Source organism: Hypanus sabinus, chromosome 9 (genome assembly GCF_030144855.1).
Source record: "Hypanus sabinus isolate sHypSab1 chromosome 9, sHypSab1.hap1, whole genome shotgun sequence".
In the NCBI taxonomy this organism is placed as follows: domain Eukaryota; kingdom Metazoa; phylum Chordata; class Chondrichthyes; order Myliobatiformes; family Dasyatidae; genus Hypanus; species Hypanus sabinus.
In genome coordinates this window covers 88,716,839-88,788,477 of record NC_082714.1, presented here as the reverse complement: position 1 = coordinate 88,788,477, position 71,639 = coordinate 88,716,839, and the positions used below count along the sequence as shown (strand labels likewise).

The following is a 71,639-nucleotide window of genomic DNA, read 5'->3' as shown; positions in this document are numbered from 1 at the left end:
GCTCACACACCCCCACCGTCCACCACTCACACACCCCCACCGTCCAACCCTCACACACCCCCACCGTCCACCACTCACACACCCCCACCGTCCACCACTCACACACCCCCACCGTCCAACCCTCACACACCCCCACCGTCCACATCACCCCACTGACCCCACCGTCCAACCCTCACACACCCACACACCCCCACCATCCACACCACCCCTCTGACCCCACCGTCCACACCACCCCACTGACCACACCGTCCACACCACCCCACCGACCACACCGTCCACATCACCCCACCGTCCACATCACCCCACTGACCCCACCATCCACATCACCCCACTGACCCCACTGTCCACATCACCCCACTGACCCCACCGTCCACACCACCCCACTGTTCACACCACCCCACTGACCCCACCGTCCACATCACCCCACTGACCCCCACCGTCCACATCACCCCACTGACCCCACCGTCCACATCACCCCACTGACCCCCACCGTCCACACCACCCCACTGACCCCACCGTCCACATCACCCCACTGACCCCACCATCCACACCACCCCACTGACCCCACCGTCCACACCACCCCATGACCCCACCGTCCACACCACCCCACTGACCCCACCGTCCTCATCTCCCCACTGACCCCACCGTCCACACCACCCCACTGACCCCACCGTCCACATCACCCCACTGACCCCACCGTCCACACCACCCCACGGTCCACACCACCCCACTAACCCCACCGTCCACACCACCCCACTGACCCCCACCGTCCACACCACCCCACTGACCCCACCATCCACATCACCCCACTGACCCCCACCGTCCACATCACCTCACTGACCCCACCGTCCACACCACCCCACCGTCCACACCACCCCACTGACCGCACCGTCCACACCACCCCACTGACCCCACCATCCACACCACCCCACTGACCCCACCGTCCTCATCACCCCACTGACCCCACCGTCCACACCACCCCACTGACCCCACCGTCCACCCCACCCCACTGACCCCACCGTCCACACCACCCCACCGACCCCACCGTCCACATCACCCCACCGTCCACACCACCCCACTGACCCCACAGTCCACATCACCCCACTGACCCCACGGTCCACACCACCCCACTAACCCCACCGTCCACACCACCCCACTGACCCCCACCGTCCACACCACCCCACTGACCCCACCATCCACACCACCCCACTGACCCCACCGTCCTCATCACCCCACTGACCCCACCGTCCACACCACCCCACTGACCCCACCGTCCACACCACCCCACTGACCCCACCGTCCACATCACCCCACTGACCCCACCGTCCACACCACCCCACTGACCCCACCGTCCACATCACCCCACTGACCCCACGGTCCACACCACCCCACTAACCCCACCGTCCACACCACCCCACTGACCCCCACCGTCCACACCACCCCACTGACCCCACCATCCACATCACCCCACTGACCCCCACCGTCCACATCACCCCACTGACCCCACCGTCCACATCACCCCACTGACCCCACCGTCCACATCACCCCACTGACCCCACCGTCCACACCACCCCACTGACCCCACCATCCACATCACCCCACTGACCCCACCATCCACATCACCCCACTGACCCCACCGTCCACACCACCCCACTGACCCCACCATCCACACCACCCCACTGACCCCACCGTCCACACCACCCCACTGACCCCACCGTCCACATCACCCCACTGACCCCACCGTCCACATCACCCCACTGACCCCACCGTCCACACCACCCCACTGACCCCACCGTCCACACCACCCCACTGACCCCACCGTCCACATCACCCCACTGACCCCACCGTCCACACCACCCCACGGTCCACACCACCCCACTAACCCCACCGTCCACACCACCCCACTGACCCCCACCGTCCACACCACCCCACTGACCCCACCATCCACATCACCCCACTGACCCCCACCGTCCACATCACCTCACTGACCCCACCGTCCACACCACCCCACCGTCCACACCACCCCACTGACCGCACCGTCCACACCACCCCACTGACCCCACCATCCACACCACCCCACTGACCCCACCGTCCTCATCACCCCTCTGACCCCACCGTCCACACCACCCCACTGACCCCACCGTCCACCCCACCCCACTGACCCCACCGTCCACACCACCCCACCGACCCCACCGTCCACATCACCCCACCGACCACACCGTCCACATCACCCCACCGTCCACACCACCCCACTGACCCCACCGTCCACATCACCCCACTGACCCCACGGTCCACACCACCCCACTAACCCCACCGTCCACACCACCCCACTGACCCCCACCGTCCACACCACCCCACTGACCCCACCATCCACACCACCCCACTGACCCCACCGTCCTCATCACCCCACTGACCCCACCGTCCACACCACCCCACTGACCCCACCGTCCACACCACCCCACTGACCCCACCGTCCACATCACCCCACTGACCCCACGGTCCACACCACCCCACTAACCCCACCGTCCACACCACCCCACTGACCCCCACCGTCCACACCACCCCACTGACCCCACCATCCACATCACCCCACTGACCCCCACCGTCCACATCACCCCACTGACCCCACCGTCCACATCACCCCACTGACCCCACCGTCCACATCACCCCACTGACCCCACCATCCACACCACCCCACTGACCCCACCATCCACATCACCCTACTGACCCCACCATCCACATCACCCCACTGACCCCACCGTCCACACCACCCCACTGACCCCACCATCCACACCACCCCACTGACCCCACCGTCCACACCACCCCACTGACCCCACCGTCCACATCACCCCACTGACCCCACCGTCCACATCACCCCACTGACCCCACCGTCCACATCACCCCACTGACCCCCACCGTCCACACCACCCCACTGACCCCACCATCCACATCACCCCACTGACCCCCACCGTCCACACCACCATCCCCAACACTGTCCCCCACCTTCTCAGTCTCTCCCACTGTCTACATTTCCTATTCCCACAGTCCCCCAGCACCCCATTGTCCACCACACCCACATGGTCCATCATTTGTTCCACCCAACATCATCTCGCCCGTTGTTCCTCTAACTCTACTTCCACCCCAATGTCCCTCACCCCCACCGTCTCTCTCACTGTCTACAGCAATCCTCACGTCCTCCCTCCATACTGACCCACAATCCCTCTATCCACCACATTCCATTCTTCACCCAACGTCAAACACCCCACCCATCTTGCAACCCCACCTCTCCACCCACCATCATTCCTTTCATTGCCCCTCACTGCCACTGTCTCCAATGATCTGCATCTCCTACCCACAAGCCCAGTGTCCACCACACCCCCACCAAACATCATTTACTCCCACCATTCCCAATGATCTTCACCATCCCCCAACTCATCCCCACCCCCCTCCATCCTACACCATTCCCAATGATTTTCACCATCCCCCAACTCATCCCCACCCCCCTCCATCCTACACCATTCCCAATGATCTTCACCATCCCCCAACTCACCCCACCCCCTCCATCCTACACCATTCCCAATGATTTTCACCATCCCCCAACTCATCCCACCCCCCTCCATCCTACACCATTCCCAATGATCTTCACCATCCCCCAACTCACCCCACCCCCCTCCATCCTACACCATTCCCACCCTCCCACCTTCTCTTACCACCCATCCACTACAGTCACATTCAGTAGCACCACTCTGCCCCAGCAATACAACCATTCCCAAAATCCCTCTCCCATTGTACACAGTCCCAGCTGAGGGACAGATAAGCGAGCATTCAGGCAGCTTCTGGGGAGGGGGAGAGACAGAGGAATAGAAGGAGGGGGGGAGGGGGAGGAGGGGGAGCAGAGAGAGGGAGAGGGAGATATGATAAGACTGATAGATAGTGGGAGGGGAGGGGGAAAGGGGTGGGGAGAGGAGAGCCCATTAACAATTTAGGTCTGGGGCCCTCCCTCAGAACAAGAAAAGAGATAAAATCCCATTAATTATAAGGTGCAGAGGGGTAGGTGAAGAACATTAATCCCCCATCCTGCTGCCACTCTGACCCACTGGCAGCCTCCCACACTGCTGCAGTGAGGCAGCCTGAGAAACAGCAGCCTACATTCTACCTGGTCACCTGGCAGCCTTCCTGACTCAGTGCCTATCGGAGATATTCCCTTTGCCCTACCCATCCTTCCCCCAATTTCTTGGCAACTTAAAGCTGGCTTGTTCCCTCTCTTGCTGAGCTGAGAGGAAAGTTCCCAGATCACAGGCTGCTTCTCCCTCCACAGATGCAGCCTGACCCACTGAGCCTTTCCAGTCTTTTCCACTTTAGTGAGCATCTCAACAATATACAGTGTACAGTCATAATAGAGTAATACAGCCAGCAAACAGGCCATTCGGCCCAATGAATCCTTACCGGGACTAGCCCCATTTGCCTGCACTTGGTCCACATCCTTCTAAAGCTTTCTAATTGACGTAACTATCCAATATCTTTTAAACATTACAACTGTACCCACCTCTACCACTCAGCCCTCCCCCCACTGCCATCAAAAGGCGATGCCTCAAAAAGATGGTGTCCATCATTAAGGCCTCTCACCACCCAGGCCATGCCCTCCTCCCATGGCTGCCAGCAAGGAGGAGGTACAGAAGGCACACATTCAGCGATTCAGGATCAGCTCCTTCCCCTCTGCCATCAGATTTCTGGAGACAATGAACCCATGGACACCAGCTCAGTATTTTCTGGAAAGAGTGAGCAGTTTCAAGTTCCTGGGTGCCAACATCTATTTCAGGCACCACAAGCTAAAGGAATTCGACGTGTTTTCTGAAGAGAGCGAGTGTGTGATATCAGTAAGACATCTCTGATGGAGGGTAGATGTGGAGGGATCGTGTGGCTTCCAGGCAAACAGCGGCGGACCGAGCACGCACGGACTGACCTGATTCTGTGCATCGGAGCAGATCGCCGGCATCAGGTAGGGCAGCAGCTCCGCATGGCCTCGTCTCGCCGCCAGGTGCAGTGCGCTGTTGGACTCCTGGGGACAGCACGAACCGGAGGCGTGAACGGCCATTCCCGCGCTGCGGCTGCGCAGACACGCCGGTCTACCCCCAGTGCGGCTGCGCAGACCCGCCAGTTCCCCCCCTCCCCACCCAGTGCGGCTGCGCAGACCCGCCAGTTCCCCCCTCCCCACCCAGTGCGGCTGCGCAGGCAACTCCAGCCGGCCCGGTGCGCGTTGCCGGCCCGACTGCGGCTGCGCGGACAGCGACGCCCCGCCCCGCCCCTCACGTTCCTCCTACCTTGTCGACGGCGCGGAGATCGCAGCCCAGGTCGCGGAGGAGCCTCAGCACGTCCGAGTGGCCGCTCTCGGCTGCCAGCAGCAGGGGCGTCTTCCCATTCTGCAAAGCAACATCCCGTGAGGAGGCGTGGGGCGCCGGCCACGGGAGGGGTTTGAGAGAGAGGGAGCTGCCCGGGTCCGGGTGGGAGGGACGAGGGAGCTGCCCGGGTTCGGGTGGGAGGTGGGAGGGACGAGGGAGCTGCCCGGGTTCGGGTGGGAGGTGGGAGGGACGAGGGAGCTGCCCGGGTTCGGGTGGGAGGGACGAGGGAGCTGCCCGGGTCCGGGTGGGAGAGACGAGGGAGCTGCCCGGGTCCGGGTGGGAGGGACGAGGGAGCTGCCCGGGTCCGGGTGGGAGGGACGAGGGAGCTGCCCGGGTTCGGGTGGGAGGTGGGAGGGACGAGGGAGCTGCCCGGGTTCGGGTGGGAGGTGGGAGGGACGAGGGAGCTGCCCGGGTTCGGGTGGGAGGTGGGAGGGACGAGGGAGCTGCCCGGGTCCGGGTGGGAGGGACGAGGGAGCTGCCCGGGTCCGGGTGGGAGGGACGAGGGAGCTGCCCGGGTCCGGGTGGGAGGGACGAGGGAGCTGCCCGGGTCCGGGTGGGAGGGACGAGGGAGCTGCCCGGGTCCGGGTGGGAGGGACGAGGGAGCTGCCCGGGTCCGGGTGGGAGGGACGAGGGAGCTGCCCGGGTTCGGGTGGGAGGGACGAGGGAGCTGCCCGGGTCCGGGTGGGAGGGACGAGGGAGCTGCCCGGGTCCGGGTGGGAGGGACGAGGGAGCTGCCCGGGTTCGGGTGGGAGGGACGAGGGAGCTGCCCGGGTTCGGGTGGGAGGGACGAGGGAGCTGCCCGGGTTCGGGTGGGAGGGACGAGGGAGCTGCCCGGGTTCGGGTGGGAGGGACGAGGGAGCTGCCCGGGTTCGGGTGGGAGGGACGAGGGAGCTGCCCGGGTTCGGGTGGGAGGGACGAGGGAGCTGCCCGGGTCCGGGTGGGAGGGACGAGGGAGCTGCCCGGGTCCGGGTGGGAGGGACGAGGGAGCTGCCCGGGTCCGGGTGGGAGGGACGAGGGAGCTGCCCGGGTCCGGGTGGGAGGGACGAGGGAGCTGCCCGGGTCCGGGTGGGAGGGACGAGGGAGCTGCCCGGGTCCGGGTGGGAGGGACGAGGGAGCTGCCCGGGTCCGGGTGGGAGGGACGAGGGAGCTGCCCGGGTCCGGGTGGGAGGGACGAGGGAGCTGCCCGGGTCCGGGTGGGAGGGACGAGGGAGCTGCCCGGGTCCGGGTGGGAGGGACGAGGGAGCTGCCCGGGTCCGGGTGGGAGGGACGAGGGAGCTGCCCGGGTCCGGGTGGGAGGGACGAGGGAGCTGCCCGGGTCCGGGTGGGAGGGACGAGGGAGCTGCCCGGGTCCGGGTGGGAGGGACGAGGGAGCTGCCCGGGTCCGGGTGGGAGGGACGAGGGAGCTGCCCGGGTCCGGGTGGGAGGGACGAGGGAGCTGCCCGGGTCCGGGTGGGAGGGACGAGGGAGCTGCCCGGGTCCGGGTGGGAGGGACGAGGGAGCTGCCCGGGTCCGGGTGGGAGGGACGAGGGAGCTGCCCGGGTCCGGGTGGGAGGGACGAGGGAGCTGCCCGGGTCCGGGTGGGAGGGACGAGGGAGCTGCCCGGGTCCGGGTGGGAGGGACGAGGGAGCTGCCCGGGTCCGGGTGGGAGGGACGAGGGAGCTGCCCGGGTCCGGGTGGGAGGGACGAGGGAGCTGCCCGGGTCCGGGTGGGAGGGACGAGGGAGCTGCCCGGGTCCGGGTGGGAGGGACGAGGGAGCTGCCCGGGTCCGGGTGGGAGGGACGAGGGAGCTGCCCGGGTGCGGGTGGGAGGGACGAGGGAGCTGCCCGGGTTCGGGTGGGGGGACGAGGGAGCTGCCCGGGTTCGGGTGGGGGGGACGAGGGAGCTGCCCGGGTTCGGGTGGGGGGGACGAGGGAGCTGCCCGGGTTCGGGTGGGGGGACGAGGGAGCTGCCCGGGTTCGGGTGGGGGGGACGAGGGAACGCCCGGGTTCGGGTGGGAGGGACGAGGGAACGCCCGGGTTCGGGTAGGAGGGACGAGGGAACGCCCGGGTTCGGGTGGGAGGGACGAGGGAACGCCCGGGTTCGGGTGGGAGGGACGAGGGAGCTGCCCGGGTTCGGGTGGGAGGGACGAGGGAGCTGCCCGGGTTCGGGTGGTAGGGGTGAGGGAGCTGCCCGGGTTCGGGTGGGAGGGACGAGGGAGCTTCCCGTGCTCGGGTGGGAGGGATGAGGGAGCTGCCCATGTCCGGGTGGGAGGGATGAGGGAGCTCCCCGTGTTTGGGTGGGAGGGACGAGGGAGCTGCCCGGGTTCGGGTGGTAGGGGTGAGGGAGCTGCCCGGGCTCGGGTGGGAGGGACGAGGGAGCTTCCTGTGCTTGGGTGGGAGGGATGAGGGAGCTGCCCATGTTCATGTGGGAGGGATGAGGGAGCTCCCCAGGTTTGGGTGGGAGGGATGAGGGAGCTCTTCAGCTGGGGAACGAGAGGGTTAGACTGAGGATCTCATTCGGTACAGGATGGGTTAGAGAGAGCTCCCCAGCTCCGTGAGGGAGGGGAGAGTGTGGTTATAGGGAGCTCCCCTGGAAGGATGGGGTGGGGAGGGATTAGGGGGAGCTACGGCAGAGGAAAGAGGTATGGGGGAAGGTCCCAAATACATGAGTGAGGGATGAGGGAGCTCCCTTGTTTGGGGAATGAGAGGATAGAGGGCTCCTGCTGGGTACAAGAGGGAGCTGCCCAGAAACTACAGAGAGGGGTTAGTGGGAGGTTGAAGTGGAGGGACAGCTCGAGGGGTTAAAGGGAGCACTTTGACTACGGGATGGAGAGAAAGAGGGAGCTCCCTAATACAGAGGAGGGATGGAGGTCTGAATATGTTACAGATGAGGGCCAAGGGGTTGGGGGGGGGGTGAGAGACTGACCTGGTCCGGATCATCTACAGGGATCCCCTCGAGGTCCTCAGCAACATACCGGATGACGCTGGGGTGTCCCTGCAGGGCAGCGCAGTGGAGCAAAGTCTGTCCCAGCTGCAGTGTTACAGAACAAGACTCCATCAAACCAACACTCCCCTGCTCTGGAGCACAGCACTGACGTTACCCCAGTTCCCTCTTACCATCCCTCGCTGAGCTCTCTCCCCTAGTGTCATGACCAAGAGACTGAGGGGCAGAATTAGGCCACTCAGCCCATTGAGTCTGCCCTGTAATTCCAACATGGCTGATTTATTTCCCCTCTCAATCTCACTTTCCTGTCTGGATACAGTATACAGTAACTTGGCCTCCACAGCTACCCATGGCAATGAATTCCACAAATTCACTGCCCTCTAGTTAAGGTAATTCCTCCCCATCTCCATTCGAAAGGGATGTCCTTCCATTCTGAGGCTGTGCCCTCTGGTCCAAGACTCCCCCCATTATAGGAAACATTGTCTTAAATGTCCCACTATATCTCGATCTATCAATATTCAATAGGTTTAACTGAAACGTTAATTCAGTCCCTTCGCTAACCCCCCCCCCTCCCCCAGCGGCCTCTGTTACTGACTATATTTGCACTGGCATTAATCCAGCTCCCTCGCACTGTCCCTCAGAGACCCCTCTCCCCCAGGATCCTGTCACTGCCTGTAACCCCACACCGTCCCTAGTGATTCCTCGCCCCCAACTCTCTCTCACTGACGTTAATCCAGCTCCCTCACACCGTCCCTCAGTGACCCTCTCCCCCAGCGCCGTGTCACTGAGCATTGAGCTCTCCTGGGAGACACTGACCCTGTTCCTGGCTGTCACCGTTGCTCCAGCTTTCACCAGTGTCTGCAGGATGGTCAGGTTGCCATGGCTGGCAGCTAGAAGCACCGGCGTCATCCCGAACTGCAGGAGGAAGCGGAGATCTGTGTGAGGAGAGTACGTGGGACGCTCCACGCTCTGGGACCCTTCCTCAAGCCAGGCTGGGGTCTCTGCTTACCTTGTCTTCGGCATCTACCAACGCGTTGTAGTCTAGGAGCAGGCTGGCTGCCTCCTCGTGTCCGGCCAGAGCCGCCCAGTGCAAGGCCGTCCGATTCATCTGTGGGGGGGTGAAAGGGGCAGGAACAGAAAGCTCACTACGATCGATTGGGCCAACCATCCCACAATATCCAAACACAATGCCTCAGCATCTCCCCCCCCCCCCAACCCACCTTCTTACCCCTACCTACATTCCCCACCAAGCTACTCCCTTCACACACCCTGTATCAGAGGGCAGCCCTTCTCACTGGAGCACAGAAAAAAGGCCATTCAGCCCATCTGGAGTGGGGGGGGCTGCAGTGGACAGCAAGGAATTGTATCAAAGCTTGCAAAGACACCTGGACCAGCTGGAAAAGTGGCTGCAAAATGGTGGATGGGATTTACTGCTGACAAATGCACTTTGGGAGGACCAGGTCTTACACAGTGAACGGTGGGGCACTAAGGAGTGTGGTGGAACAGAGGAATCTGGGAATACCGGTCCATAATTCCTTGAAAGCGGCGTCACAGGTGGATAGGGTCATAAAGAAAGCTTCTTAAATCGAATTATTGAGTACAGGAGTTGGGGTGCTGTGTTGAATTTGTACAAGACGTTGGTGAGGCCTAATTTGGAGTATTGTGTGCAGTTTTGGTCACCTACCTACAGGAGAGATGTAAATAAGATTGAAAGAGCGGAGAGAAAATTTACAAGGACATTGCTGGGACTTGAGGATCTGTATAATAGGTAAGGGCTTATTCCCTGGAGCACAGGGGAATGAGAGGAAATCTTACAGAGGTATACAGAATTATGAGGGGTTTAGTTACGGTGAAGGTCTGCAGGTTTACCTCCTTAGCTTGGGTAAGACTAGAACTAGGGGTCATAGGTTAAGGATGAAAGGTGAAATATTTAAGGGGGATCATCTTCACTCAGAGGGTGGTGAGAGTGAACGGAGAGGGTGGTTGGAACATTTAAGAGATGTTTGGAGGGCTATGGTCTGGGTGTAGGGAGACGGGAACAGACCAGCATGGACTAGACGAGCCGATGGGGCTGCTTCTGTCGTTAGTGGTGTGACTCTATGACTCCTATCTGTGTTGGTCCCATTTGCCTTTATTTGATCTATCATTTCTAAGCTTTTCCAATCATGAGCCTATCCAAGTGTCGCTGTTGAAGCTGCCTCGGTTGCTTCCTCTGCCATGCACGAGTCACTCTTCGAACAGATTTGCCACTCAGGTCACTGTTAAATCTCTCCTCTTTCACAGCCTCTAATTCTTGATCCCCCAACCCTGGGATAAAGCCTGTGTGCATTCACCCTGTCTTATGCCCCTCATAAGACATTGGAGTAGAATTAGGCCATTTGGCCTATTGAACCTGCTCCACTACAGCTGGTTTATTACCCCTCTCAACTCCTGTCTTCATCCCATAACCTTTATCACCCTGACTAATCGAGAACGTATCGGCCTCTGCTTTAGATATACCCAGTGACTCGGCCTCCACAGCCGTCTGTGGCAATGAATTCCACAGATTCACCACCCTCTGGCTAAAGAAATTCCTCCTCACCTCTGCTCTAAGGAAATGTCCCTCCACATCAACACATACAGAGAAATATTTGTGTTCACAACCAATGCAACCCAAGGGCGCGTGGGGGCAGCCCGCAAAGGTTGCCACACATTCCGGTGCCAACATGTTGTAGTGTGCCCACCATCGTCCATAGAACACAACAATAAAACCCTTACGCAAGCAGTGAAGGTGCTCCGTTCTGCCTGTCCTTGGCCATCTTCTCTATTGTACCCCAGGTGTGGCGTGCAAGCTCAGCAACAGGATTCTTCATTGCTGGCTCCATAACAGTTTTATTTGACCAGCCAGAGCCGTTAGCCCAAAGCTGGAGGACCAGTGGATCACTGTTGGTCTGGCCTCTACCCTTTGACCTGTTTGGAATGAGTGGCCCTACCAAGAGCCAAAGCACAAAGCCCTGACTCCAGCCAACATAGCTCTCCAGGTCATTGAGGCACGCAAGCCTCCAGATCCTATGACAAGCTCCTGGTCCTTTTGGAGGAGACTGGTCAATGACGAGACCTCAAACTCTCGGTTTGCAAAACTGACTAGCCCTTGCGCCTCCTACTCACAGTCTCCTTGTAATACACCTCGTTGTATCCTCTCTCCCCTCATCTCCCTCCTCAAAGCCACCACCATTCCATGAAGGAATGCTGCTTTGTGGCTCCGGAAACAAAGTCTAACCCTGGCGTGTGCAACAGTGACCACTCACTCACCGAGTTCCTGGCATTGAGGTTCACCTTGCCCAGAATCAGCTCCCTGATCGTCGCTGTGTCATTGACCTTGGCAGCCTGCTGTAGCCTCTGCTCTGAGTGGAACACTGCAATCGGAGAGAGATTGCCCTATCACTACAGCAGAGAAATTCCTCCCACAGTCAGACACAGTGAAACCCCTCCACACCGTCCCAGGGTCAGACTCAGTGAAACCCCTCCACACCGTCCCAGAGTCAGACACAGTGAAACTCCCTCCACACCGTCCCAGAGTCAGACACAGTGAAACTCCCTCCACACCGTCCCAGGTCAGACTCAGTGAAACCCCTCCACACCGTCCCAGGGTCAGACTCAGTGAAACCCCTCCACACCGTCCCAGAGTCTGACACAGTGAAACCCCCTCCACATCGTCCCAGAATCAGACACAGTGAAACCCCCTCCACACCGTCCCAGGGTCAGACACAGTGAAACCCCCTCCACACCGTCCAAGGGTCAGACACAGTGAAACCCCCTCCACACCGTCCCAGAGTCAGACACAGTGAAACCCCCTCCACACCGTCCCAGGGTCAGACTCAGTGAAACCCCTCCACACCATCCCAGAGTCAGACACAGTGAAACCCTCTCCACATCGTCCCAGAATCAGACACAGTGAAACCCCCTCCACACCGTCCCAGGGTCAGTCACAGTGAAACCCCTCCACACCGTCCCAGAGTCAGACACAGTGAAACCCCTCCACACCGTCCCAGAGTCAGACACAGTGAAACCCCCTCCACACAGTCCCAGGGTCAGTCACAGTGAAACCCCTCCACACCGTCCCAGGGTCAGTCACAGTGAAACCCCTCCACACCGTCCCAGAGTCAGACACAGTGAAACCCCTCCACACCGTCCCAGAGTCAGACACAGTGAAACCCCCTCCACACCGTCCCAGGGTCAGTCACAGTGAAACCCCTCCACACCGTCCCAGGGTCAGACTCAGTGAAACCCCTCCACACCGTCCCAGAGTCAGACACAGTGAAACTCCCTCCACACCGTCCCAGGTCAGACTCAGTGAAACCCCCTCCACACCGTCCCAGAGTCAGACACAGTGAAACCCCCTCCACACCGTCCCAGGGTCAGTCACAGTGAAACCCCTCCACACCGTCCCAGGGTCAGTCACAGTGAAACCCCTCCACACCGTCCCAGAGTCAGACACAGTGAAACCCCTCCACACCGTCCCAGAGTCAGACACAGTGAAACCCCCTCCACACCGTCCCAGGGTCAGTCACAGTGAAACCCCTCCACACCGTCCCAGGGTCAGACTCAGTGAAACCCCTCCACACCGTCCCAGAGTCAGACTCAGTGAAACTCCCTCCACACCGTCCCAGGTCAGACTCAGTGAAACCCCCTCCACACCGTCCCAGGGTCAGACTCAGTGAAACCCCTCCACACCGTCCCAGAGTCAGACACAGTGAAACTCCCTCCACACCGTCCCAGGGTCAGACTCAGTGAAACCCCTCCACACCGTCCCAGAGTCTGACACAGTGAAACCCCCTCCACACCGTCCCAGAATCAGACACAGTGAAACCCCCTCCACACCGTCCAAGGGTCAGACACAGTGAAACCCCCTCCACACCGTCCCAGAGTCAGACACAGTGAAACCCCCTCCACACCGTCCCAGGGTCAGACTCAGTGAAACACCCTCCACACCGTCCCAGAGTCTGACACAGTGAAACCCTCTCCACATCGTCCCAGAATCAGACACAGTGAAACCCCCTCCACACCGTCCCAGGGTCAGTCACAGTGAAACCCCCTCCACACCGTCCCAGAGTCAGACACAGTGAAACCCCTCCACACCATCCCAGAGTCAGACACAGTGAAACCCCTCCACACCATCCCAGAGTAACAGTGAAAACTCCTCCACACCGTCCCAGGGTCAGACACAGTGAAACCCCTCCACACCGTCCCAGAGTAACAGTGAAACCCCCTCCACACCGTCCCAGGGTCAGACACAGTGAAACCCCCTCCACATCGTCCCAGAATCAGACACAGTGAAACCCCCTCCACACCGTCCCAGGGTCAGACACAGTGAAACCCCTCCACACCGTCCCAGGGTCAGACACAGTGAAACCCCCTCCACCCCGTCCCAGAGTCAGACACAGTGAAAACCCTCCACTCTGTCCCAGGGTCAGACACAGTGAAACCCCCTCCACACCGTCCCAGAGTCAGACACAGTGAAACCCCTCCACACCATCCCATGGTCAGACACAGTGAAACCCCCTCCACATCGTCCCATGGTCAGACACAGTGAAACCCCTCCACACCGTCCCAGGGTCAGACACAGTGAAACCCCTCCACACCGTCCCAGGGTCAGACACAGTGAAACCCCTCCACACCGTCCCATGGTCAGACACAGTGAAACCCCTCCACACCGTCCCAGGGACAGACACAGTGAAACCCCTCCACACCATTCTAGGGTCAGACACAGTGAAACCCCCTCCACACCGTCCCATGGTCAGACACAGTGAAACCCCTCCACACCATTCTAGGGTCAGACACAGTGAAACCCCTCCACACCGTCCCAGAGTCTGACACAGTGAAACCCCCTCCACACCGTCCCAGGGTCAGACACAGTGAAACCCCTCCACACCGTCCCAGGGACAGACACAGTGAAACCCCTCCACACCGTCCCATGGTCAGACACAGTGAAACCCCTCCACACCGTCCCAGGGTCAGACACAGTGAAACCCCTCCACACCGTCCCATGGTCAGACACAGTGAAACCCCTCCACACCGTCCCAGAGTCAGACACAGTGAAACCCCTCCACACCATCCCAAGGTCAGACACAGTGAAACCCCTCCACACCGTCCCAGGGACAGACAGTGAAACCCCTCCACACCGTCCCATGGTCAGACACAGTGAAACCCCTCCACACCGTCCCAGGGTCAGACACAGTGAAACCCCTCCACACCGTCCCAGAGTCTGACACAGTGAAACCCCTCCACACCGTCCCATGGTCAGACACAGTGAAACCTCTCCACACCGTCCCAGGGTCAGACACAGTGAAACCCCTCCACACCATCCCATGGTCAGACACAGTGAAACCCTCTTTACACCGTCCCAGAGTCACAGTGAAACACCCTCCACACCGTCCCAGAGTCAGACCCAGTGAAACCCCCTCCACACCGTCCTAGGGTCAGACACAGTGAAACCCCCAGCACACGCTCCCAGGGTCAGACACAGACAGACACTCCCTCCTCACCGTCCCATCACACACTCCCGGGGTCAGACACAGAGTGAAACTCCCTCCTCACCGTCCCATCACACGCTCCCAGGGTCAGACACAGAGTGAAACTCCCTCTACACCATCCCATCACACACTCCCGGGGTCAGACACAGAGTGAAACTCCCTCCACACCGTCCCATCACACACTCCCGGGGTCAGACACAGTGAAACCCCCATCACGCACTCCGGGTTCAGACACAGTGAAACCCCCATCACACACTCCCGGGGTCAGACACAGACTGACACTCCCTCCTCACTGTCCCATCACACACTCCCGGGGTCAGACACAGACTGACGCTCCCTGTACAAATATTTATCCTTTGCCCAATTGAAGTCAGGTTGAGACAGTAATTTCCTCTCGCAGATTCAGGCCAGACAAGCACCGCCGCGTTGAGTAAAATAGGATTAACCTTCGGTTCCTCTCGCGCCTGCCAATACCCTCTCCCCGCTCTCCCACCCCAGTGATGAAGGGGAAAACACTGAGACCCACAAGCCGCATCCCCGATCACCGCCGCCTCCATGATCCGCCTGCCACTCGTCTCCCGTCTCCGTCGGCTCGTACCGGGAGCCGGACGGACGGGGCGAGGCCGCTGAGAGCCTGGTGTCTGCCTCCGACTCTGTCATTGGGAGGGAGGGAGGAGTAGACAGAGAGAGGGTGTGAGAAGATAGGAAGGAGGAGGAGTGAGTGAGGTAGAGAGGGGGAGGAAAGCGAGCAGGTGAAGTGAGGAAGAGGAGGGGGAGAGGGAATGAGTAGTGGAATAAGGAGGGATGGAAAGAGCAAGAGGGAGGGCAGGAATGGAGCTGGGGAGGGGAAGGAAAGGATGGGGAGGAAAAAGAGGAGTGAGATAAGGAGGGTTGGAGGAATGCAGGAGGAGGGGAGGGGAAGGAAAGGATGGGGAGGAGAAAGGAGTGAGATAAGGTTGGAGGAATGGGAGGGGAAGGGAGGAGGAATGGTGTGAGGTAGAGGGTAGAAGAGATGAGTCAGGGTAGAGATGGGAGAGAATAGGGGTTGGAGGACCTAGGGATATGAGGGAAGATAGCTTGGTAGGAGGAGGAGAGGTGGCGGAGGCAGGGATGGAGATCTACCCATTCCTGCCACCGTCCTCCAGCTCCTCATTTCACGGTGTGACCCCTCCCCTCTCCTGGATCCCGCAGTCCTGAGGAAGGGTCACTGTACCCAACTGTGAACCTGCTTCCCTCTCATGTTTATGTTTTTATCACGTTAATGGTTAAGGAGTGAACTTTCTGTACTCACCATCACTAATCAATAACTACTGTCTGGAAATTGACTGGAATTACATTTCACGGTGGAGTTGAAACTCTGGTCTGGGGATTACCGGTCACCAATCTGACCAAAGTGCCCCGCTCAGGATGAATGAAATGTTGGTGAAGTGAGGCGACACTTCACCTGCAATCTGTCAAGTCCTCAGCTCCACCGTTACAGCCTTCTCTACATCAGCAAGACCTGACAGAGCATGGGGGTGGGGGGGGGGGGGCACTTCGTCAAGCACCCTCACTCTGTCTACCGCAAAATGCAAGACCTACTTCAGTTTGACTTCCCATTCCTGCACATCTGTCCATGTCTCCTCTACTGAGGCCACAGTCAGGCTGGAGGGGCAACACCTCATATTCCGTCACAGTAGCCTCCAACCTGATGGCATGAACATCGATTTCTCCAGTTTCCTGGACCCTCTCACCCTCCCTCTTCTCTTTTTTCCCATTCCCCCTTCTCGTCTCCCCACCACCTTCCTCTAGTTCCCCTCTCCTATCAGATACCTTCTTCTTCTTCTTCTCCCAGGGTATCCAAGACATCTTCAAGGAGCAGAGCCTTAGCGAGGCGACATCAGTCATTCAGGTTCCCCACCACCCGGGACATGCCCTCTTCATTTTGTTACCATCAGGTAGGAGGTACAGGAGCCTGAAGGCACAACGATTCAGGAACAGCTTCTTCCCCTCTGCCATCTGATTCCTAAATGGACAATGAACCCATAAACACCATCTCACTACTTTTTAATTTCTGTTTTTTTCCCACTTATTTATATACATTTAATGTAACTCTGTTTTTTTCTTATATTTATTTATCGTGTATCACATTGAACTGCTGCCACAAAGTTAACAAATTTCATGACGTATGCCGGTGACATTAAACCCGATTCTGACTGTCCATTTTACCTCTTCCATCAATCACCTCCCAGTTTCTTCTTTCATCCTCCGTGCCTCACCCTCCCACCTTCCCTCTCACCTTCCAGCTGATATTTCTCCCCTTCCCCCACCTTCATATTCTGGTCACCCCCCCCCACCTTCTCTCCAGCCCTGATGAAGGGTCTCTGCCCAAAATGTTAACTGTTTATTCATTTCCATCGATGCTGAGTTCCTCCAGCATTGTTAGTTGGAAACCTGGGCAGGTGGAGTTTGATCCAGACAAGTGTGAGCTGTTGCACTTTGGGAGGTCAAACATGAGGGGAGAGTGCACAGGTGAAAGGTAAAAATTGATGTATAAAAGGGTCTTCAGGGTACAAGTCCACAGCATCCCGAAAGGGGGGAATCCAGTGGGCAGGAGGGTAAAGGAGGCTGAGGCATGTATGTTGAGTGTAAAGGACAGAAAGCAAGGTTGCTGTTGTATAAAACTTCCATAGAGCACCGAGTGCCCCATTATAGGGTGTGGAGGCTTTGGAAAGGCTGCAGAAGAGTTTCACCAGGATGCTGCCTGGGTCAGAGAACTACACATACGAATAAAATTCCAAAGGTGAGGAGGAATTTCTTTAGCCAGAGGGTGGCGAATGTGTGGAATTCATTGCCACAGACAGGCCATTTGGTTGATAGGTTCTTGATTAATCGAGGCATCAAAGGCTACTGGGAGAAGGCAGGAGAATGGGGTTGAGAGGGAAAATAAATGCTCAATGGGCCAAATGGCTCGATTCTTCTCCTATGGGTGCCATGGTAACGCAGTGGTTAGTACAACACTATTTCAGCTTGGAGTGTTCCAGGGTTCAGACGCTGCACCTCTGTCCAGGTTAACTAGTGTCCACAGCTCCAGGAAAACTATTGTCCAGCGCTGCATTTTAAATTTCATCTACAATCCATGTCTGAAGAATGGCCGCTATTGAATTTAATATTTGTTATATACCCTAACTCCAGAATATGCCCTAACAATATGTACAATTATAATAGAAACATTGAAAACCTACAGCACTATACAGGCCCTTCGGCCCACAAAGCTGTGCCGGACATGTCCTTACCTGAGAACTACCTAGGCTTACCTACAGCCCTCTATTTTTCTAAGCTCCATGAATCCATCCAGGAGTCTCTTAAAAGACCCCATCGTTTCCGCCTTCACCACCACCGCTGGCAGCCCATTCCACGCACTCACCACTCTCTGCGTAAAAAACTTACCCCTGACATCTCCTCTGTACCTACTTCCAAGCACCTTAAAACTATGCCCTCTCATGCTAGCCATTTCAGCCCTGGGAAAAAGCCTCTGACTATCCACACGATCAATGCCCCTCATTATCTTGTACACCTATGTAATGTTAGGTGTTCAGTATTGTGTATCACTTTGTACTGCTGTCACAAAACAAATCTCACGACACGTGATTCTGACTTTGATCCTGTATGGAGATAGAGTGGAGGGTCGGAGTGTTTTTTCTGGGGTAGAAATGTTACATACTAGAGGGCTCAGCTTTCCAGTGAGAAGGGGGAAGCTTAAATAATGTGTATAAGGCAAGTTGTTTATCGGAGAGTGGTGGCTGCCTAGAAAGGTGGTGGAGGCAGATCCAATGTCAATATTTAAGAAGGATTTACAAAGACACACAAGCATACAGGAAACGGAGGGATAGAGAATATGTGCAGGATGATAGGATTAGTCTGGATTGACTTTGGGATCAGGACAGACATAGTGGGCCAAAGGGCCTGTACAATTCCTTGCACTATTTTTCCTATGTAAACCATCACACCCAGTTGTACTATCTGGCCAATGGGCATCTCCCTGGAGTGTGTCTACCTCAATTCTCCAACGTAAACAGTCACAAACATTTCAGAGTCCAAAGTAAATTTATTATCAAAATATGTGTATGTCATTATTTACAACCCTGAGATTAATTTTCAAAATACGTGTGTGTCGCCATAGACAACTGTGAGATTCATTTTCTTGCAGGCATTCACAGGGAACAGAGAGTTACAACAGAGTTCATGAGAAACTCTTCACAAAGACTGACAAATAGCCAAGGTGCAAGAGAGGACAAACTGTGCAAATATAAAAAAAAGAACAAACTTTATTTATCTATTGAGACACAGGGCGACCCCCGTTGTAACCTTGGCCTAATCACAGGACAATTTACAATGACCAACTGGTGTGTCTTTAGACTGTGGGAGGAAACTGAAACACTCGGAGGAAACCCACCTGGTCACGGTTTTCCCCCTTATTTCAAGAGCCCAATGGTTGAGGGGTAATAACAGTTCCTGGACCTGGTGGTGTGGGTCCTGAGGCCCCTGTACCCCCTTCCCGATGGCAGCAGCGAGAAGAGAGCTCGGTCACGGTTGGCAGGACTGGATGATACAGTACTTTCTTGTGGCCGTGACTCTTGTAGGTGCTTATTATCACTGACAACTGTCGTGAAGTGTATTGTTTTGCGGCAGCAGTACAGTGCAAAACATATAAAAACTGCCATAATCTAGAAAAATAAACCGCCGCAGAGGAATAGCGAGGCAGTGTTCGTGAGCGGGAAGGACAAGGGGGAAAGGGACATTACTCCCCCGCCCCCAGCTGCCCACATTGCCAAGCTGCGAACTATTATCGCAGACTGGGTGCAATTCCCGCTGCCCCCTCTCCTGCACGGCGGCTGCTCCAAGAGGAAGACAATGGTGAACGGGAACACAATGCTGGTGACGCCCGCATCCTGGAATGAGTTATGAGAAAGGCTGCTGGGGTGGGGGTGGCTCATCCTGAGCTTGCACTCTGTTCGAGGGAGCGGCACTTGGTCAGCAACAGGGCGAGAGTGAAAGGCGATGACTTCGCTGTTCGGCCCCTTTGGTTTGTGGTGTCCGCCGCCGCCTGGCGGTCACTGGCTGCACTGCAGCCCTCGGCCGGCGTTTAAAGTTCAAAGTTCAAAATAAATTTACCGTCAAAGTACACATATGCCACCATGTACTACCCTGAGATTCATTTTCTTACGGGAGCCTACAGTAAATACAAAGGAATACAGCACAGACTAAACTTGAATCACTGAAGGATGCTCAACAATGCTGGCAGGGAAGGGTTAGATTGATCTGCGAGTAGGTTAGAAGGTGGGCACAGTAAAGTATTCTGTATTGGCAGGAGTCAGAGAGGGGATAGGATAGATGTGTTTCTCAAGCTGGAGGCCTGTGACCAGTGATATCCAGCAGGGATCCACTAATGCCATCTTCATTAGAAATCAGAATCAGGTTTATTATCACTGGAATATGTTGTAGTGTTTGTTGTTTTGCAGCAGCGGTACATTGGGGTGTATGAGGTGTCCAGAAAGGGGTAGCACCTCTGGTGAAAGGGTTCGCCGTGTCCCCCTCGGGTCAGCTTATCGACCTCTGGTCCTCACCGGACTCTCAGCCCTGCGTGAGACAACAGCCACACTGCTTCGACAGGCGGGTTAGAGCGGGTGAGGGTATCTGGGCTGGCTTGGTGCCCCGGTGAGATAGGGACGTGCCTTTCCTGGTGTGCGAAGTCGGCTCCGGTTCTCTGGGCGGGTGAGACCGAGAGTGAGAAGGCGGTTCTTCAATGCTTCGGGGAGAGCGAAGAGCGTGGCGAGGCACTGAAGACGCCACAGTAATCCAGTGTAAACAAGGTGATGATCATTCGTATCACGGGAACAGGGCTTCTGAGGTCGAGAGAGCGGAACTGCCCCAGGGCCGCGGCTTTTCCACTTCAAATGTTTCGCCACGCGGGTTCTGTAGCGCAGTCATTCTTACTCGAAACACATTGTAATGCATGATAACTTTAAAAACTGTACAATACAATAAGAAATATATGTAATTTTTTTGTGTGCCATACTCTGCCAGAGCCTCAGCTTTTCAAGTGGGTGTCTTGGAGGAGAGATTCTGTGAGTGGTCCCCCACATCCTTTTTCACAGTTTTTTCTTACGAGACCGAGCTGCAAGCTCAACACTCGACTGGCACGGATGGAAAACCGGGAGCGGCCCGATTGGATTCGAACTCGGGAACCTTCGCTCCGGAGTTAAATAAGTATAAAAACAGTGAGGTAGTGTACATGGGTTCATTGTCCATTCAGAAATCTGATGATGCAGGGGAAGAAGGTGTTCTTATTCGTTGAGCGTTTGTCTTCAGGCTCCTGTGCCACCTCCTTGAAGGTAGCAATGAGAAGAGGGCTCGTCCTGGGCGCTGGGAGTCTTAATGATGGAGGCTGCCTTTTTGAGGCATCACCTTTTGAAGATGACCTTGATGCTGAGTTGGCAAATTCCTGCAGCTTTTTAACATCCTGTGATTCCGATGCGGACGAGAGCATACAAGGTCTGGCTGATAAGTTTGTGAGAGACTCCACAATTGGTGGCGTGGTGCACAGTGCTGAGGTCTGACCAAGATTACAAGTGGGTCTCTTGATTGGCTGGCAGGTGCTGCAGAACAGAGAGACGAAAGTTTACAAGTAAATTGTAAATCAGAGTATTGAGTACAGGCCTTAGGATGTTATGTTGACATTATATAAGATTTAGTGAGGCCTAGTTTGGAGTATCGAGTAGTTCTACCCATGGGAAAGATGTCAATAAAATTGAAAGTGTTCGGAGAAAATTTACAAGGATGTTGCCAGGACTTGAGGCTCTGAGTTACAGGGAAGGCTGAACAGGGCAAGGGCTTCGGGGTAACACCAGTGAACAATGAGACCAGTGGTGATGTCCTCCAGGCAGTTCACAGAACCACCTCTTTTACTTCTGACTTACTTACATCACTGAGCTAATTCCACAACCTACAGACTCACTCTCAAAGAACCTTCAACTCATCTTCTCCGTATTTACTGCTGGTTTATTTATTTATTGTTTGTGTATTTTTTCCTTTGTATTTGCATAGTCTGTTGACTTTTGCACACTGGTTGTTAGGTCCCGTTGGGTGTGGTCTTTCATTTTATTACGGTCCTTAGCTCGCACACCACCACGTTCAGGAGCAGTTATTGCCCTGCAACCATCAGGCTTCTGAACCAGCGAGGATAACTTCACTCACCTCAACTCTGAACCGATTCCATAAACCAAGTACTCACTTCCCAGGACTGTTCAATTCACGTTCTCAATATTTATTGCTTGTTTATTGTTGTTATTTTGTCTTTTTCTCTTTCTGTATTTGCACAGTTTATTGTCTTTTACACTTTGGTTGTTTGTCCGTCTTTGACGTCTGGTTTTACATTGATTCCATTGTGTTCCTTTTTACTTTCCGTGAGCCAATCTCGGGGTGTATATGGTGACCTACAGTTTATGTGCTTGGATAATTAATTTACTTTGAACTTTGAACACAACCCAAGGGGGCAGCTTACAAGAGTTGCCTGCCACACATTCTGGTGCCAATATTAACAGGCCAACGGTATTCAGCAGAACGATAGAAGCCACAACAACAAAATAACTTTGAAACAACCACCTTTTCCCTCGCTGTCCCTCCCTCTCACCCACACCCAGACAGACAGACCTCCTGTGGGCCTCCACCCTCCAGTGAATTGGCAGGCCCACAACCTAGGCCATCAGCCCCTGACTTCCAACTGAGCTTCAGGCTCTGACCTTTGACATTGACTCCAGACTCAACGAAATGGAAGGCCTGGAACTCCAGACTCACTGGGGGAGTCGCCGGCCCACATCCACATGGACCTTCGCTCCTGAGGAGTCAAAGGCAGAGTGGTAGAGAAGGTCATGAGGGCTGTGCGTAAGTTAGATGGTGGGTGTTGGAACAGGTCCTGCGGCCCACTGACCGCAACGCCATTCCACTCTGCTCAGCTGCGTGTACACACTCCCAGTCTCAGGGGAATCTCGGACGAGAGGGTCCAGGAGCAGGCCCTCCAGCTCACAGTGAAGGTGCCAACCACAATGGCATTGGAATCAGAATTAGGTTTAATATCACTGGCATTTCAAAGGTACATTTAATGTCAGAGAAATGTATGCAATATACATTCTGAAATTCTTTTTCTTCACAAACATCCATGAAAACAGTAGTTCCCCCCCCAAAGAATGAACGACACCTGAATGTTAGAACCCCAGCTCCCCTCCCTCCCACACATAAGCAGCAGCAAGAAACAATACCCCTTCCCCTCACCAGCAAAAGAAAGCATCGGCGTCCGTCACCGAGCTCTCAGCGTGAGCAACAGCAAAGACACAGACTTGCAGCTACCCCAGAGACTTCACATTTCACCCGGCATTCGACATACCACAGATCCTCTCTCTCCCTAGTAAGCGAGAAAGGGGAGTCTCCATTCTCCCAGCGAGCAGGGAGACATAACAAACAGCTCCCTGGTTTACGATGTTAAAAGTCAGTTACGTCGCTTTTTTTGAGCTCTGTGCCTGAAGATCACAAAGATCCTGGGTCTTCAGGCCCACAGCAGATACCCCGACTCCCCTGATGACACACGGGCCTCTTGACGTGACACCATCCCTCGAACCACCTGGCTCCAGAGCCCCGAGATCCTAGGCTTCCAAATCCGAGCCGAAATCTCAGGCCGAACCCTTGGCGTGCCAAACAGTGGCCAGTCCTGAAACCCAGAGAATGGGTCCCATTCCCGCAAAGAACCAAATTCAGCGTGTAACTCCAGGTCAGGGTCGTTAAAAGAACTCCGAAAGGGAAAAACAGAGATATTAAAGATGAAAATAGAGCTGTTTCCAAAGATGCAAGCAAACTGTTAATGTTTGTAATGAAACTTGTTGTTTTGTGGCAGCAGTACATTGCAGTAAGAACTTTAAATTACAATAAGTATATATAAAAAAGAAAATTAAATAAAATGAGAGCAGAAAGAGAGTGAATAATATTGAGGTGGTGTTCACTACTTACAGATTTACTTACTGCCTGTTACACTGCTGGTGTTTCGGGCAGCAAAGCTCCTCCATCTCTGGTGTCTTCATCGTGTCAGGAGCTTCCTCTCGGTTTTCACTGCTGTCAGTCATGCAAGTCCCGGGTGGAGACTCGAATACCTTCACACTCAGATGTAGAATTCTCCATTGCTGTTTCCACAACAATTTTGTTTTGCCAGTCAGGGTTGTTAGCCCTCAGCTGACCCCCAAAAAAAGTGGGCCACTCTAAGTCTGGCCTCTACCCTTCGACCTCTTTGGCATGGGTGACCCTCCCAAGAGCCAAAGCACAAGGCCCTGACTCCATCCAACACAGCTCTCTGGATCATTGAGGCACGCAAGCGTCCAAACCCTACGGCAAGGGTGTGGTCCTCTTGGAGGACATGGGTTCAATGTTCTTTCAGAGATCTGATGGTGGAGGGGAAGAAACTGTTCCTGAATCATTGTGTTGTGTCTTCAGGCTCCTGTCCCTCCGCCATGATGGTAGCAAAGAGAAGAAGGTACATTCTGGAAGCTGGGCAGAATCCATTTCATGCACTTGTCCAAAGGGCTCTTTGCATCAGTATGGTGTCCAGCCCCAGTACCAGCCTGTCCCAGGCACCCACTACTCGACCTTTCACCCTCTCACCTTCAGTGCTTGACATTTCTACCTGGAAAACAGACTCTGAACAGATACTTCATCAATTTCTCTCACAAGACTAATACTTTATTTAGAGATACAGTGCAGAGTAGGCCCTTCCAGCCCTTTGAGCTATCCCACCCCAGCAACCCCCCAAAACCCCGATTTAACCCCAACCTAATCACAGGACAACTTACAATGGCCAATCCACCTGCCCAGTAGGCCCTTGGACTGTGGGAGGGAAGTAGATCACCCGGGAGAAGGCCCACGCATTCCATGTGGAGAACGTACAGAGGACGCCGGGACTGAACTATGAACTCTTACGATGGAGCTGGAATAGTGTCACATGGCCACCGTAGTGCCCAGATCTATAACCTGTGAAAGGTGCCCTTGGGTATGCCTAATACCTGTTGGTCTGCAACACAGCGAGATGTCAATAGAAAGCTGCTGACCGGTGCGCTCCAGGCTGCGTGACTACACTCCAAGTTCAAAGTAAATTATCATGTCCTCGTACACAACCCTGAGATTCATTGTCTTGTGGGCGTACTCAGTAATAACAGGACCACACCAACTTGGGCATTCAACAAACCTGCGAAAGACAACAAACAAAAAAGGAAATAAATAATAATTAAATAAATAAGCAATAAATCGAGAACGTGGCATGAAGACTCCTTGAAAATGAGTCAATGGGTTGTGGGAACATTTCAATGATGGGGTAAGTGAAGATGAGTGAAGTTATCCCCTCTGGTTCAAGGGCCTGATGGTTGAGGGGTAATAACGGTTCCTGAACCTGGTGATGTGAGTCCCGAGGCTCCAGTACCTTCTTCCTGATGGCAGCGGTGAGAAGAGAGCACGTCCTGGGTGGTGGAGGTACCTGATGATCAATGTTACTTTCCTGCGACAGCATTTCACATAGATGTGCTCAGTGCTGAGGGATATCCTGAAGCTTGATTCAGCCACCTCAAGGGCTCAGAGGGGCAGGACCACAACTGAGGGGAAGGGATCACATTGGGTGAGGAAGCCCCCAAATCATTGTTGTGGTGTACCACCCCCAGGGGGCACCTGAGTGCCAACACTCCTATTGGTTTTAAGGAAAGTAATACTGCACTAAACACATTGTAAAAACAAGAGATTCTGCGGATGCTGGTAATCTAGAATAACACACACAAACTGCTGGAGGAACTCAGCAGGTCAGGCAGCGTCTAGGGGAGTAGATAGGCAGGTAAGGCAAGAGGGAAGAGGCCAGAGGGGAGGGAGAGGCACACCTTCAGGGTCCTGCCACTTTCCTCCATTTGACCTCCCAAAGTACAACGCCTCATATTAACCTCCTGCTGCCAATTCTCTATCCATATTTGCAACTGATGTACAGTATATCCCGGGACTGTCCGTCTCCGCCAATTTTGGTGTCACTGACCCGCCCGCCTACATCCTGCGGATGCTGGATATCCAGAGCAACACACACAGAATGCTGGACGAACTCAGCAGGTCAGGCAGCATCTACAGAGGGGAAAAGAGTGACTTTCAGTCCAAGATGAAGGGTCTCGGGCAGAAACATTAACTGTTTACAGGTGTTCCCCCCCCCCCTTTACAAAGGTGGAGCATTCCCATGAAACGTTTCTTAATCCGAAATGGCGTAAGGTGAATAACCATTAATTAATATGGGAAAAATTTTCGTAAAAGTGAAAATCCTCTTTGTAATGCGAAAACTGGTTACTAATGTAGGTCTTTTGTAAAAGCGAAGTGGTGTAAAGCGGGGACACGTGTTTAACTCCCTCCATAGGTGCTGCCTGACCTGCTGAGTTTCTTCAGCATTTTGTGTGTAACCACCTCCCTTTTCTATCAATTTATTTGTCCAAATTTACGTAGAGAAACAGCAGGGTAACAGGCCCAATTACACCCACGTGACCAATTAACCCGGAACTCATACGTCTTTGGACCGTGAGAGGAAACCGGGGCTCCCGGCGGAAACCTACACGGTCACAGGGCGAACGTTCCAGCAGCGGGAATCGAACCGGCTACCGTGCGGTAGACACGTCTCAAATAACAGGGATCTCAGCGCGGATCCCTGCAGAACTGACCACGGACTTCACTTCAGAATAACACCACTACCCAGAGCTGAATCCGGAAGACCAAGCGTCTTGGGGCGCTACGGTAGCGGAACAGTTAATACCGCTCGGAGATCGATTCTGGCGCCCCCTGTAAGAGAGTTCCCTCCATATGTGGGGGTTGCCTCCCGTAGTCCTTTTAGGCTAGGGGTAACCCGTGGGTGACCGGGCGGTGTGGCTCAGGGGGCCGGGGAAGCCTGGTTCGCGCTCTCAATAAACTGAATCGGCCTTTCTTGAAGATACCAGTCAAATGCTTTATTGGAGTCCATGGAGTCAATATCCACTGCCCTAACTCCAGTCAAAACCCTTGGGAGGAGCGGCGGGAGGGGGCGATGAGAGAGCGCCACACAGTGGGAGGGGTGGTAAAGAGGGAGCGGAACACAATGGGAGGGGTGGTGAAGAGGGAACGGAACACAATGGGAGGGGTGGTAAAGAGGGAGCGGAACACAATGGGAGGGGTGGTGAAGAGGGAACGGAACACAATGGGAGGGGTGGTAAAGAGGGAGCGGAACACAATGGGAGGGGTGGTGAAGAGGGAACGGAACACAATGGGAGGGGTGGTAAAGAGGGAGCGGAACACAATGGGAGGGGTGGTGAAGAGGGAACGGAACACAATGGGAGGGGTGGTAAAGAGGGAGCGGAACACAATGGGAGGGGTGGTGAAGAGGGAACGGAACACAGTGGGTGGTAAATACCGAGGGAGAGCTGTACTGTGGGAGCGCTGCAGTGTGAGTGGGACTGATGAGGGAGCGATACAGTATGAGGGAGTGAGGCAACAGTAGGGGTGTTCGGAGGGCGTTACGGTAGGGAAGGGACGGTGCGGAAGGGGCCGTACAGAGGGAACGCCGCACGCTGGGCTATCTGGGGGCATTTTTCGTGAATTCCCCCCCCCCCATGCTCGCCACCAGACATGGTCCAGAGGCGGATGACGTTTCATTTACTCCGCCATTCACCCATTCTGCTCCAATCACATGCGCCGGGGAGCTTCACGCCATATAAGGAGAGGAGAGTACAACCGGCTCCGCCCCACTGGTTAGGGGTTAACCCCTTCCTCGGCGGGCTGCTCTTCAGACCCCCGGCAAGGAGACCGAAATCTTCCTCTGTACTGTGCGGGGTCTTCTCGAGTGAGGAATCCCTGAGGGGGCACCGCTCTGTTGCAGGGTCAGAAATAGAGGGATAGTCGTACAAGAGATTCTGTAGGTGCTGGAAAGCATGGACACACAAGGTCAGGCAGCACCTATGGAAAGGAATAAAAAAGTCGACGTTTCTGGCCGAGGCCCTTCATCAGGACTGGAAAGGAAGGGGGAAGAAGCCAGAATAAGATGGTGGGGGAGAAAGGGGGGTTAAGACAAGCTGGCAGGTGCGGAAGGGTATGAAGTTGGGTGACAGTTGGAAGAGCTAAGGGCTGAAGAACGAATTTGATAGGACAGGGGAATGGATTGTGGAAGAAACAGAAGGAGGAAAAGGGAAAGGAATAAGGGGGCAGAGAGGGGAATGGAAAATAAGAATGGGGGGGTAAATCTGTGTTCATGCGGGTTGGATGCTACCCAGGCAGAATATGAAGTGTTGCTTCCATCCTCAGAGTGCCTCATCCTGGCCGTCATGTCGGAACAGGAATTAAAGTGGAAGGCCCCCGGGAAATGCTTCTTGTGGATGGAGTGTAGGTGCTTGAAGGAGTTTGTTGAGTGAGCCCCACATTGCGGGAGGGGCAGTGAGGCGCGAGCAGGAAGCGCCACTCCGTGGAGGGACAAGGAGGAGGAGCGCTCCGCTGCCGGTGGGGCAGTTTGCCTGGGACGCATCTGTGGAGAGCTTCCCTCGCTCCATAACCTATCAGCTGATAAACTTGTTTGTATTACCCTCCAGGGATACTCCCTTCGTCACAGAGTAATACAGCACGGAAACAGGCCTTTCGGCCCAAATAGTCGATGCTATCCAAGATATCTACCTGAGCTAATGCCTTTGTCGCCCTCTAAACCTTACACACTCACACACACACACACACACTCTCACACACACACACACACACTCTCACACACACACACACTCACACACACACACACTCAAACAAACACACACACACACTCAAACAAACACACACACTCACACACACACACACACACTCAAACACACACACACTCAAACACACACACACACTCAAACAAACACACACACACACACACACACACACACTCAAACACACACTCACACACACACACACTCAAACAAACACACACACACACACACACTCAAACAAACACACACACACACTCACACACACACACTCAAACAAACACACACGCACACACACTCACACACACACAAACACACACACACACACTAACTCACACACACACTCACACACACTCATACACACACACACACTCTCTCTCTCACACACACACACACACTCACACACACACTCACACACACACACACACTCATACACTCACACACACACGCACACACACACTCTATCTCTCACACACACACACACCACTCCACTCTCTTTGCAATTTTTGCTCATTTCTTTCTCAATTCCTGCTAAAACATTGTTTATATTGTGTTTACATTGACATCATTTATTATTATATTGTAATTTACCCTTTACTGTGCCTATAGTCTTGTTTATTAATTATTGTATGGTCTTTCACTGTTTTGTGCACTTTATGTAGTCCCGTGTAGGTCTGAAGTCTAATGTAGTTCTGTGCTGTCTCACATAGTCTAGTGTAATGTTCCCGTAGCACCAGGGTCCTGGAGGAACATTGTCTTGTTTTTATTGTGTACTGTACCTGCAGTTATGGTTAAAATGACAATAAAAGTGACTTAAAAACCTTAACATTTTAAATCTTAAACTTTGCCCTTTGATTTCATCTCTCCCACCCTGGGGGGGAGGGGGGGTTAGAACTGACCATTCACCTTATCTACAGCCCTCCCCATTTCTACAAGATCAGCCCTCAGCCTCCTTCACTCCAGGAGAAACGATTCTAGATTATCTAGGCTTTCCTTATAGTCAAAGAATGCTACAGCACAGAAACAGGCACTTTGGCCCATCTAGTCTATTCTGCCTAGTCCTTTTGACCTGCACTGAGAGCATAAGATCATACTGTCAGGAGCAGAATTAGGCCATTGGGCTCATTGAGTCTTAGAAATGTAAAAAACACATTACAGGCCCTTTGGCCCACAAAGCTGTGCCGAACATGTCCTAACCTTAATAATTACCCATAGCCCTCTATTTTTCTAAGCTCTAAGTTCCTACCCAGGAGTCTCTTAAAAGACTCTATCCGCCTCCACCAGCAGCCCATTCCACACACTCACCACTCTCTGCATAAAAAAATTTACCCTGACATCTCCTCAGTACCTACTTCCAAGCACCTTAAAACTGTGTCCTCTTGTGGCAACCATTTCCACCCTGGGAAAAAGCCTCTGACTATCCACACGATCAATGCCTCTCATTATCCTGTATGCCTCTATCAGGTCACCTCTCATCCTCCGTCGCTCCAAGGAGAAAAGGCCGAGTTCACTCAACCTATTCTCATAAGGCATGCTCCCCAATCCAGGCAGCATCCTTGTAAATCTCCTCTGCACCCTTTCTATGGTTTCCACATCCTTCCTGTAGTGAAGCGACCAGAACTGAGCACAGTACTCCAAGCAGGGTCTGACCAGGGTCGTATATAGCTGCAACATTACCTCTCGGCTCCTAAACTCAATCCCATGATTGATGAAGGCCAATGCACTGTCTGCCTTCTTAACCACAGAGTCAACCTGTGCAGCAGCTTTGAATGTCCTATGGACTCAGGCCTCAAGATCCCTCTGATCCTCCACACTGCCAAGAGTCTTGACATTAATGCTATATTCTGCCACCATATTTGACCTATCAAAATGAACCACCTCACACTTATCTGGGTTGAACTTCATCTGCCACTTCTCAGCCCAGTTTTGCATCTTATCAATGTCCCACTGTAACCTCTGACAGCCCTTCACACTATCTACAACACCTCCAACCTTTGTGTCATCAGCAAATTTACTAACCCATCCCTCCACTTCCTCATCCAGGTCATTTATAAAAATTTCAAAGAGTAAAGGTCACAGAACCCTGAGGTACTCCATTGGTCACCAACTTCCATGCAGAATATGACCCATCTACAACTACTCTTTGCCTTCTGTGGGCAAGCCAGTTCTGGATCCACAAAGCAATGTCCCCTTGGATCCCATGCCTCCTTACTTTCTCAATAAGCCTTGCATGGAGTACCTTATCAAATGCCTTGCTGAAATCCATATACACTGCATCTACTGCTCTTCCTTCATCAATGTGTTTAGTCACATCCTCAAAAAATTCAATCAGGCTCGTAAAGCACGACCTGCCTTTGACAAAGCCATGCTGACTATTCCTAATCATATTACTCCTCTCCAAATGTTCATAAATCCTGCCTGTCAGGATCTTCTCCATCAACTTACCAACCACTGAAGTAAGATTCACTGGTCTATAATTTCCTGGGCTATCCCTTCTCCCTTTCTTGAATAAAGGAACAACATCCACAACCCTCCAATCCTCCGGAACTTCTCCCGTCCCCATTGATCATCGCCAGAGGCTCAGCAATCTCCTCCCTCACCTCCCACAGTAGCCTGGGGTACATCTCGTCTGGTCCCAGTGTCTTATCCAACTTGATGCTTTCCAAAAGCTCCAGCACATCCTCTTTCTTAATATCTACATGCTCAAGCTTTTCAATCTGTTGTAAGTCATCCCTATGATTGCCAAGATCCTTTTCCGTAATGAATACTGAAGCAAAGTGCTCATTAAGTACCTCTGCTATCTCCTCCGGTTCCATACACACTTTTCCACTGTCACACTTGATTGGTCCTATTCTCTCATGTCTTATCCTCTTTCTCTTCACATACTTGTAGAATGCCTTGGGGTTTTCCTTAATCCTGTCCGCCAAGGCGTTCTCATGGCCCCTTCTGGTTCTCCTATCATTACCTAGTTTTTTGAACCTTTCATAAGCTCTTCTTTTCTTCTTGACTAGATTTACGACAGCCTTTGCACTCCACGGTTCCTGTACCCTACCATCCTGTCTCAGTCTCAGAGCCCCATGCAAATATCCCCTGAACATTTATTTTTTTATTAAGGGGAATCGTGAACAATAGCCAGATCAGAAATGCTGATCAAGTCAACTAGTTCCCATAGAGTTCTCCTATAGGCCAATCAGACAATTCGCTGCTGCACAGCGACAGAACACCAAAAAAAAAACACATTTGCCACATTTCTGCCGTACATTTCCCTGAGAACATCTGTTCCCAATTTAAGCCTCCAAGTTCCTGCCTGATAGCCTCATAATTCCCCTTACTCCAATTAAACGCTTTTCTAACTTGTCTGTTCCTATCTCTCTCCAATGCTATGGTAAAGGAGATAGAATTGTGATCATTATCTCCAAAATGCTCTCCCACTGAGAGATCTGACACCTGACCAGGTTCATTTCCCAATTCCAGTTCAAGTATAGCCTCTCCTCTTGTAAGCTTATCTACATATTGTGTCAAGAAACCTTCTTGAACACATCTAACAAACTCAACCCCATCTAAACCCCTCACTCTAGGGAGATACCAATCGATATTTGGGAAATTAAAATCTCCCACCACAACAACCCTGTTATCATTGCACCTTTTCAGAATCTGTCTCCGTGTCTGCTCCTTGATGTCCCTGTTATTATTGGGTGGCCAATAAAAACACCCAGTAGAGATATTGACCCCTTCTTGTCCTAACTTCCACCCACAGAGACTCAGTAGACAATCTCTCCATGATTTCCTCCTTTTCTGCAGCCGTGACACTATCTCTGATCAACAGTGCCATGCCCCCACCTCTTTTGCCTCCCTCCCTGTCCTTTCTGAAACATCTAAAACCTGGCACTCAAAGTAACCATTCCTGCCCCTTAGCCGTCCAAGTTTCTGTAATGGCCACAACATCATAGCTCCAAGTACTGATCCACGCTTTAAGCTCATCCACTTTGTTCATAATACTCCTCGCATTAAAATAGACACATCTCAAACCATCGGTCTGAGTGCGTCCCTTCTCTATCACCTGCCTATCCTCCCTCTCGCACTGTCTCCAAGCTTTCTCTACTTGTGTCTTCTCTGCCAGTTCATCATGGCTGATCCACTTCCCTTTCAACCGCATTCTGCTGCCCTCTCCCCGTAACCTTTCATGGCCTGACTAATCAGGAACCTATCAGCTACCACCTTGAACAAATACACTCAACGTCCTGGCCTCCACAGCCGTCCTTGACAACACACTCACCACCCTCCGGATAAAGAAATCCCTCTTCATCTCCGTTCTACATGGATCCCTCTGTTCTGAGGCTGTGCCCTCTGCTGTCGGGCTCACCCACTGAAGGAAATAGACTTTCTACATCCACTCTTTCAATGAGGTCCCTCCAATTCTTCTAAATTCCAGCAAGTACAGGCCCAAAGGATAACCCTCTCATTCTCGTGAACCTCCTCTGAACCCTCTCCAGTGTCAGCACATCCTTTAGCAGATAAGGTCACCCAAACTGCTCACAATACCCCCAAGTGAGGCCTCACCAGTCTGTTTTAAAATCTCAGCATTACATCCCTGCTTTTAAATTCCGGCCCTCCTGAAATGACATTGCATTTGCCTTCCTCACCACCTGCAAGGTGACCTTTAGGGAATCCTGCACGAGGACTTCCGGGTCCCTTTGCACCTCAGATTTTTGAATTCTCTGCACATTTAGAAAATAGTTTATGTTTTTTTTTCCTTCTGGCTGTAATCCATCTGCCACTTCTTTGCCCACTTCTCTATCTAAGTCCTTCTGTAGCCTCCTACTTCCTCAAAACTACCTGCCCCTCCACCGATCTTCTTATCGTCCATGAACTTGGCCACAAAGTCATCAATTCAGTCATCTGTATCATTGACATACAGCATAAAAAGAATCGGTCCCAACACAGACCCCTGTGGAACACCAACAGCCCACCAGAGAAAGTCCCCTTTGTCCCCACTGGCTGCCTCCTGCCTGTCAGCCATCACTGCCAGTGACTTTCCCGTAATGCCACAGGATTTTATCTTGTTAGGCAGCCTCATGTGTGGCACCTTATCAAACGCCTTCTGAAAATCCATGTTAAGTGACATCCACTGCCTCTCCTTTGTCCACCCTGCTTGTTACTTCCTCAAAGAGCAGATTCGTCAGGCAGGATTTCCTTTTACACAAACCAGGCTGATTTTGACTTATTTTATAATTGGTCTCCAAGTACCCCGAAACCTCATTCTGGATAATAGACTCCAACGCTTTCCCAACCACTGAGGTTAGGCTAATGGCCTATAATTTCCTTTCTTTTGCCTTCCTCGCTTCTTAAAGAGTGGAGTGACATTTGCAGTTTTCTAGTCTTCTGGGACCATGCCAGAATCAAGTGATTCTTGAAAGATCATGACCAATGCATCGGTTATCTCTTCAGCAACCTCTCTCAGGACTCTGGGATGTAGTCCATCTGGTCCGGGTGACTTGTCCATCTTAAGACCTTTCAGCTTGCCTAGCACTTTTTCCTTTGTAATAGCAATGACACTCACTCCTGCTCCCTGACACTCACAGACCTCTGGCACACTGCTAGTGTCTTCCACAGTGAAGACTGATCCAAAGTACCCTGCTTTCTATTATTGGCTAGTCTGCCCTCATATTTCATCTTTTGCCTTCTTATAGCTTTTTTTTAGTTGTCTTTTTTTTAGTTGGATTTTAAAACTTTCCCAATCATCCCAATTCCCACTCATTTTTGCTACCTTATATGCCCTTTCCTTGGCCTTTATGCAGTCCTCAACTTCCCTTTAGGCCACGGTTGCCTGGCCCTGCCGTTTGGGGACAACTTCTGCGGGACATACCTATCCTGCACCTTGTGAACTATTCCCAGAAACTTCAGCCATCTCTGCTCCGCTGTCATCCCCCTCCAATCCACCTGGGCAAGCCTCTCTCTCATGCCTCTGTGATTCCCTTTATTCCATTGCAATACTGATACATGCTTCTCCCTCTCAAATTGCAGCATGATTTAAATCATATTATGATCACTGTCTGCTAAGGGATCCTTTACAAAAAGCTCCCTAATAAGATCTGGGTATTACACAACACCCAATTTAAGATAACCTTCCCGGGGTAGGCTCAAGCACAAGCTGCTTTAAAAAGCCATCTCATAGGCATTCAACAAATTCCCTCTCTTAAAATCCAACGCTAACCTGATTTTCCCAATCCCCTTAAATATTGAAGTCTCCTATTACAAATGTATCATTACTCTTATTACACGCTTTTTCTAGCTCCCTTTGCAATCGCAACCTCACATCTTAACTACTATGTGGAAGCCTATAAATGATTATTCCCATAATGGTTTTTTTCACCTTGCAGTTTCTTAACTCCACCCACAAAGATTAAACATTCTCTGACACAACATCACTTCTTTCTGAAGATGTAATTCCATCTTTTACCAACAGAGCCTCAACACCACCGGCGATGCCTTCCTGCCGGTCCTTCTGATATAAAGTATATCCTTTGATGCTAAGCACCTAGCTACGGCTCAGTCATACCGACCGATCTCTCGTCACGCCATGAGTTTGTCCACCGTATTTCCAACGCTACGCGCATTTAAACACCACTCCTTCAGTCCTGCATTCTTCGCCCTTTTGAATTTTGCTTCTGTGGTACAATTTAACTCTTTGCTCTGTCTGCCGTTGTACCCAGTCATTGGCTTGTCCTTCCTTACATTTATATCACATCATTTCCTTGTAAACCTGTTGGCTCATCCTCAGCTCTATCATACTGGTTCCCATCCAGGTGCCATATTATAAGGAAGTATAAGGAATAAAGTAGATGAGCTTGAGGCTCGGTTGGAAATTGGCACGTACGATGTTGTGGGAATAACAGAGACATGGCTTCAAGCGGACAGGGCCTGGGAAATGAATATTCAAGGATATACATCTTATCGAAAGGACAGACTGACTGGCAGAGGGGGTGGGGTGGCTCTGTTGGTGAGGAATGATATTCAGTCCCTTGCGAGGGGGGACATAGAAACAGGGGACGTAGAGTCAGTAAGGATAGAACTGAGAAATTCTAAGGGTAGAAAGACCCTTAACTACAGGCCCCCAAACAGCAGTCTGGATGTAGGGTGTAAGTTGAATGAAGAGTTAAAATTGGCATGTCACAAAGGTAATGATACAGATGTCACGGGGGATTTCAACATGCAGGTAGACTGGGAGAATCAGAATGGTGCTGGACCCCAAGAAAGGGAGTTTGTGGAGTGCCTCTGAGATGGATTCTTAGAACAGTTTGTACTGGAGCCTACCAGGGAAAAGGCAATTCTAGATTTAGTGTTGTGCAATGAACCAAATTTGATCAGGGACCTCGAGGTAAAGGAACCATTAGGAGGTAGTGACCATAATAATATATGTTTTAACCTACAATTTGAGAAGGAGAAGGGAAAATCAGATGTGTCAGTATTACAGTTGAACAAAGAGAACTATGGAGCTATGAGGGAGGTGCTGGCCAAAGTTCAATGGAACAATACCCTAGCAGGGAAGACAGTGGAACAACAATGGCAGGTATTTCTGGGAATAATGCAGAAGGTGCAGGATTGGTTCAATTCAAAGAGGAAGAAAGATCCTAAGGGGAGTAAGGGGCAGCCGTGGCTGACCAGGGAAGTAAAGGGCAGTATAAAAATAAAAGAGAAGAAGTATAACATAGCAAAGATGAGCAGGAAACCGGAGGACTGGGAAGCTTTTAAAGACCAACAGAAGATAACAAAAAAGGCAATACGCCAAGAAAAAATGAGGTACGAAGGTAAACTAGCCAAGAATATAAAGGAGGATAGTAAAAGCTTCTTTAGATATGTGAATAGCAAAAAAATAGTTAAGACCAAAATTGGGCCATTGAAGTCAGAAATGGGTGAATTTATTATGGGGAACAAGGAAATGGCAGATGAGTTGAACAGGTACTTTGGATCTGTCTTCACTAGGGAAAACACAAACAATCTCCCAGAAGTAATAGTGGCCAAAGGAACTAGGGTAAAGGATGAACAGAAGGAAATTTATATTAGGCAAGAAACAGTGTTGGATAGACTGTTGAGTCTGAAGGCTGATAAATCCCCGGGACCTGATGGTCTGCATCCCAGGGTACTTAAAGAGATGGCTTTAGAAATTGTGGATGCATTGGTAATCATTTTCCAATGTTCTATAGATTCAGGAACAATTCCTGCTGATTGGAGGGTGGCTAATGTTGTCCCACTTTTCAAGAAAGGAGGGAGAGAGAAAACGGAATTATAGACCAGTTAGCCTGACGTCAGTGGTGGGAAAGATGCTGGAATCAATTATAAAAGAGGAAATTATGACACATTTGGATAGCAGTAGAAGGATCAGTCCAAGTCAGCATGGATTTATGGAGGAAAAATCATGCTTGACTAATCTTCTGGAGTTTTTTGAGGATGTAACTATGAAAATGGACAAGGGAGAGCCAGTGGATGTTGTGTACCTGGGGCAAAATTAGGGCACATGGTATTGGGGGCGGAGTACTGACATAGATTGAAAATTGGCTGGCTGACAGGAAACAAAGAGTAGCGATTAACGGGTCCCTTTCGGAATGGCAGGCTGTGACCAGTGGGGTACCTCAAGGTTTGGTGCTGGGACCGCAGCTGTTTACAATATACATTAATGATTTAGGTGAAGGGATTAAAAGTAACATTAGCAAATTTGCTGATGACACAAAGCTGGGTGGCAGTGTGAAATGTCAGGAAGATGTTATGAGAATGCAGGGTGACTTGGACAGGTTGGGTGAGTGGGCAAATGTATGGCAGATGCAGCTTAATGTGGATAAATGTGAGGTTATCCACTTTGGTGGCAAGAACAGGAAGGCAGATTACTATCTAAATGGAGTCAAGTTAGGAAAAGGGGAAGTACAACGAGATCTAGGTGTTCTTGTACATCAGTCAATGAAAGCAAACATGCAGGTACAGCAGGCAGTGAAGAAAGCTAATGGCATGCTGGCCTTTATAACAAGAGGAATTGAGTATAGGAGTAAAGAGGTCCTTCTGCAGCTGTACAGGGCCCTGGTGAGACCCCACCTGGAGTATTGTGTGCAGTTTTGGTCTCCAAATTTGAGGAAGGACATTCTCGCTATTGAGGGAGTGCAGCACAGGTTCACAAGGTTAATTCCCAGAATGGTGGGACCGTCATATGTTGAAAGATTGGAGCGACTGGGCTTGTATACACTGGAATTTAGAAGGATGAGAGGGGATCTGATTGAGTCATATAAGATTATTAAAGGATTGGACACGCTGGAGGCAGGAAGCATGTTCCCACTGATGGGTGAGTCCAGAACTAGAGGCCACAGTTTAAGAATAAGGGGTAGGCCATTTAGAACAGAGATGCGGAAGAACTTTTTCACCCAGAGAGTGGTGGATATGTGGAATGCTCTGCCCCAGAAGGCAGCGGAGGCCAAGTCTCTGGATGCATTCAAGAGAGAGTTAGATAGAGCTCTTATAGATAGTGGGATCAAGGGATATGGGGAGAGGGCAGGAACGGGGTACTGATTGTGTATGATCAGCCATGATCACAGTGAATGGTGGTGCTGGCTAGAAGGGCTGAATGACCTACTCCTGCACCTACTGTCTATTGTCTATTAGTTTAAACCACTCCCAACAGCTCCAGTAAACCTGCTCACAAGAATATTGTTCCCTCTGGGATTCAAGTGCAACCCATCTCCTTTGTACAGGTCACACCTGCCCTCAAAGAGATCTCAATTATCCAGAAATCTGAATCCCTGTCCCCTGATTGAATTCCTCAGCCACACATTTACTTACCTCCTCATTCTATTCCTATCCTCACTGTCGCGTGGCACAGGCAGTAATCCCAAGATAATTACCCTAGAGTCCTGCTTTTTAGCTTCTTTCTTAACTTCTTATATATTTTTTTTGGGACCTCCCCCCTTTTTCTAATTATGTCATTGGTACCAATATGTACCATGAATCCTGGCTGCTCACCCTCCCTTTTCAGGATACTGTAGATGCGTTCAGAAACATCACAGACCCTGGCACCTGGGAGGCAAACTACCATCTGTGTTTTCTCAAAGAATTCCATCAGTTTGTCAGGCAAGATTTCTCACTTGAGGAAACTATACTGTCTACAGCCCATTTTATCATCTGTCTCCAAGAACCCTGAAACCACATCCTTAATAACTGACTCCAACATCTTCCCAACCACTGAGGTCAGACTAATAGGCTTATAATTTCCTTTCTGCTGCCTCTCTTCCTTCCTGAAGAGTGGAGTTTCATTTGCAATTTTTCTGACCTCCGGACCCATGCCAGAATCTAGTGATTCTTGAAAGATCATTACTAATGCCTCCACAATCTCTTCAGCTTCTGAAGAGGGTAGTCTGTCTGGTCCAGGTGACTTACCTACTTTCAGTTTCCCGAGCACCTTCTCCCTAGTAATATCAATTGCACTCACTTCTGCCCTCTGACACTCTGGAACTTCATACTGCTCTAGCATCTTCCACAGTGAAGACTGATGCAAAATACTTAACAAGTTCATTGGCAATTTCCTTCTCCCCATTACTATCTCTCCAACATCATTCTCCAGTGGTCCGATATCTACTCTCACCTCTCCTTTACTCCTTATATATCTAAAAAATCTTTGGTATCCTTCTTAATATTATTGGCTAGCTTACCTTCATATTTCATCTTCTCCCCCCTTATGGCTTTTTAAATTGTCTTCTGTTGGTATAGAAGAATTGGAGAACTATGGTCAACTGAACGGTATAAGCTGTTGACCATATCCCTCCCATCCATGTACCTGTTAAATATTGCAATCAAACCTGCATCCACCTAGAGCATAGGGAAATGAGGGAGGATCTGGTGGAGGTGTACAAAAATCACCCTACGATGCTGTCTCCAAGACTCTGGCCTCATATGGTGATGAAACATTTGCAAACGGACCGTCAGCATCAGAGCAACCCAAGCATTATACGGTTATGGAAAGGGTAAATGCAAGCAAGGTCTTTGCCCTGAGACTACAAATAGAGGTCGTGGGTTAAGGGTGAAAGGTGAAATGTTTAAGAAGAACATAAGGGGGAACTTCTTCACTCAGAGGGTGGTGAGATCGAGCTGCAAGCAGAAATGGTGGATAGGGGTTCAATGCATCTTTGGATAAGTACATGGATAGGAGAGGTTTAGAGGGATAAGGTCCAAACGCAGGTTGATAGGACTAGGCAGAATGACAGCTTGGCATGGACTAGATGGGCTGAAGGGCCCATTTCTCTGTTGTGGGGCTGTATAATTCTGAATGTGTTAATGGCCCATGTGTCTCTCTTGTGCAGCACTTGTGGGCCCTGGATTGATTTCACTTCCCAAAACGCAACACCTTCCACTTGTCTAAACCAAATTCCATTCCATGCCAACTTTCCCAGCTGACCTGAATTCTGTTGTCATCTTAAGAAAATAGAAAATCTACAGCACAATACAGGCCCTTCGGTCCACAAAGCTGTGCCGGACATGTCCTTACCTAAGAACTACCAGGCTTACCCATAACCTTCTACTTTTCTAAGCTCCATGTATCCTTCCAGCAGTCTCTTAAAAGACCCTATCGTCTCCGCCTCCACCACCACCACTGCCGGCAGCCCATTCCACGCACTCACCCCACTCTGAGTAAAAAAAACTTACCCCTGACATCTCCTCTGTACCTACTTCCAAGCACCTTAAAACTGTGCCCTCTCATGTTAGCCATTTCAGCCCTAGGAAAAAGCCTCTGACTATCCACACGATCAATGCCTCTCATCATCTTATACACCTCTATCAGGTCACCTCTCATCCTCCGTCGCTCCAAGGAGAAAAGGTCGAGTTCACTCAACCTATTTTCATAAGGCAGGCTCCCCAATCCAGGCAGCATCCTTGTAAATCTCCTCTGCACCCATCCCTTCCTGCAGCCTCCTTCCCAGTACTAATAACTGGCCTTCACCTGATATGTTTCTCCCTCTGCAGGTGGCACCTGGTCCGCCGACTATTTCCAGCATTTTGTTTTTATTTCAGATTTCCAGATTATTTTGATTTCCATATGCACAATATGCAGCTGAGAGCCAAGCTGACGCCTCAAAGCGGAGATGTGTCAGTGCCTCTAAAGATCGAGTTACTGCAATGAATGCGTTCACAGCTGTTTTTTGGTTCCCTTATGCACAGTTGCAGAACGAGTAAGACAAGCTGCTTGGTACAGAAACTGCACTGTGGCGGGCAGGAAGGCTCTACAAAGAGTTATCAAGGCTGCCCAATGCACCAGTCTACCCACTCTCAAGCACGGGAATATATACAGAAAGGTGCCAGTAACGTCAGGAAGGATCCCACCCTTCCTGCTCATGGACCGTTTGTCCCACTCCCATCAGGCTGTGTAGCATCCACACCAGGACCACCAGACTCAAAAACAGTTACTTTCCCCAAGCAGCGAGGCTGATCAACACCTCCACCCACTTACCGTCCCCTCCACACACCCTACCCCCACTACTTTATCGATAATTTCCCGTCAGTCACCTTGTGTACAGACACTCCTGCACCTAGCATCACTTTATGGACAATCAATCAACGTGTTTGAGCTATCTTATATATTTATATTTATTGTGTTTTTTATTATTGTTGTTTTCTTTATCTGATTTTTTTGTGCTACATCATATCTGGAGTAACAATTATTTCATTCCTCTTTACACTTGTGTACTGGAAATGATATTAAACAATCGAGTGTTACTGGGTGAATGCTGAAAATTAATTACAATAGGGTTCCGCATTTAAGCATAGAGTTTGATTCTAATTGAATTCTTTCTTGTATTATTTAAGTTATTAATTTGTTTCTTGTGACGGTACGGCCTTGCAATGCTCTTTCAGACTCAGGTTCAGTATCTATCACATCTACATTGCAATGGGCAGCGAAACGCATCGTTTGCGTTGACAACCAGCACGGTCTGAGGATGTGCTTGGGGGCGGCCCATGAGGGTCACCATCACAGCATGCCCACAACTCACTAACTGGAGCACCCGGAGGAAACTCACATGGTCACAGTGAGAACACGTTCCAGCACCAACATAGCATTCCCATAACGTTCAGCAAAACTAACAGCTTTACCCCCCCCCCCCATCTGCACGAATAGAGAAATGTGCAAACACACAAATAGAAACACACACACTCACTCCTCAGGATAGGCTGCCTCCAGGCTCCAGCCGAGGACACACAGACCTTGGGGGTGTTTTTATTGTACCTGTCTTTACATGGACCTGTGAATATGACAACAAACTTGACTTTGGAAATTACTGGGACTTGGACCCGAGGGGTAATATCACTCAGCTTCACTTGTTCCATCACTGAACTGTTCCCACAACCTATGGACTCACTTTCAAGGGCTCTTCATCGCATGTTCTCGACATTTATTGTTTATTTATTTATTTTTTGTTTTGTATTTGCACTTGGGTTGTTTGTCCATCCTGCTGAGCGTGGTCTTTCATCCATTCTATTGTGGTTCTTGGATTTACTGAGTATGCCCGCAAGGAAACAAATCTCAGGGTTGTTTATGTACTTTGAACCAATCACATGGAAGGCACGACAGCATCTTTACTTCCTCAGGAGGTTAAGGAGTTTTGGCTTTTCACCCAAACACTAACAAACTTTAAGAAATACCCGGTTGAAAATATCCCGGCTGGTCAGATCATGTTCTGTTAATTCGAATGTGCAGGAATACAAGAAGCTGCGGAGAGCCCACGACATCAGGGGCACTTCCCTCCCCACCATCGGTCGCGTCTGCAGGAGGTGCTGCCTCACGAAGGCAACGTCCATCGTCAAAGATCCCCACCATCCAGGCCAGGCCATCTTCTCTCAGCTCCCATCGGGCAGGAGGTACAGAAGCCGGAGGTCCCACACCACCAGGTTCAGGAACAGCAACCATTCGGTTCTTGAACCAATTGGCACAACCCTAGATACTGCACGGGTGGCAGTGGAGGACAAGTCATTGGGTGTATTTAAGGCAGAGATTGATCGGTATCTGAAAGGTTATGGTGAGAAGGTGGGGGAGTGGGCGACACTATGACCACTTTTCCCTAAAATTGACCATTTTTTGTTCTAATTGTAAAAGTTGTGTTATTTTATGTCTTTTTATGAATGCTGCTGCATGGACTCGCTTGTGCACTCTACCTTGTCTTGCCCTTCCTCTTCACTGCCTGCCTGCGCTTTCTCTGTAGTTGCAACACCAATACGGATTGTTTTTGTACTGTAACGATACAATGCAGGGCAGACCCTTCCATCCCTTCACGCCATGACCCCCCCCCCCCAACAGATCTCATTAACCCTAACCTAATCGCGGGACAATTTACAGTGACTGATTGACTTGTGGACTGTCGGAGGAAACTGGAGCACCCAGAGGAAACCCACACATTCCACAGAAACTCCATGCAGAATGAAACAGGAATGAATTCCGCACTCTGGAGAGCCCCCAGCTGTAATAACGTCGAGCTAAATGCTCTGCACTGTACTGTTTTCCCTTGTGCCGCCTGAATGCACCGTTGTGATAAAGTGATCCATAGAGTAAAACAATCTTTCACTGTACACATGATAACAATAAAGTGATTTAAATTGAACTCAGCTTCACTTATAATGGTGAAGTTCTATGTAAACATGTCACGTTGTAATTACACCCTCCTACCAGCAGAGGCACTCCAGCTCGTCCTCCCCCTACAGGCCAGTATCTGTAACTACACCCTCAACCTAACAACAGATTGATAAAGGGTCTCAGCCCGAAACGTTGAGTCTTTCTTCCAAGATGCTGCTTGACCTGTTGAGTTCCTCCAGTTACTGACGAAGAGACATTGGAACGAGTTTATTATTGTACAGTGAAAAGTTCATCCTGCATTCTGTTCATACAGACTAACTCATTACGCACTGCAAGTTAATTGAAAGATTGTGCAAATGCCTTCTTTCAGCCCAAGGCAGGGTAAAAACTGCTTTGTTTTTCCTTTTAAATTCAGTTTTAATTTACTCGTATTAAAACCACAACTTCAAACCAGCAATATCTGCGCAGAAGGTTGCTTCATCAGCTCATAACACTGGGTTTTAGTTGGCCCGGCAGTATCGGCTGCTCGCTTTCTCTCTCGTATTTGTCCAGTCCGTCTTTCTTTCTTCGGGAATGCACCAGGGTTCGCTGGTACCCGACAGAGAGTTCAGTGCAGCCAGATCCAGCAGGCTTCAAACAAAGCCCAGAGCATTAATAGCACCACACTAACACTGAACTGAACGGCTTTTTGTTTTAGCAATGGAAGGGTAGGGGTCTTTCTCCTCAGTAGCCCCTGTTTTAAATGTTCTCCTCCTGCCCCAGGTAACATTTTCACAGCACGCCAATTCTCCCCCCACCTTCCATTCTGTTTCACAACTTATTGCCCTGGACTGTCTGTTTTGTCACTGCCCCCAGCTACCCCTGAGTGTGGCATATCTGTCTTGTGTACAGAGAGCAGGAGGGAGCAATAGTTGGAAACGTCCATAGTGGGGAGGGGTGAGGGGGTGAAGGGGAGACCAGGTGGAGTTTCATGTAGGTAACAGGGTCAGTCATACTTATCTTTTGGTGGGACTCTTAACTCAATACCCACGTTTCCATTCTGTGAGGGGGAAGAGAGTACCGCTGCACAACTTCAGAGTAGAGAGTGCTTCAGTACTGTGCTCCCCCCATCCCAAAGAAGCAACCAGCCCCTCTCCAACACTCACTTCCCACAGACTCCCTCACAACGATGCAGGGATCTGGAGGGTGGTTGAAGAGGGGAGCTGGGGAGGGAGGAACATGCTCACTGAGCACAGGACCTGGGTGAGAAGGAAGGTTGGGGAGGGGTTATTTTGGAGAATGACCCATGGTTCAGGGCTCCTGAAACCACGAGGTGCAGAGGCCGGGGACTGCAGGCATGCGAGGTGGGCTTGCAGAACTGTCAGTGATTGCCTGCACAAAATCCTGGAGGGCTGGGCCAAAATGCCTAACTGCAGAGAGGGCGTTCGTGTCCCTGAGAGATGAGGCGCTAATTCTAACTGCAGTGTTTCCGGGGCAGGATTCTCTGCGAAACAGAGGGGTTCTTGCAAAGGAGGTTGAGAAAAGACTCGATAGGTATCTGAGAGAGATGCTGCTACCACAGTTCAAAAGGGTCGGCAATATGGGGCAGGGGTTGCACCCTACCACCCTCTAACCCCACTCCAACCTTCACCAAATACCCTCCCGATGAAATTAAAGCAAGTTTCCATTTCTCCTGGCCAGCCAGTCCAGTAAGGACACTCACCAGCTCTGCCAGAGCCCGTTCCAGTGGACGAGGGGATTGGAGGTAATATTGGGTAGGGGGCATTAGGGGAAGGAGTTTACTGTCCTGGGCAGTGTCACATTTTACAGTCTATGGAGGATGAGGAAGAGAGAGGAAGTGGCCACTCTGCCCATCAGCTCCTGTGCACCCTCACTGATTCCACTTCTCACAAAGACCCTGCTTTTACTCTGAGGTCTCGCCCCTGCCCACAGGCCACGCCCCTTCACACACGTCACCGCGAAAGCCCCGCCCTGCTGGAGATAGACCACGCCCCAATTCAGGGGCCCTGCCTCCACAGAGATGGGACCACCCTCCCACATGAGGTCCCCGCCCCCAGTCACAGGCCCCGCCCCCGTGGTGACAGGCCCCGCCCACAGGACCGGGGCCTCCTCCCCCACTCGCTCCGTCCGCATCAGGCCGGGCGGCCGGCCGTGCTGAGCTCCGGCTCGGTGCGTGCTCGCTCGGGCTCCCCGCAGAGCTGCCTCAGTTCCTTGATCTCCTCCAGCACCCGCTTGGCCTGGCTCCAGTTGGACAAGGCCTCGGCCAGCAGCCCCTGGGCCTGCCGCAGGGCGTCGGGCTCGGAGCCCGGGCCGTGCCGCCGGGGCCCCGACTCCAGCAGCAGCATCTGAGTCCTCTGCAACTTGAGGGCGACGAGGTCCCGGATCCGGGCGAGCCGCTCGCCCTCCGTGCTGCCCCGGGACGCCGCCGGGCCCTTGCGGCCACCGCCGGCTCCGGGGCCCAGCAGGGCCTCCTCCGACGCGCACTTGCTCCGCTCGGCCAAGCCCGGGTTCCGCGGCGAAGGGAGGGCGTCCCGGTCCAGCGAGGCGGCCGAGTGCCGCTGGCGCCCGAGGCCCGCGGGGGACGGCGCCTCGGGGTCGGTGACCGGTCGCTGCCCGGCGTCATCCTCCTGGATTAGGTCAAGGGTCAGCATCCCGTCCGACGTGGAGGTGGAGGCCTGCAGAGAGCGGCTTCGTCAGTGGCCGAACTTCCCACTGCTAGGACAGCATGGGGTGGGGGGGGGAGCAGGAGTTTGGGATGACTGACTGGGTGAACGGGCCCAAGATAGTGGCTGGTCCGATCTGTGGAGTGCCAGGCAGAGGAGGGTGAGGGGACGAGGGAGCGTAGTGCAGAGGAGGGTGAGGGGATGAGGGAGTGTAGTGCAGAGGAGGGTGAGGGGACGAGGGAGTGTAGTGCAGAGGAGGGTGAGGGGACGAGGGAGTGTAGTGCAGAGGAGGGTGAGGGGATGAGGGAGTGTAGTGCAGAGGAGGGTGAGGGGACGAGGGAGTGTAGTGCAGAGGAGGGTGAGGGGACGAGGGAGCGTAGTGCAGAGGAGGGTGAGGGGATGAGGGAGTGTAGTGCAGAGGAGGGTGAGGGGACGAGGGAGTGTAGTGCAGAGGAGGGTGAGGGGACGAGGGAGTGTAGTGCAGAGGGTGAGGGAATGAGGGAGTGTAGGGCAGAGGAGGGTGAGAGGACGAGGGAGCGTAGTGCAGAGGAGGGTGAGGGGATGAGGGAGTGTAGTGCAGAGGAGGGTGGGGACGAGGGAGTGTAGTGCAGAGGGTGAGGGGATGAGGGAGTGTAGGGCAGAGGAGGGTGAGAGGACGAGGGAGCGTAGTGCAGAGGAGGGTGAGGGGATGAGGGAGTGTAGTGCAGAGGAGGGTGAGGGGACGAGGGAGTGTAGTGCAGAGGGTGAGGGGATGAGGGAGTGTAGTGCAGAGGAGTGTGAGGGGACGAGGGAGTGTAGTGCAGAGGCTGAGGGGATGAGGGAGTGTAGTGCAGAGGAGGGTGAGGGGATGAAGGAGTGTAGTGCAGAGGGTGAGGGGATGAGGGAGTGTAGGGCAGAGGAGGGTGAGAGGACGAGGGAGCGTAGTGCAGGAGGAAGGTGCGGATCGAGGGAGCGAGGACCATGCAGGATGAGGGAGCGAGGATTGCGGAGTGGGAAACGACAGCAGAGCTCAGCAACTCTGCGAGCCGACACAGCCCTGAATGGGTAACCAATGACGAGGTGGGGCTGTGATCATGCGACCCGGCGAGTGCCTGGGACACCCGTCAATCACGTCCGGTCTTGTTGCTCTGAGGATTAGGCCCGGGGGTGCCCCATGGGGGGGATGTTGAGTGACCCGAGGTCCGTTCCTCCACCCCACCCACTAAACCCAAGCCATAGCCACGCCCACACCTCAGCCCACTCACCACTGCTGTCAGGTGCCCACGGGTGGGTGGGCGCCGCGAGTGCTGGATCTTCGCTCTGTCCCGCGTCGGATGAGCTAAGAAACTCTCTTCATCGACAGTCACCTGACAATCACAAGCACAGAGGGTTAGGGCTGCGCCTGGCGGTGTGCGGTGTCTCTGAGCGGACGTGTGTGTTCCTGTCCCTCCATGACAGTCGAGGGCTCGTGTCTCCGCATCTGGAGGGAATATTTTCTGATGATGATGATCGTCCCTCAAGGACTCACGCCACCCAGGCCACGCTCTCTCCTCGCCACTGAAATCAGGAAGGAGGTACAGGAGCCTCAGGACCCACACCACCAGGTTCAGGAACAGTTACTACCTCACAACCATCAGGAAGGAGGTACAGGAGCCTCAGGACCCACACCACCAGGTTCAGGAACAGTTACTACCTCACAACCATCAGGAAGGAGGTACAGGAGCCTCAGGACCCACACCACCAGGTTCAGGAACAGTTATTACCTCACAACCATCAGGAAGGAGGTACAGGAGCCTCAGGACCCACACCACCAGGTTCAGGAACAGTTACTACCTCACAACCATCAGGAAGGAGGTACAGGAGCCTCAGGACCCACACCACCAGGTTCAGGAACAGTTATTACCTCACAACCATCAGGAAGGAGGTACAGGAGCCTCAGGACCCACACCACCAGCTTCAGGAACAGTTATTACCTCACAACCATCAGGAAGGAGATACAGGAGCCTCAGGACCCACACCACCAGGTTCAGGAACAGTTATTACCTCACAACCATCAGGAAGGAGATACAGGAGCCTCAGGACCCACACCACCAGGTTCAGGAACAGTTATTACCTCACAACCATCAGGAAGGAGGTACAGGAGCCTCAGGACCCACACCACCAGGTTCAGGAACAGTTATTACCTCACAACCATCAGGAAGGAGGTACAGGAGCCTCAGGACCCACACCACCAGGTTCAGGAACAGTTACTACCTCACAACCATCAGGAAGGAGGTACAGGAGCCTCAGGACCCACACCACCAGGTTCAGGAACAGTTACTACCTCACAACCATCAGGAAGGAGGTACAGGAGCCTCAGGACCGACACCACCAGGTTCAGGAACAGTTATTACCTCACAACCATCAGGAAGGAGGTACAGGAGCCTCAGGACCCACACCATCAGGTTCAGGAACAGTTACTACCTCACAACCATCAGGAAGGAGGTACAGGAGCCTCAGGACCGACACCACCAGGTTCAGGAACAGTTATTACCCCTCAACCATCAGGAAGGAGGTACAGGAGCCTCAGGACCCACACACCAGGTTCAAGAACAGGTTCGGGCTCCTTCACTCACTCCAGCTCTCTGCACGGACTCTCTTTCAGCAGCCCTACAGCTTGTGTTCCTCCAAGAGGACCTCCACCTTGTAGGGTTTAGAGGCTATGTTGGCTGGAGTCAGGACCTTACGCTTTGGCTCTTGGTAGAGTCACCCATGCCAAACAGGTCAAAGGGTAGAGGTCAGACTAGGAGTGGCCCACCGATCCTCCAGGTTCGAGGGTTCAGCTCAGGGCCGGTGAAACAAAATTGTTACGGAAACAGCAATGAAGAATCCTATATCAGAGTGAGACGGTATTCCTGAGTCTCCACTGGGACTTGCACGACCGACAGCAGTGAAAACCCAGAGGAAGCTCCTGACACGGTGAGGGAAGCCCTGAAAACACCAGAGATGGAGGAGCTTTGCTGCCCGAAACATGTTCTTGGTGTTGTTTACAGACTATTATCATTTCTTTGTGAATTTGCAGTTTGTTTCTATTTGCATGTTGGTTGCTTGTCCATCCTTGTATGTAGTTTTACGTTGTATTGCGAATGGCTCACGAGAAAATGAATCTCGGCAGTACATAATGTTTTATAGATACAGTGGCATGCAAACATCTAGGCACCCCTGGTCAGGATTTCTGTTACTGTGAATAGCTAAACGAGTAAAAGATGACCTGATTTAAAAAGGCATAAGGTTAAAGGTGACACATTTATTTAATGTTTTAAGCAAGATAACTTTTTTTTATTTCCATCTTTTACAGTTTCAAAATAACAAAAAAGGAAAAGGGCCCAAAGCAAAATTTTGGGCACCCTGCATGGTCACCACCTTTAGCAAGTATCACACCTTGTAAATGCTTTCTGTAGCCAGCTAAGAGTCTTTCAATTCTTGTTTGGGGGACTTTCACCCATTCTTCCTTGCAAAAGGCTTCTAGTTCTGTGAGATTCTTGGGCAGTCTTGCATGCACTGCTCTTTTGAGGTCTACCCACAGATTTTCAATGATGTTTAGGTTGGGGGTCTGTGGGGGCCATGGCCATATCTCAGCCTGCACCTCTTGAGGTGGTCCATTTGAGGTGTGTTTAGGATCCAACCTGTTGTAGAAGCCATCCTCTCTTCATCTTCAGCTTTTTTTACAGATGGTGTGATGTTTGCTTCCAGAATTTGCTGGTATTTAATTGAATTCATTCTTCCCTCTATCAGTGAAATGTTCCCCGTACCACTGGCTGCAACACAAACCCAATGTGTGATCGATCCGCCCCCGTGCTTAACAGTTGGAGAGGTGTTCTTTTCATGAAATTCTGCACCCTTTTTTCTCCAAACATACAAACATTGCGGCCAAAAAGTTCTATTTTAACTTCATCAGTCCGCAGGACTTGTTTCCAAAATGCATCAGGCTTGTTTAGATGTTCCTTTGCAAACTTCTGACGCTGAATTTTGTGGTGAGGATGCAGGAAAGGTTTTCTTCTGATGACTCTTCCATGAAGGTCATACTTGTGCAGGTGTCGCTGCATAGTAGAACAGTGCACCACCACTCCAGAGTCTGCTAAATCTTCCTGAAGGTCTTTTGCAGTCAAACGGGGGTTTTGATTTGCCTTTCTAGCAATCTTACGAGCAGATCTCTCGGGAAGTTTTCTTGCTCTTCCAGACCTCACCTTGACCTCCACCATTCCTGTTAACTGCAATTTCTTAATTACATTATGAACTGAGGAAACAGTTACCCGAAAACGCTTTGCTATCTTCTTATAGCCTTCTCCTGCTTTGTGGGCATCATTTATTTTAATTTTCAGAGTGCTAGGCAGCTGCTTAGAGGAGCCATGGCTGCTGATTGTTGGGACAAGGGTTGAGGGGTCAGGGTATTTATAAAGTTTTGAAATTTGCATCCCTGGCCTTTCCTAATGATGACTGTGAACAAGCCATAGCCCTAACAAGCTCATTAAGGTCTGAGACCTTGGTAAAAGTTATCTGAGAGCTCAAATCTCTTGGGGTGCCCAAACTTTTGCATGGTGCTCCTTTACATTTTTTCACTCTAAAATTGTACAAAACAAAAGTAATACACTAATCTTGCTTAAAATGTTTAAAAGAAAGTTTCATCTTTAACTTTATGACTTTTGGAGATCAGTTCATTTTCTACTCGCTTAACTATTCACAGTAACAGAAATTTTGACCAGGTGAGCCCAAACTTTTGCATTCCACTGTATTCACAAAACCTATTGTGAAATGTATACTGTATATATAACTTTGAACTTTAACCCTGATGTGTGCAATTATAAATACTTTATTTGTCGCATGTCCATCAAAATAAATGCATCACAGTCCAAGGACGTGCTGGGGGCAGCCCGCAAGTGTCGGCTTGCTTCTGACACCAACATGGCGTGCACCCAGGGTCAGACACAGAGTGAAACTCCCTCTACACTGTCCCATCACACACTCCCAGGGTCAGACACAGAGTGAAACTCCCTCCACATTGTCCCATCACACACTCCCGGGGTCAGACACAGAGTGAAACTCCTTCTACACTGTCCCATCACACACTCCCGGGGTCAGACAAAGAGTGAAGCTCTCTCTACACTGTCCCATCACACACTCCTGGAGTCAGACACAGAGTGAAACTCCTTCTACACCGTCCCATCACACACTCCCGGGGTCAGACACAGAGTGAATCTCCCACCACACCGTCTCATCACACACTCCCGGGGTCAGACACAGAGTGAAGCTCCCTCCACACACTCCCAGGGTCAGACACAGTGAAACTCCCTCCACATCGTCCCATCACACACTCCCGGGTCAGACACAGAGTGAAACTCCCTCCACACCTTCCCAACACACACTCCCAGGGTCAGACACAGAGTGAAGCTCCCTCCACACCTTCCCAACACACACTCCCGGGGTCAGACACAGAGTGAAACTCCCTCTACACCGTCCCATCACACACTCCCGGGGTCAGACACAGAGTGAAACAACCTCCACACCATCCCATCACACACTCCCGGGGTCCGACACAGAGTGAATCTCCCTCCACACTGTCCCATCACACACTCCCGGGGTCAGACACAGAGTGAATCTCCCTCCACAACATCCCATCACACACTCCCTGGGTCAGACACAGAGTGAATCTCCCTCCTCACCGTCCCATCACACACTCCCAGGGTCAGACACAGAGTGAAACTCCCTCCACACCGTCCCATCACACACTCCTGGGGTCAGACACAGAGTGAATCTCCCACCACACCGTCCCATCACACACTCCCGGGGTCAGACACAGAGTGAAACTCCCTCTACACCGTCCCATCACACACTCCCGGGGTCAGACACAGAGTGAATCTCCCACCACACCGTCTCATCACACACTCCCGGGGTCAGACACAGAGTGAAGCTCCCTCCACACACTCCCAGGGTCAGACACAGTGAAACTCCCTCCACATCGTCCCATCACACACTCCCGGGTCAGACACAGAGTGAAACTCCCTCCACACCTTCCCAACACACACTCCCAGGGTCAGACACAGAGTGAAGCTCCCTCCACACCTTCCCAACACACACTCCCGGGGTCAGACACAGAGTGAAACTCCCTCCACACCGTCCCATCACACACTCCTGGGGTCAGACACAGAGTGAAACTCCCTCCACACCGTCCCATCACACACTCCCGGGGTCAGACACAGTGAAGCTCCCTCCACACTGTCCCATCACACACTCCCGGGGTCAGACACAGTGAAGCTCCCTCCACACCGTCCCATCTCACACTCCCTGGGTCAGACACAGAGTGAATCTCCCTCCTCACCGTCCCATCACACACTCCCAGGGTCAGACACAGAGTGAAACTCCCTCCACACCGTCCCATCACACACTCCTGGGGTCAGACACAGAGTGAAACTCCCTCCTCACCGTCCCATCACACACTCCCGGGGTCAGACACAGAGTGAAACTCCCTCCTCACCGTCCCATCACACACTCCTGGGGTCAGACACAGAGTGAAACTCCCTCCACACCGTCCCATCACACACTCCCGGGGTCAGACACAGAGTGAAACTCCCTCCACACCGTCCCATCACACACTCCCGGGGTCAGACACAGTGAAGCTCACATTATACTTTCAATACAGGGAACAGGTTACCTCATCCAGGATGCGATTCTTGGCCCGGCTGAGGGCGGTGCTGATGGCGTTAATCCAGGACTCTTTCTCCTCGGGACTTAGCGCCAGGAAAATGAGGTTGGGCGCCTGTAGCAAGACCGAGAGGATGGGGGGTAATTGGAAGTACAGTCCAGCCCTATATCACAAAAGCTACTCCGAAGGCACGCGTTTCCCCCGCATCACACCCTCCCACCGCACCAACACTACCCACCCTATCGTACCGCCTGTCCCCACCGCCCCCCCATAAGTACAGGCATCGTGACCAAGGTCAGAGACCGTCCAGAGCTTTGCGGGGATCTTACCATGTTCCCAGGATGCCGGCTGCGGATCAGCGTGAATTTGCTGTGGTTTTTCTTGCTGCGACTCTTTGATTTGCGTAGCTCCTCGCATTTCTCGTAGTCGGCCAGGTCAAACCTCTCTAACGCCGCCTTCTCGTCCTTCAGCTGGGGGCAACACCGGTCACCGTCACACCCAAAGGCTGCCCACACGCCTTCTCCCCCGAAAATCACCCACTCCCCTCTCCCCCGAAAATCACCCACTCCCCTCTCCCCCGAAAATCACCCACTCCCCCTCTCCTTCCGAAAATTACCCACCCCCTCTCCCCCTGAAAATCACCCACTCCCCTCTCCCCCGAAAATCACCCACTCCCCTCTCCCCCGAAAATCACCCACTCCCCTCTCCCCCGAAAATCACCCACTCCCCCCTCCCCCGAAAATCACCCACTCCCCTCTCCCCCGAAAATCACCCACTCCCCTCTCCCCCGAAAATCACCCACTCCCCTCTCCCCCGAAAATCACCCACTCCCATCTCTCCCCGAAAATCACCCACTCCCCTCTCCCCCGAAAATCACCCACTCCCCTCTCCCCCGAAAATCACCCACTCCCCTCTCCCCCGAAAATCACCCACTCCCATCTCTCCCCGAAAATCACCCACTCCCCTCTCCCCTGAAAATCACCCACTCCCCTCTCCCCCGAAAATCACCCACTCCCATCTCTCCCCGAAAATCACCCACTCCCCTCTCCCCTGAAAATCACCCACTCCCCTCTCCCCTGAAAATCACCCACTCCCCTCTCCCCTGAAAATCACCCACTCCCCTCTCCCCCGAAAATCACCCACTCCCATCTCTCCCCGAAAATCACCCACTCCCCTCTCCCCCGAAAATAACCCACTCCCATCTCTCCCCGAAAATCACCCACTCCCCACTCCCCCGAAAATCACCCACTCCCATCTCCCCCCGAAAATCACCCACTCCCCTCTCCCCCGAAAATCACCCACTCCCATCTCTCCCCGAAAATCACCCACTCCCCTCTCCCCTGAAAATCACCCACTCCCCTCTCCCCCGAAAATCACCCACTCCCATCTCTCCCCGAAAATCACCCACTCCCCTCACCCCCGAAAATAACCCACTCCCATCTCTCCCCGAAAATCACCCACTCCCCTCTCCCCCGAAAATCACCCACTCCCATCTCTCCCCGAAAATCACCCACTCCCCTCTCCCCCGAAAATCACCCACTCCCATCTCTCCCCGAAAATCACCCACTCCCCTCTCCCCCGAAAATCACCCACTCCCATCTCTCCCCGAAAATCACCCACTCCCATCTCTCCCCGAAAATCACCCACTCCCCTCTCCCCCGAAAATCACCCACTCCCCTCTCCCCCGAAAATCACCCACTCCCATCTCTCCCCTGAAAATCACCCACTCCCCTCTCCCCCGAAAATCACCCACTCCCATCTCTCCCCGAAAATCACCCACTCCCCTCTCCCCCGAAAATGCCCACTCTCCCTCTCCCCCGAAAATTACCCACTCCCCCTCTCCCCAAAAATCACCCACTCAACCTCTCCCCCGAAAATCACCCACTCACCCTCTCCCCCTGAAAATTACCCACTCCCCCTCTCCTTCCGAAAATCACCCACTCCCCTCTCCCCTGAAAATCACCCACTCCCCTCTCCCCCGAAAATCACCCACTCCCATCTCTCCCCGAAAATCACCCACTCCCCTCTCCCCCGAAAATCACCCACTCCCCTCTCCCCCGAAAATCACCCACTCCCCTCTCCCCCGAAAATCACCCACTCCCCTCTCCCCCGAAAATAACCCACTCCCATCTCTCCCCGAAAATCACCCACTCCCCTCTCCCCTGAAAATCACCCACTCCCCTCTCCCCCGAAAATCACCCACTCCCCTCTCCCCCGAAAATAACCCACTCCCATCTCTCCCCGAAAATCACCCACTCCCCACTCCCCCGAAAATCACCCACTCCCATCTCCCCCCGAAAATTACCCACTCCCCTCTCCCCCAAAAATGCCCACTCCCTTTCTCCCCCCGAAAATCACCCACTCCCATCTCTCCCCGAAAATCACCCACTCCCCTCTCCCCCGAAAATCACCCACTCCCCTCTCCCCCGAAAATCACCCACTCCCATCTCTCCCCGAAAATCACCCACTCCCCTCTCCCCCGAAAATGCCCTCTCTCCCTCTCCCCCGAAAATTACCCACTCCCCCTCTCCCCAAAAATCACCCACTCAACCTCTCCCCCGAAAATCACCCACTCACCCTCTCCCCCTGAAAATTACCCACTCCCCCTCTCCTTCCGAAAATCACCCACTCCCCCTCTCCTTCTGAAAATCACCCACTCCCCCTCCCCCAAAAATCACCCACTCCCCTCTCCCCCCGAAAATCACCCACTCCCCCTCTCCTTCTGAAAATTACCCACTCCCCCTCTCCTTCCGAAAAACACCCACTACCCCTCTCCTTCCGAAAATTACCCACTCCCCCTCTCCTTCCGAAAAACACCCACTCCTCCTCTCCCCCTGAAAATCACCCACTACCCCCTCCCCCGAAAAACACCCAGTCCCCCTCTCCTTCCGAAAATTACCCACTCCCCCTGAAAATCACCCACTCACCCTCTCCTTCCGAAAATCACCCACTCACCCTCTCCGCCAAAAATTACCCACTCCCCCTCCCCCGAAAAGCACCCACTCCCCCTCTCCCCCTGAAAAGCACCCACTCCCCCTCTCCTTCCGAAAATTACCCACCCCCTCTCCCCCTGAAAATCACCCACTCACCCTCTCCTTCCGAAAATCACCCACTCCCCTGAAAATCACCCATTCCCCATCCCCCTGAAAATCACCCACTCCCCCTCTCCTTCCGAAAATCACCCACTCCCCCTCTCCTTCCGAAAATCACCCTCTCCCCATCTCCCCCGAAAATTAACCACTCACCCTCTCCTTCCGAAAATCACCCACTCCCCCTCTCCTTCCGAAAAGCACCCACTCCCCTTCTCCTTCCAAAAATTACCCTCTCCCCCAAAAATTACCCACTCCCCCCTCCCCTGAAAATCACCCACTCCCCTCTCCCCCCGAAAAGCACCCACTCCCCCTCTCCCCCGAAAAGCACCCACTCCCCCTCTCCCCTGAAAATCACCCACTCCCCCAAAAATCACCCACTCCCCTCTCCCCCTGAAAATCACACACTCACCCTCTCCTTCCGAAAATCACACTCTCACCCTCTCCCCCAAAAATTACCCACTCCCCCCTCCCCTGAAAATCACCCACTCCCCTCTCCCCCTGAAAATCACCCACTCACCCTCTCCTTCCGAAAATCACACACTCACCCTCTCCCCCAAAAATTACCCACTCCCCCTCCCCTGAAAATCACCCACTCCCCTCTCCCCCTGAAAATCACCCACTCCCCCTCCCCCGAAAATCACCCACTCCCCCCTCCCCCGAAAATCACCCACTCCCCCTCTCCTTCCGAAAAGCACCCACTCCCCCTGAAAATCACCCACTCCCCCTCTCCCCCGAAAGGCACCCACTCCCCCTCTCCCCCGAAAAACACCCACTCCCCCTCTCCCCCGAAAATCACCCACTCACCATCTCCCCCAAAAACTGCCCACTACCCCTCTCCCCCGAAAAACACCCACTCCCCCTCTCCTTCCGAAAAGCACCCACTCCCCCTGAAAATCACCCACTCCCCCTCTCCCCCGAAAAGCACCCACTCCCCTCTCCCCTGAAAATCACCCACTCACCCTCTCCTTCCGAAAATCACCCACTCCCCCTCTCCCCCGAAAATTACCCACCCCCTCTCCCCGGAAAATGCCCACACCCCCTCTCCCCGAAAAACACCCACCCACCCTCTCCCTCTGAAAATCACCCACTCCCCCTCTCCTTCCGAAAATCACCCTCTCCCCCTCCCCCGAAAATTACCCACTCACCCTCTCCTTCCGAAAATCACCCACTCCCCCTCTCCCCCAAAAACTGCCCACTACCCCTCTCCCCCGAAAAACACCCACTCCCCCTCTCCTTCCGAAAATCACCCACTCCCCCTCTCCCCCGAAAAACACCCACTCCCCTCTCCCCCTGAAAATCACCCACTCACCCTCTCCTTCCGAAAATCACACACTCACCCTCTCCCCCAAAAATTACCCACTCCCCCTCCCCTGAAAATCACCCACTCCCCTCTCCCCCTGAAAATCACCCACTCACCCTCTCCTTCCGAAAATCACACACTCACCCTCTCCCCCAAAAATTACCCACTCCCCCTCCCCTGAAAATCACCCACTCCCCTCTCCCCCTGAAAATCACCCACTCCCCCTCCCCCGAAAATCACCCACTCCCCCCTCCCCCGAAAATCACCCACTCCCCCTCTCCTTCCGAAAAGCACCCACTCCCCCTGAAAATCACCCACTCCCCCTCTTCCCCGAAAAGCACCCACTCCCCCTCTCCCCCGAAAAACACCCACTCCCCCTCTCCCCCGAAAATCACCCACTCACCCTCTCCCCCAAAAACTGCCCACTACCCCTCTCCCCCGAAAAACACCCACTCCCCCTCTCCTTCCGAAAAGCACCCACTCCCCCTGAAAATCACCCACTCCCCCTCTCCCCCGAAAAGCACCCACTCCCCTCTCCCCTGAAAATCACCCACTCACCCTCTCCTTCCGAAAATCACCCACTCCCCCTCTCCCCCGAAAATTACCCACCCCCTCTCCCCGGAAAATGCCCACACCCCCTCTCCCCGAAAAACACCCACCCACCCTCTCCCTCTGAAAATCACCCACTCCCCCTCTCCTTCCGAAAATCACCCTCTCCCCCTCCCCCGAAAATTACCCACTCACCCTCTCCTTCCGAAAATCACCCACTCACCCGAAAATTACCCACTCCCCCTCTCCCCCAAAAACTGCCCACTACCCCTCTCCCCCGAAAAACACCCACTCCCCCTCTCCTTCCGAAAATCACCCACTCCCCCTCTCCCCCGAAAAACACCCACCCCCTCACCCCCCGGAAAATGCCCACACCCCCTCTCCCCGAAAAACACCCACCCACCCTCTCCCCCTGAAAATCACCCACTCCCCCTCTCCCCCAAAAAATATCCACTCCCCCCTCCCCCGAAAAATGCCCACTCCCCCTCCCCCGAAAATTACCCACTCCCTACTCCCTCCGAAAATTACTAATCCCCCCGGCCTAAAATTCAACCCCAAATCACACCTAGGGCGGGATATCCACTATGTACGGTTGGGGTAGCGATAGTAGAATGTTGTAGAGACTGGGAGGGGTGTAGGGGCCGGAGGCCGTCACTGAGACGGGGAGGGGTGTAGGGGCTGGAGGGGCTCACTGAGACGGGGAGGGGTGTAGGGGCCGGAGGCCGTCACTGAGATGGGGAGGGGTGTAGGGGCCGGAGGCCGTCACTGAGATGGGGAGGGGTGTAGGGGCTGGAGGGGCTCACTGAGACGGGGAGGGGTGTAGGGGCTGGAGGGGCTCACTGAGACGGGGAGGGGTGTAGGGGCCGGAGGCCGTCACTGAGACGGGGAGGGGTGTAGGGGCCGGAGGCCGTCACTGAGACGGGGAGGGGTGTAGGGGCCGGAGGCCGTCACTGAGACGGGGAGGGGTGTAGGGGCCGGAGGCCGTCACTGAGATGGGGAGGGGTGTAGGGGCCGGAGGCCGTCACTGAGATGGGGAGGGGTGTAGGGGCCGGAGGCCGTCACTGAGATGGGGAGGGGTGTAGGGGCCGGAGGCCGTCACTGAGACGGGGAGGGGTGTAGGGGCTGGAGGCCGTCACTGAGACGGGGAGGGGTGTAGGGGCTGGAGGGGCTCACTGAGACGGGGAGGGGTGTAGGGGCTGGAGGGGCTCACTGAGATGGGGAGGGGTGTAGGGGCCGGAGGCCGTCACTGAGACGGGGAGGGGTGTAGGGGCTGGAGGGGCTCACTGAGACGGGGAGGGGTGTAGGGGCCGGAGGCCGTCACTGAGATGGGGAGGGGTGTAGGGGCCGGAGGGGCTCACTGAGATGGGGAGGGGTGTAGGGGCCGGAGGCCGTCACTGAGACGGGGAGGGGTGTAGGGGCTGGAGGGGCTCACTGAGACGGGGAGGGGTGTAGGGGCCGGAGGGGCTCACTGAGACGGGGAGGGGTGTAGGGGCCGGAGGGGCTCACTGAGACGGGGAGGGGTGTAGGGGCCGGAGGCCGTCACTGAGACGGGGAGGGGTGTAGGGGCCGGAGGGGCTCACTGAGACGGGGAGGGGTGTAGGGGCCGGAGGGGCTCACTGAGACGGGGAGGGGTGTAGGGTGTAGAGTTGGAGGGGTGGGGGAGGGTTGTAGGAGCCATAGAGAAATAAAGGGATGGGGAGGAGTGGACCGGAGGAGTTTACAGAGACGGGAAGGTTTATATGGGTGTGGTTACAGATACAGGGAGGGTTTATTGGGGCAAAAAGGAGGGCACAGAGAAGGAGGCGGGGATATAAGGTCCAGATGTGGAGGTGCCATAGGGGGTCACAGAGACGGGGAGGGGCCAAAGGGGTGTTACAGATAGAGGAAGGGTTTATAGGGGCGGAGAGAGACGGGGAGAGGTGTAGGGGCTAGACAAGGAAAATTGTAAGGGAAGGAAGGGTTACGGAGGGTTGTACGGGAGGGAGGGGTGTTAAATCTAACAGTAACAAACTCCACGGACTCCGGCCGCTGATGTGGTGGTCAAAACCCGAGGTGACGGCGAGTGATCGGGATACCTTGCTTTAGGTAAGGGCGCTGACGGTGGAGGGAGGAGAGGAGGGGTGGGGGGTGTCCTGCGAGGGGGGGCGCTGCTGCCCACACGTCCCTCTCCGTTATATTTAGCTGTTGAACGAGATGCGGTTTCAGAGACTAGCACTGCACACTTCCTGGCGGCCGCCCTCCCGTCTCGCAGCAAAACCTCAGAGAGGGGGAAGGCGCAAGCTGCATTGTAAAAATAAATCTTGACTCACGAGCAGTTCGAGTTTGTCGGCCCTTCTGCTCATTATAGTCGGCTGTAGCATTCTGGTGCGTGTGAACTCAGTATTTCTGTGTCGTGTAGGTGTTTGTGTGAGGGTGTGTGCCTGTAGTGTCTGCGTGTGACTGCCTGCATCTGGACATGTGCCTGTATCTGTGTTTGTGTGTACGTGCGTGCGCCTGTATCTGTTTGTGTCTGTGTTTACCTGGTGATTGCATCTGTTTGCGAGTGTGATTCAAGATTGGTTTCATGTGATATCCAGTAAACAAGTGTAAAGGAGAACAAAGTAACTGTAACACAAAATACAATAAAAACCACAATGAGATAAAGAACACAGCAATAATAAAAACACAGTAAATATAAATACATACTGAAATAAATAAGATTGACTGTATGTCCATGAAATGACACTGGACACAGGAGTGTCTGTACAGAAGGTGACTGACAGGAAATGATAAATCTGGGGGGGGTGGGGGTGGAATGTGGAGGGGGGGTTACTGGCTGGGGGTGCAGATCAATGTGTGTACACATTTTGTGTACATTTGCAGAGCTGTATGTAGATCTGCCGGTTTGTGTGTGCGTGTGGATGCAGATACGTGAGTGCACGTGTGTACACGCGTGTGTTTCTGTGTACAATGCTTTGCAACAGCAGTGACTGGGGTTGAATTCTCAGGGCTGTCTGTACGCTCTCCCCGAGACTGTGGGCTTGCTCCGGAGACGTACAGGTCAGGGTTAGTGAGCTGTGGGCATGCTGCACTGGTGTCAGTCACGAGGCCACACTAGCGGGCTGCCCCGGGTGGCACATTTCACTGCATGTTGCCAAGTACGTGTGAAAGATAAAGACACTCTTGCTGTAAAAAGTTTGTGCATGACTTCACTTTTGTGTATGTGTGCAAGTATGTATGTTCTTGCTTCTGTGTGTTTTCGTGTGTTCCTGGTAGAGCCGACAATCTCTGCCCATCTTGACTGGCTTCCTTGTCCTTCCTGACCAGGGCCGGTGGGTTAGGCGTCTCCGCTGGGTGCAGGCCATTGAGGAATAGGGGACACAGAGGTTCCTACCCTTGTCACTGGGTCCGTACCCCCGCCTGGCCTGATCTGACCGAAGCCGGAGCACCTTCCCCACACGGACAGCAGGTGGCTCACCCCCACTAGGGGCAGTTGGGGATAGGGGATGAACGCTGACAAGGGGGCCCAGTAACAGAAGGACTCAGGGTGACAACAACATCCGGGCTCCTCTGTGGGGGGGGGGGGGTTAGAAACAAAAAGGGGAAGGGTGGGGAGGTGGAGAGAGGGAGGGGGAAGGAGGGAGAGGAATGGGGAAGAAGGGAGGGGCTGGGAGAGGGAGAGAGATGGCGTGGGGCAAGGGGAAGGAGGGGGTGGGAGAGGTTGGGTTGTGGGGATAAGGGAGGGGAAAGGGTGAGTGGAGGAGAGAGGGAGGGATGGAAAGAGGGGAACGAAGAGAGGGTTGAGAGTGATGGAGGGAGAAAGAACGTATGAGTGAACAAGGGAGAGGTGAGTGAGAGGGAGTGCCTGTAAATCTGAGCTTGGCCCCAGCCAGAGACCGAGCTCGTCAGCCACAGCCTCTCTTCAGGAAGCCCATCACAGATCCGGCCTCACTGTGGAGCCCAGGAACCCAGGGGAAGGCAGGCAAGTCCAGGCAGGGTTGGGGAGGGTGGACAATACAGCCAAGGTCCTACTCCCCATCCTAGGACAGTTCACCACCCCCCTACCGTGGGATAAAGTCTGCATTAGTCCCGACCGTCTCCCAGCTTTTGCATTGGTCCCAGGACTCCGAGCCTGTGCCCTACCTCCTTCTCCGAAATGTACACCTGATCCAGCTTCAGCATCAAGTAGCGGCTCTTCCATACGTCCCGGAATATCCCCCTCCCACAGTACTTCCGGATCCAGCCGCTCTTCTCCAGCTGGGCGGGGGGTTGGTTCCCTTCCTGTGTTCCCTGTCAGACCAGACATCCAGGACATAGGGTCACACGGCACAAAAACAGGCCTTTCGGCCCAACTGGATCATGCCAGCCCGCGTTCGGCCCACATATATAGCGCAGTGGTTAGTGTAATCCCGCTGCTGTCTGTAGGGAGTTTGTACGTTCTCCCCATGACCGCGTGGGTTTCCTCCGGGTACTCTGGTTCCCTCCCACATTGCAGTGATGTAAGGGTTAGGGTTAGTGAGTTGTGCGTCTGTTGTGTTGGTGCTGGGAGCGCGGTGACACTGCGGGCTGCCCCAGCACATCCTCCGACAGCAAGCGACGCGTTTCACTGTATGTTTCGATGTACGTGTGACAAATCAAGCTAATCTTCATAACCTTTCCCATCAATGTACTTTCCCGAGTACCTTGTAAATGTTGTTAATGTAGCTGCTTTGACCACTTCCTCTGGCAGCTCGTCCACATACAGACCACCCTCTGGGTGAAGAACTTGTTCCTCAGTTCCTATTAAATCTTTCCCCTCTCACCTTAAACCTCTGGCCTTTAGCTCTTGATTCCCCAACCCTGGGACACAGACTGTGTGCATTCACCCCCTCGAGATTTGAAACTCCTCTGCAAGGTCAACCCTCATACTCCAAGGAATAAAGTCCCAACGTGCTTACCCTCTCTCTCCCTAACTTAGTCCCTCAAGTCATGGGCACCATTCTTGAAAATCAATCCTGCCCTCTCTCCATCCTAAAGACATAATTCCTGTAGCAGAGTGGAGTGACCAACACAGAACACAAATGTGGTCTTACCAACATCTCGTACAACTGCGACGTAACATACAACTCCATGCTTTGACCAATGAAGACCACCAGAGTGCCAAGCAGCACCTTCACTGCCCTGCTGTCCACTCGGAGGACTTCAAGGTAAGAACCAAGAGGAATTCCTAGTATTTTCCCAAAGTCTTTTCCCATCTGATCCCTCAAAAAAAAATCCAAATCTTTTCTTAAGGGGTCATTTTCAGGAGAGTGGACTGAGGGGTGGTGAAGTGGGACCCTAGAACTGGACACCAGAATATAAGACCACCAGCTCCTGACCCAGAGCACAAGTCCCAAAAACTGGCTCATTGGCTTCCTGCTCCAGACAGTCAGATCCCCAGGGGGCTGTTCCCGCCGGAATCTTCTTCACAGATCGCTGGACAAGGATCAATCCTAGACAGTCGCACCTCCTCCAACTCCAGACCTGCTGGATTCACCCTGCCAGTGGGTGAGCCTGGCAAAGACCCTGTCCCAGGACCCTGGACAGTTCTGGAATACTGACACAGAAATAGAAGAGTACAATACAGGCCATTCGGCACACAATGTTGTGCTGACCCTTTAACCTACTCCACAATCAGTCTAACCCCTTCCCTCCAACATAGTCCTCCATTTTTCTATCTATCTAAGATGCCCCTAATGCCTCTACCAACACCCTTGGCAGTGTGTTCCTCTGTGGGGGAAAAAACTACCTCAGACGTTCCTCTAATCACTTTAAAATTATTCCCCCTTGTATCATCTATGTCTTTCCTGAGGGTGGGGAATTCTGTATCAGTGCCTCTTATCATGTCCTACTTGAACACTTGTAAGAAGTCACCTCTCATCCCCCTCCTTTCCAAAGAGAAAATACCGAGCTCACCCAACCTATCTTTGACACCCCCCCCCCACAACATCCCAGACTTCTGGACCCCACACCCGGGACACATGGACCTTACCCTCCCAAAGACAGACGTAGTTAAACCTGGGAAACCCACGCACGGACGGGAGGAGCTGAGCTTAACCCCGCATACCAGTTCCAGATGGGACAGACCACCGGGATCTGGGTCCAGTTCCCAAGTCCCAGGACCACACAACCACCGAGGGTGCTGCTTCTACACCCAGACCTCCCGTCCCCGACCCTGCCCCAGACGCAGAACTAGGAGTCTAGACAATCAGACTCTGGATCCTGGGCTCCGGACAGTCAGACATCGGACCCAGGAGCTCAGGCACTGGACTCCCAGGCTCCAGACTCTCAGACACCCTGCCCAGGGACTTAGGCACCGAATAGTGGACCAGCGGGCTCATGCACCGGACCCCAGGGCCCAGACACCGGACCCTGAGCCGGCACTCAAACCTCAGACGCCAGACACCTCGAGATCAATCCCAGACACCGGACCCCAAACGCTTGGTCACCAGCCTGGGCTTCAGACAACCGCCGTCACTGGACCCCAGAATCTAGCCTCCAGACACCAGGCTGCAACCCCAGACAACGGACGCCGAGCCTCGCAGACGGCATCCGCCTGCGCCGGGGCCTCGGGAGATCCCCGCTCTATCCCACCCGGCTGCCGCCGCTCCACACTCACCCGCTTGCTGGGCGCCGCCGTCTTCCTCATGGTTTCTCAGCCCGGGCTCCGCGACGCGGCTGCAGATAGTTCCGGCCTGGGCTCACCCAGGCACCGGCGGTGCGGTCTCCGACTCCCTCCCTCGCACGGAGCTCCCTCTTGCCTTGCCCTGCAACCCGGGGAGGGGGGGGCTCCCCCTTTGCACTGCGGATCCCCACCTCCCACCCCGCGTCGTCTCTCGCTCTGTATCTCTCCCCGCAGCTCCGCTCTCTGTGACCACTGCTCCGATTCTCTCTCTCTCTCCCTCCCCACATCCAACTAATTCATTTCTTCGTATTCACTCCGGCTGTCAGTCTCCGCTTCTAATACATCTTACTGGGGAAAAAACCACTTTGTAGAGACCGGATCTTCATTCTTAGAGGAAGTTCACGTTAACCCATCACAGACTAGGCGCTCTCAAAGAGCACGCTGTCAACACGGGGCTGATTTCCCATAATTTAACATAACGGGACGAGCCGGGGCAGTTAAAACTTTCTCTAAACAAACAAGGTTGAAATAGTTCAGAGAAAATTCACAAGGATGTTTCCAGGTCTGGAGGACCTGAGTAATAAGGAAAGATTGAATATAGAAGACTGGGGCGAGATTTGATATCGGTATACAAAATTATGAGGGGATAGAAGGGTAAATGCAAGCAGGCTTTTTCCACTGAGGTTGGGTGGGAGGACAATTAGAGGTCATGGCTTAAGGGTGAAAGGTGAAATGCTTGAGGGGAACATGAGGGGAAACTTCTTCACTCAGAGGGAGGTGAGAGGGTGGAATAAGCCGCCAGTACAAGTGGTGGATCCAGGTTCGAATTCAACATTTAGAAGTTTTGATAGGTATATGGATGTTACTGGTGCAGGGCAATGGGAGTAGGCAGTTTAAACAATTTTGGCATGGACTAGATGGGCCGAAGGGCCTGTTTCTATGCTGTACTTCTGTGTTGAGTGGGTGTGAAGAGGATGTATCTAAAAGCGGGTGAGTCTAGAGAGAACAGACCCAGAGCAGAGGGAAATGCTTTAGGACAGAAATGAGGAGTAATTTATTTAGCTAGAAGGTGGTGAATCCGTGTTTTTTTTAAACCACAGATTCTATGGACAGTAAGTCATTTGAGTATAGTTAAAGTGGAGTTTGATAGGTTCTGAATTAGTAAGGGCAATAGGGAGAAGGCCAGAGAATGGGGTTGAGAGACATACAGTAATAAGTCAGCCATGGTGGAATGGAGGGGTAGGTTCGATGGGTCAAATGGCTAACTCTGCTCTTATGTCTTATGGCCTCACAAGTTGAGGGTCTCTACAGATTAGCTGAGGTGGGGGAGGGAGGGGTGAGGCAGTAAAGATGACAGACACTGGAATGTGGACAAAATCAGCCAGTGTGTGTGTGGTGGAATTGCAGATGTTTTGGGTCAAGATGGACTGGCGTGGTGCAGAGGATCCATGGGTGTGTGGAGAACCAGGGTCCAGAATTTGGAGGGGATGGAATTAATGGTTTCCACAACAGTCATGATCCCTTTCCCAGGAGCATCAGAAGTATGTACAGATGCCTACTCAAGAAGGCAGCATCCATCATCAAAGATCTCCACCACCCAGGCCATACACTTTACTCCACTGGGCAGGAGGAGGTACAGGAGCCTTAGGTACCACGCCATCAAGTTGGGAACAGTTATCACCCTGCAACCATCAAGCTCCTGAACCACACTCACCACAACTCTGAGCTGATTCCACAACCTGCAGACTCACTTTCAAAGACTCTTTACAACTCATATTCTCAGGTTTTTTTTCATTTGCACTGTTTGTCTTCTTCTGCACACTGGTTGTTTGTCGGTCTTTGTCTGTGTACGCAAGTCATTCCTGTAAATTTGTGTTTCTTTTTCTCCTGTAAGTGCTTGCAAGAGCATAAACCTCAAAGTAGTAAATGTTATTATTACTTTGATAATAACTTTACTTTGACTTTGAATGCATTCTCGCAGTGGCCACGGGGCAGGAGACACAGAAGTCACTGCACCAGCATCAGGAACAGTTACTTCCCCTCAACCATTAGGTTCCTGAACCAACTGGAACTTTCCCAATCACTACCTCAGTTTCACACAGAACATTGAACCTAGAACCAGGTTCAGGCATTTTCAGGCAGTAGAGACACACCTGTGCCTAGCATCACAATCTATCTCTGTATATAAGCTATCTTATGTATTTATAGTTATTGTGGGGGTTTTTTGGTGTTGCATGAGATCCAGAGTAACAATTATTTTGTTCTCATTTAACCTGTGTACCAGAAATGACACTAAACAATCTTGGACCTTGTGAACAGGACAGCACAGGACAGGCCCTTCAGCCCACAACGTGGTGCTGACCTTCCAATTTACTCTGAGGTCAGTCTAACCCTTCCGTCCTAGCTCTTTGTATTAAAATATAAATGTTCTGATTGTGTTCTGTCTTGTAAAAATTTGTGTCTATGTTTTTCTTATGAATGCTGTTTATCTGGTGTTATGTGTAAAAAAGATTTTCATCACCTTGTGTATATGAAATAAACTTCACTTTCACTTTATGGAATGGTGTGGGCTGAGGTGCTGGTGAAATCAGAGATCAGCCAGCAGAGAGAGGTTTTAGAAGGTGACAATTTAAACTGGTAAATCAGTTTCTTACCATCATGTCCACTAATGAAAGGTCACAGCCTGAAACATCAACTTCACATAGACGCTGCCCGACCTGCTGGGTTCCTCTGGCATTTCCTGTGTGTCGCTCTGGACTTCCAGCATCAGCAGCATCTCTCGAGTTAGTGGAAGACACTGTGTTGCATGCCATCCATCAGGGTAGCACAAGAGAAAACTACCAGAGAGTGCAGTTTCAGAGAAAATTACAGAGCAGGCTGACAATAAAATGCAAGGACCAGGATGAGGGAAATTGCCAGGTCAGGAATCCAAATCTCATACCAGGGAACTAATTGATAGTCTGATAACAGAATAGAAGCTGTCCTTGAGCCTGGTAGTAGATGCTTTCAGGCTTTTGTATCTTCCGCCTGACAAGAGAGGGGTGAAGAGAGAATGTCCAGGGAGTGGTCTTTGATTATGTTGGCTGCTTTATGAGGCAGCCTTTGTAAAGAAGTCAAATAATAACAATAATAATAGCTTATTTTTAGAGCACTTTTCATACAAATGATGTCATTCAAAGTGCTTAACAGCATGTTAAGTCAAGACAAAGTTCAGATGAGAGGATTTTCTCAGTCTTCAGACTGGCAAAGATTTTCATATTTAAAGAATGCTAATGGTGTTAACAATAGGAAAATTAACAGAATAATTTTTTTTCCAACTGGGATTACCAATGGTTGTTTGATGTCAGCTAGACACCAGTGGGCTTAAGGGTTAGTTTCTGTGTCTCTATCTCTCCACCCCACCTCCTGTGGGTCATCGAAGATGCCAGCATCTATTGTCTGTCCCTAGCTGCCCTGGAATGAAGGGGTCCATCGTGTGGGAGAGTGCAGAGCAGAGAGAAGAACCTCAAAGAAGAGGTTCTAGGTTCACAGAAAGAGTTTTGGGGGAGTTGGAGGAAAGTTTTACCCCTTTGCCTACCACAGAGGGTGAATAGACTGGAACACAATCTCTGAAGGGGTGGTGGAAGCAGAGATTTGCACAGTGCTGAAGAAATAGGTACATCAGTACTTGGGCGAGACCAGGAGACTAGGACAGAGGTTAGAGACCAAGTGCTGATAAATGTGCCAGTAAAAGTTGCCTGATGGACCAAAGGACATGCCCCCATGTATCCTGCTTCCCTCTCTGTAATAACCCTCCAATACTGAGACATAATCCCTTTATTTGGATTTAAAGTCCACCTACTTGAGGAGATTTGAACCCAGCAACTACTTTCTAAGGGGTTTGCATCGATTCCGCGTGTCACCAAAAACTCTTGACAACTTCTACAGATGCACAGTCCTGACAGGTTGCATCATGGCCTGGTACAGAAACACCAGTGCACAGGATCGTCGGAAAAGGCCACAGAAAGGGATGGATGCAGCCCAGTCCATCATCAAAGGCTCCACCATCCAGACCAGGCCCCCTTCTGACCATCACCATTGGACAGGAAGTACAGGAGCCTCAGGACTCACAGCACCAGGTGCAGGAACAGTTATTACCTCACAACCATCAGGCTCCTGACCAGTGCAGATAACTTCACTCACCTCCACTCTGAACTGATTCTACAATCTGTGGACTGACTTTCACGGACTCTTTATAATTTTTGATTTGCACAATTTGTCTTTTGCACATTGGTTGTTTGCCAGCCTTTGTGGGTTTATATACTATAGTTTCTTGTTAAATTCTACTGTATTTCTTCCCCCACCCCCGTAAATGCCTGCAAGCTCTGGTTTCCTCCCACGCTCCAAACATGGATCAGGGTGAGTAAGTTGTGAGCCTGCTACATTGACAGTGGAAATACTTGTGGGCTGCCCGCAGCACATCCTCGGACTGTGTTGGTTGTTGATGCAAATAACACATTTCAATGTATGTTATATGTGACAAATAAAGCTAATTTTTTTTTAAAGAAAATGAATCTCAGGGTCGTATACAGTAACATAAAGACGAGAGATTCCGCAGATACTGGAAGTCCAGAGCAACACACACAAAATGCTGCAGGAACTCAGCAGGTCAGGCAGCATCTATGGTAAAGAGTAAACAATCAACTTTTCAGGCTGAGACCCTTCATCGGCACCATGTTAACATATGCACACTTCGATTTAAAAAAAAATTACTTTGATTTGGCCCTGATTTTTGGCTCGAGTCCAGTGTCCTAACCACTAGAATGCCAGCCCACTTGCCAGTGGACTAGGAAGGGCAACTTCTTGTAGATGAAGTTCTGAGCCACAGATTAGCATCTGGCTTCCACATTGGAAGGACCTCCCCCTTCCTCTGTGAGACACTGACAGTGACAAAGGTTTCAGTTATCTTCAACCCTCCACAGTCCCACACCAAGATGTTTTTCAGTCATGAGGGAGGCTCTTGACACAATGGATGTGGAAGGAGTCGTTCCCTCTTGTGGGAGAGTCAAGAACTAGGCCTCACTTAAAAATAGGTGGTCATCCACTTAAGGCACTCTCCTAAGGGTCTCAGACCGGAAACTATCTGTGAAGCTCTTTAACACAAAGGTAGATAGATTTTCAAAAGGCAAGGGAGGAAGAGTGAAAAACTACTGGGGGTGTCATAGAGTAATAGTACAGTACAGCACAGGATCAGGCTTTTGACCCATCCACTCCACGCCATTCTGTCTCGTCCCATCAACCCTAGTCATCCGTGTACCTAGGCCAAACTTCTCTTCAATGTTGCGATCAAACCCACATCCATTGGCAGCTCGTTCCACACTCACCACCCTCTGACTGAAGGAGTTCCCCCTCAGGTTGCCTTTGAACATTTCACCTTTCATCCCAGATCTCCAGTTGTAGTCTTACCCAACTTACCCAAGCCTGTTTACATTTACCCTATCTATATCCTTCATAATTTTGTATACCTTGGACGGGACTGTGGTCGCAATCAGATCGGCTTTGAACATGATGTAAGAACGTATGACAGAAAAGCAGGAGTTGGCTATCTGGCCCACCCACCCTGCTCCACCAGATCTAATCAACACCACCAACTTGTCTTTTCCCCATACCCCTCAATTCCCTGGCTATGTAAAGATCTATCTAACTCTGACTTAAATGTATCCCTCGGGATCAATAAAGTATGTCTGTCTGTCTGTTAACGAGGTGGTCTCCACTGCTTCCCTAGGCAGACAATTCCTGATTCACTGCTCTCTGGGAAAAACAGTTTTTCCTCATCTCCATTTTAAGTCAATTCCCCCAAATCCTGAGGCTATGTCACTAGTTCTAGTCTTCACTCTGTGTCTGAGGCTACGTCACTAGTGGAAAATACTTTCATGCTTCTATCCTATCTATTCATTTCATAAATTTATCTGTTTCTATAAGATCTCCTCGCATTCTTATGAATTACAGTGAGTACAGCCCCAGACAACTCACCGGTTAACCCCGTCACCTCCAAACCCCAACCTGGTGAACCTCTTCTGCACCATCTCCAAAGGTAGTATCTCTTTCCTCAATGTCCTGATTAAAGGTCTTGAATGCTGATCCCTCTCCATAGATGCTGCTATATCTTTCTTCATGTAAGACCAGAACTGCACACAGTACTCCTGTTGTGGCCTCACCAGTTCCCTGTGCATAACCCATCTGCTCTTAATGACCTGTTGCACCTACAAACCAACCTTTTCTGATTTAACAAAATTAAATTGCAAATCTCACTAAGCAGCCTATTTGTCTTTGCCTAAGCTGTACACTCGTCTCCGCAGCACCTCCTGATGCATTTTCAGAAGCACACTCATTCAACATAATGATAACACAGCTGCTGCTGTGGTTAACATGTAATAGTGGAAGATTCACTTTGTGTCAAACTCATGATGCACTTCCCTGTATGTCTATGAGGAAGCATCACTCTGTGTCTGACCCCGGGATTGTGTGATGGGACAGTGTGGTTGGATCTTCACACTATGTCTCATCCCAGGAGTGTGTGATGGGACCGTGTAGAGGGAGTTTCACTCTGTGTCTGAACCCGGGAGTGTGTGATGGGACGGTGTGGAGGGAGTTTCTCTCTGTGTCTGACCCCGGGAGTGTGTGATGGGACGGTGTGGAGGGAGTTTCTCTCTGTGTCTGACCCCGGGAGTGTGTGATGGGACGGTGTGGAGGGAGCTTCACTCTGTGTCTGACCCCGGGAGTGTGTGATGGGACAGTGTAGAGGGAGTTTCACTCTGTGTCTGAACCCGGGAGTGTGTGATGGGACAGTGTAGAGGGAGTTTCACTCTGTATCTGAACCCGGGAGTGTGTGATGGGACGGTGTGGAGGGAGCTTCACTCTGTGTCTGAACCCGGGAGTGTGTGATGGGACAGTGTAGAGGGAGCTTCACTCTGTGTCTGAACCCGGGAGTGTGTGATGGGACGGTGTGGAGGGAGTTTCACTCTGTGTCTGACCCCGGGACTGTGTGATGGGATGGTGTGGAGGGAGTTTCACTCTGTGTCTGACCCCGGGACTGTGTGATGGGATGGTGTGGAGGGAGTTTCACTCTGTGTCTGACCCTGGGAGTGTGTGATGGGACGGTGTGGAGGGAGCTTCACTCTGTGTCTGACCCCGGGAGTGTGTGATGGGACAGTGTAGAGGGAGTTTCACTCTGTGTCTGACCCCGGGAGTGTGTGATGGGACGGTGTGGAGGGAGTTTCACTCTGTGTCTGACCCCGGGAGTGTGTGTTGGGAAGGTGTGGAGGGAGCTTCACTCTGTGTCTGACCCTGGGAGTGTGTGTTGGGAAGGTGTGGAGGGAGTTTCTCTCTGTGTCTGACCCCGGGAGTGTGTGATGGGACGGTGTGGAGGGAGCTTCACTCTGTGTCTGACCCCGGGAGTGTGTGATGGGACAGTGTAGAGGGAGTTTCACTCTGTGTCTGAACCCGGGAGTGTGTGATGGGACAGTGTAGAGGGAGTTTCACTCTGTATCTGAACCC

At 52.6% G+C, this 71,639-nt stretch overlaps 2 protein-coding genes and 1 long non-coding RNA gene across 5 annotated transcripts in view; all 3 read right to left on the bottom strand.

Annotated features, from left to right (window-relative positions):
- LOC132399594 (ankyrin repeat and death domain-containing protein 1A-like) overlaps window positions 1-15,710 on the bottom strand; it is a 60,818-nt gene extending 45,108 nt beyond the window's left edge. Inside the window, exons 1-7 of one of the 2 annotated variants that reach the window (XM_059980115.1) lie at window positions 15,280-15,710; window positions 11,613-11,716; window positions 9,331-9,429; window positions 9,138-9,236; window positions 8,304-8,408; window positions 5,322-5,420; window positions 4,964-5,059 (exon numbers count right to left, since the gene is read on the bottom strand). In XM_059980115.1, coding sequence (XP_059836098.1) covers window positions 4,964-5,059; window positions 5,322-5,420; window positions 8,304-8,408; window positions 9,138-9,236; window positions 9,331-9,429; window positions 11,613-11,716; window positions 15,280-15,493 — 816 coding nt within the window. In that variant the 5' untranslated portion in view covers window positions 15,494-15,710. The remainder of the gene's footprint in view (window positions 1-4,963; window positions 5,060-5,321; window positions 5,421-8,303; window positions 8,409-9,137; window positions 9,237-9,330; window positions 9,430-11,612; window positions 11,717-15,279) is intronic. The other variant, XM_059980116.1, reaches the window with a different exon arrangement.
- A 1,641-nt stretch (window positions 15,711-17,351) lies between these two features.
- On the bottom strand, window positions 17,352-27,494 carry LOC132399593 (uncharacterized). Of its 2 annotated transcripts, none has more exons than XR_009514024.1 (3): window positions 25,329-27,494; window positions 23,873-25,097; window positions 17,352-23,655 (listed from the first exon to the last, which is right to left on the bottom strand). It is a non-coding gene; the product is annotated as an uncharacterized LOC132399593 (long non-coding RNA). The 2 variants fall into 2 exon arrangements; XR_009514025.1 differs by having other exon boundaries at window positions 23,885-25,097.
- A 15,514-nt stretch (window positions 27,495-43,008) lies between these two features.
- LOC132399590 (pleckstrin homology domain-containing family O member 1-like) lies at window positions 43,009-64,482 on the bottom strand. Its single transcript, XM_059980113.1, has 6 exons — window positions 64,098-64,482; window positions 61,604-61,750; window positions 52,870-53,010; window positions 52,550-52,654; window positions 47,127-47,228; window positions 43,009-45,894 (listed from the first exon to the last, which is right to left on the bottom strand). Exons 1-6 carry the CDS (start codon window positions 64,125-64,127, stop codon window positions 45,352-45,354), a joined length of 1,068 nt encoding a protein of 355 aa, XP_059836096.1. The 5' UTR covers window positions 64,128-64,482; the 3' UTR covers window positions 43,009-45,351.
- Window positions 64,483-71,639: the final 7,157 nt, after the last annotated feature.

Excerpts from the sequence above, each read along its gene's own strand:
- LOC132399590 (XM_059980113.1), bottom strand. The coding sequence starts at position 64,127 with ATGAGGAAGACGGCGGCGCCCAGCAAGCGG. Across the intron at positions 53,011-61,603 it reads TGTACATTTCGGAGAAGGAG|CTGAAGGACGAGAAGGCGGC; the intron begins GTAGGGCACAGG and ends TGTTGCCCCCAG. Across the intron at positions 45,895-47,126 it reads GTGGGCACCTGACAGCAGTG|GCCTCCACCTCCACGTCGGA; the intron begins GTGAGTGGGCTG and ends CGCTCTCTGCAG.